The sequence below is a fragment of the Dromiciops gliroides genome, chromosome 3 (assembly GCF_019393635.1).
Source record: "Dromiciops gliroides isolate mDroGli1 chromosome 3, mDroGli1.pri, whole genome shotgun sequence".
In the NCBI taxonomy this organism is placed as follows: domain Eukaryota; kingdom Metazoa; phylum Chordata; class Mammalia; order Microbiotheria; family Microbiotheriidae; genus Dromiciops; species Dromiciops gliroides.
Window position 1 is genome coordinate 461,375,539 of NC_057863.1, and position 72,089 is coordinate 461,447,627.

Sequence of the window (72,089 nt, forward strand, 5' to 3'; positions counted from 1 at the left end):
AGCCCTTTTTTCACTGCCAAGCAGAAAGTCTCTTTCTGAATATAGAGTGGGAATGATAAATATAATTAATAAGAAACATGCATTTTTAAAGTTCCTACCATGTGCCATGTGCTCTGCTAAGTGCTTTACAAATAGTATTCTCATTTGAGCCTTAAAAGAATCTTGGAAGGTAGGTGCTATTATTATAATCATTTTCATTTATTTATTTATTTGTTTGTTCATTCATTCATTCATTTGATTTTTTTGTGGGGCAATGAGGGTTAAGTGACTTGCCTAGGGTCACACAACTAGTAAGTGTTAACTGTCTGAGACTGGATTTGAACTCAGGTCCTCCTGAATCTAGGGCCAGTGCTTTATCCACTGAGCCACCTAGCTGCCCACATAACCATTTTACAGTTGAGAAAACCAAAAGAGATAGAGGATAAATGACTTGCCCACAGTTACACAGCTAAGAGTTTGAAGCCAGATTTGAAGACAGATCTTCCTGACTATAGGCCCAGTGCTCTATCCATGTTGCCACCTAGTTGCCAAAGATTTAATGACAATTTACTAGAATGTGGGGAGGGGAGTTAATTTCTCCATTTATCGAGCATTTACTGATGCAGCCACTTTGTACCTTGGCCTACATTCTGTAGGGGTGATGAAGATATATCTAAGAGGGGATCTCTGTCTTCAGGAAAACTGTAGGAATCTAGCATATAATGAAAGACACCTTCTGAGTACTTTCTGACTAAATAAGGGGACCAAATTAAAGAGAATTTTAAGTGACTTATTGTAGAAGGAAGTATCGCTTTCTATTCTAAATTATTTAACAAATTTTTGTGGTAGCAAAAACTGAAAAGAAAAGGTTTGCCTTATCAGTTGGTGAATGGCTATACAAATGATAGCACTAAATTTCATGGAATATCATGAGGTTTCAAAATTAAATAAATAGATGAACGGATAGATGGATGAATGAATGACTAAGAGAAGCACAAAAAGACTAGTATGAACTGATACAGATTAAACCAAGCAAAACCAGGACAATAATATAAGTGAGGACTAACATGGTAAGTCAGTGGCCTTTGTAAATACATTTTATTTATTTATTTTTAATTAATTAATTTTTTTGGTGAGGCAGTTGGGGTTAAGTGATTTTCCCAGGATCACATAGCTACTAAGTGTTAAGTGTCTGAGGCTGGATTTGAACTCAGGTCCTCCTGAATCCAGGGCCGGTGCTCTATCCACTGTAAATACATTTTAAAAAATAAATGTGTACAAGAAAATTTGTTTAAAAGAAAAAAAATGAAAGAAAGTGAAAAATAGCATTCTTTAGTCTGTTCCATCAATATCAGTTCTTTCTTTGGAGGTGGATAGTATATTTCATCAATAGTCTTTTGGGATTGTCTTGGATCATGGTATTGTTGAGAAGAGTCAAGTCATTCACAGATCTTCATCAAACAATATTGTTGTATCTGTGTACAAAAAAATGTTTATATTAAAAAAATGTGTAGCATAAGGGAAATATATTCAAATTGTTTAAAAGCCATAGGATTAGAAATAAATCTTTTCAAAATAATTTTAAAATTTGGAAGTCAAGAATCGAATACAAGAGTCTTCAATTCATTCCTAAATGGTCTAGAGCTTAGTTACTTTGAGTTATTTCTATCTCTAAGAACATTTAAAACAACAGAGAGGAAGTATAGTAAAGTGGAAGGAACATTGGCTCAGGAATCTGATGTGCTGCGTTTAAATCTCAGTCCTGCTACTTACTACATGAGTGATCTATGGCAGCTCACTTAACTTTACTGAACCCCGGTTTCTTTCTCTATAAAATGTGGTATTGGATTTAAAAGATCTCTGAATTCCTTTTGAACTTTAAATCTATAATCTTAGCTCCATTTATAACCACCACCACCTTCCTTCTAGATGTGGAAAAAAACTTATAATCAAGGTTGTTGTTGAGTCATTTTTACTTGTATCTGACTATGATCCCATTTGGGGTTTTCTTGGCAAAGACACTGGGGTGGTTTGCCATCCTTCCTCCCACCCCAGCCCCCATAATTTTACAGATGAGGAAACTGAGGCAAATAAAAGTAAGTTATTTGCCCAGGATTACACAGCTAATATGTGTCTGACAGTAGATTTGAACTCATGAAGATGAGTTTTCCTGACTTCATCCACTGTCACAATCAAGGTACTCAATACCCAAAGAAGCAAAAAAATTTTAGGGGAGGTATGGGGGAAAAGAAGAATACTGGTCTTGGTCTTTTGCTCTCCCTGGGTATACTTTGATTCTAAATAATTGTTGAGAACTAGTAGATTCTTCATATTTATTTTGTCTTTACTGAGCTTCTTTAAACTGATACTCTGTTAACTGGGTTCCTTTCATTGATAGAATCTCATTTTTGAAATTCATACATGGATTCAATTAAATCAAATATAGCTTAATCAAATTTGAATTGTAAAAATTAATTACATAAGCCTCAAATCTAACAACATCTCTAAAATAAAGCAATTCATTAACAGCTTATAAGAGTTGTATCTCCAGAGAAGTTTGGAAGGAGCAATGTCCTTAAGTTAGATATAACTAGCAATTTTTGCTTCATAGACAAGCATTACAAAATGGACCAAGGAAGCAGCAAGAAATTCATTCTCAGTTCAGATGGGATGGGATTGCCTTTCCAGACCATTTCTGGGCAGATCATGGCTTATGGAGGGAAGAGGGAAGGAGGGTGGTGATGGGCTAGTCCATGGAAATGCTCTGTTAGGGTGCAGAGAGAAAAAAGTTTCTTATTTTACTGGGGGTTTTTTCTATACTGCTAAAGGACTGCAAGTGTCATTGCCCTATTAATTTTAGCATTCAGAGTAAAAACCTCAGTCATCCTGCCCCAGTTATGGCTTTAGTACTTATACCTTTGTTTCTTTTCCCCAAGATTATACTCAGAGGTAAATGTGCCAGGAAAATACACATTTACTAGCACTATTTACTCTAATGTGGTTTTATCATTTTTTGATCAAGACATTCATCAAAACTTGAATAAGAGTTCAATACTCTCATTCTAGAGCACAAAGTTAAAGAGAGGTCCTTGAATTGTTTCTACACCCCAGTATTTGCTTTTCTACAGAATTACAACTTAAAAATATCTCTCTGTTCATATGCTACCCCACACCCACATCCCCAACATTACTCTATCAATCCTTCTATGCATCCATCTATTAATATTTAACTAGTGCTTCCTAGAAATGGGGGAAAAACCCACATTTACCAATACTTCCATAGTGAGTAATTCTCAGGCAATAAAGTTGGAAATGCCAACTAAGTACTGGTTGCCCATATGAGGAAATGGAGATGACACTTGAGAAAAATGAACTTCGAAAAAGTGCCTGGGCCTGACCAAATATATACCCTGCTGGAGGGGACACAAAAGAAAGAAATAATTTATGACAGCTCAAACAAGAGAAGATTCCAAAAGAAGAAAGCTCATGGGTAAAATTGTTATCAAATAGGTGGTGTAATAGGTAGAAATCTGGATCTAGAGCCATGAAGTCTTGACTTAAATCTGGTCTCCCTACTTGCTTTTTGACCCTGGGAAAGTAATTTAACCTTTTTTTGCCTCAGTTTCTTCATCTGTAAAACTGGGATAATGATATGTTCTAGGATTGTTTCAATGATACAATTGAATAATATTTCTAAAGCTTTGCAAACCTTAATGTGCTATGTAAATGCTAATTATTATCCATCATCATCATCATCATGATCTTTATCATGATATTTTCACCAAAGAAAGGCAATAAGCAACTATTAGCCCACATGCTTACATTTTCATTGTGGTGTAGTGGAAGAGCAATGAATTTAGAAAGACACTAGGGTTAAAATTCCTGCTCTGTTATGTACTATTTGTGTACCTTTCAGCAAATCATTTTGACTTTCTGGGACCCAGCTTCATCTTTGCAAAATAAGGTGCCTGAACTGGGTGATCTCTAAGGTTCTTTTCATCTCTAATGCTACAAAACTTACAAATCTCTATCAAATCTTTATGAGAATGAGCTCTACATATATCAAGTATATTCTATATCTTTAAAAAACACAAATAATCCTATACATAAGACCAGATCTTCACAGTCACATGATTGACAGGTATAAAGCATACAATTCCTCTGTATTTATTATGTGTTAATTAAAAATAAACATTTCACTTGTTATAGCAAAACAGCCTTAAAGGTTCTCCTCAAACAAGGTATCTCCTATAGACATGTATGATCATACATGATTCCTTGATACTTGTAAGCACAGAGCTACCATTGTACAATTATCCTTTGATTATCTGTCCCAAGTTGGGGCCTAAAATAGGGAGGTGTGTAATTGTCAAAAATGTTTGCCCATTTCCTGCAGTATGTCTTTTTTTTTGGTTAGCTGGGTTTAAGTATCTTCTTTTTTTTGGTTTGTTTTTGTTTGGTTTTATGGGGCAATGGGGGTTAAGTGACTTGCCCAGGGTCACACAGCTAGAAAGTGTCAAGTGTCTGAGGCCAGATTTGAACCCTGGTCCTCCTGAATCCAGGGCTGGTGCTTTATCCACTGTGCCACCTAGCTGCCCCTGCAGTGTATCTTACTCAAAATCCCTATGTAGGATTTGCTAGAGTCCGTATGGATTCACTATAGATGCTAACGTTATAGATGGTAACATTCTTCAGGTGTTACACTTTTTAGATGCCATTGTACTGATATTATTCAATAAGCATTTCTTTGATACTCACACGCCAGGCTCTGTGCTATACAAATGTGCTATGGATACAAATATAGCAGGGGCAGAACACACTCCACTGCAGCATATGCTCTGACCTTGGGGGATGGAGGGATTAGACAAGGATTCTGATACCCATGCTGAAGGCCATGGGCGCTTCTATGTTCTTGCCCCATCATGGGGGGATATGTTGAAGAGTATTGGGTTACGTCATGCAGGTGGATCAGCAGTCCAATTCATTAATCCATCAGTATATATCACGGACAGACCATGCAAATGGACAATGAACTGAACTCAGAATTGAAAAGGAGAGGGGGATGGATTGAATATAGAGAAAGTCCCATCTGTTTCAGTCTTCATGAGCTGCTCCCTGACACAAAAGCCCATCTTGTCCACATCAGTATCAGCCAGATGAAATTGTATGGCTACAAATCACAGATCACCATAATTTATGATGAATCCAAATCACAACCTGTCATGGATAGCCATAACAGTGAGTAGACATATACAACAGCATTCCACTAATGATGACTTGTACAAAACAGGTAGAACAAAAGACATCACCAAAGACAGGTATGGCCAAGAAATGTAGGTGAGTCAGTTATGTGGTTAAAGAATAACAAATGGATAGGCCAAACACTGAATTAATAATGTCAATTATAATCAATGAAATGTTCAAAGTCCTAGAAAAAAGCCTAGAGTATATTGAGCATATACTCTTCACCCTCAGTGAAGATATTATAGGACTATCACATGAATTTCCACAGGATGACAAGACATCTGCACAAGAGGAGGAAGTACCCAGAAGATAAAATCATAGATTAATTAAAGTATCAAAGAAAGTACTAACAATTATGGAAGATAAAGATAGCCCCTGTCCTCAAAGAACTTACAGACTAATAGTGAAAGCAAAACTAAAATGTGTCACAACACAATTACTGAGGAATAGAAGAAGTATATATTTATGTTCTAAACTGGATGAGGGTTGGATTTAAATAGGCAACAGGAAGTAGGTAATGTACTTCTGTTTTTCAGAACATTGAAAAGGAAATGGGCAGCTAGGTGGATAGGGCACTGGCCCTGGAGCCAGGAGGACATACGTTCAAATGCAGCCTCAGACACTTGCTAGCTGTGTGACCCTGGGCAAGTCACTTAACCCCAATTGCCTCCAAAACAACAAAAAAAAAAATGTCCCATATTTATGGGACAATAAGGAACTCAGAATAACCAAAGGATAGTATGCATATTGATAGAGTACAAGTGACCTTGAACCAAACCAAGGAGTTGAAATGCATTTCAGTAGAAAACAGGAAGCCATCAAAGTGTTTCTGAGGAGAGGAACAACATGTATAAAATATCGTTTAAGGAAAATTAATCTGGCAGCAAGTACCTAGGATGGATTGGAGTAAAGTGACATTGGTGACAGGGAGGCTAACTAGGAAGTTGTAATAATCCACCTGTGAGAGAATGAGAGTTGAGAAGCTTGGAGATGGCAATGAGCCTGGAGAGAGTGGGAATACAGGAAACCTTTGAGAGGAATAAGTAACAGAATGATTCTCTTGCTGTTTCACATACGTGCCTCCTCTCTTACATCTTTATGTTTTTGTGCTGGAATGTATTCTCTCTCCCCATCTTTGCCTCTTCAGATTTCTAGTTCCCTTCAAAATTCAGGTCAAGGTGATTCAGGGATAAAACCCACTAACAGCTATGGGGGTACTTTTTACCTCCAAGTTACCTTTATTGATTTTTATATATTGCCTTTTTGAGGTATCCCTAGCACTAAGCACAGTGCCTAGAACAGAGCTGATGTTTGACTGACTGATGTGTTGACTCTATTAGAAAGTGAGCTTCTTCTTCTTCTTTTTTTTTTTTTTTGGCCAGGCAATGGGGGTTAAGTGACTTGCCCAGGGTCACACAGCTAGTAAGTGTCAAGTGTCTGAGGTCGGATTTGAACTCAGGTACTCCTGAATCCAGGGCCGGTGCTCTATCCACTATGCCACCTAGCCGCCCCTGTGAGCTTCTTGAGGGCTGCATTGTCTAGCTTTTCACCAGAGCTTTGCCCATAGTAAGTGATTAATAAATACTTTGTTGATTTACTCATTCATTGAACATCTTTGTACATCTCCAAACCACATCCAGGTTCTTCATTTTCATGTTTTAATTTTACCCTCAGGAAACTAGGCCTTGAAGTACTACTTGTGATTTTGATGTGGAATAAATAATACTTTATATCAGAATCAGTAAAGGGCAATCTGACATGGTTGGTGACACTATTTCCCCAGGGCTTGTTTTTATAACCTAGGATAGAAATAAGCTCCTTGTATGAAGTCAGTATGATCACTCACTTTGAAAAAAGCATTGTTTTGTTGGCCATTTATTTCACGCATTGTTTCTATAGCATAACATTGTTTTATTGTGTGTGTTTTTTTTTCCTATGCTATGAACCTGGCACCAGACAGCCTCTTTTCAAGATGACATGGAAGGTGATAGAGGTCAGGAGGATGACCTGGCATTAATATGCCATGATGATGATCCCCCAGTGATATTCCTCGGTGCCTACCTGCATGTACCACATCCAGTGTGCTACAAGGACGTGCCAGAATGTAACTCAATAGCATTGACATAATGTATAATCAGCTCACAGTTCTGACTGCATAAGTAGTAAAGTGATGAAAAATTTCTTCACATTATGATAAGTGTTTATCACTGCAAATGCCAATAGGCACTGTACTTCATAGCTATAGCTGCAAATCAAAGGCCAGGGCTTATGTGTGTGCACTGTGGAAAGAACTATTGATCATTACTTGATTTTTTTCCCTGTCCATAACTACACAAAGCTAGGAATCATTGTCTATTTAGTCTGTAATACGAAACACCGTGGAACTTATTTTTTATTTATCAAATACTCGGCTTGTGAAAAACATCGTACAAAGTGTTCCAGGCAATTAACAAAATAGCAGGTACCTTCCCTACCTAAAAAAGTTAATGCTTAAACAAGGAGATTCATAGAACCTAGATGAAGTACAATTTCATTCTATCACCCAAAGACTTCACGTTTTCTTGGAATAAGAGAAAGAACTTTGGAAAGGGAGTCAGAGAAGATGTGTTTGAATCCGGATTAATTTCATGCCTGTTAGACTTAGGGGTTTTTTTTTGTGTTTTTTTAAGTGAGGCAATTGGGGTTAAGTGACTTGCCCAGGGTCACACAGCTAGTTAAGTATTAAGTGTCTGAGACCAGATTTGAACTCAGGTACTCCTGACTCCAGGGCCGGTAATCTATCCACTGCGCCATCTAGCTGCCCCTTAGACTTAGTTTTCTCATCTGTAAAATGGGGATATGAGATCTGTAATGCCTTCCTCATATGTTTTACATAGTATACTTCGCAAGCTTTAGAGTCCTTTAGAGATGTCATCTATTTCTGTTGTTAAGAACAAAGGACTGGGAGTCAGAAGAGCTGGATTCCAGAACCAGTTCTGTTATTTACTAAAGGAGTCACCTTGGCCAAGGTGCTGGAATTCTCTGAGACTCTTTTTCCTAAGATGCAAAAGGAAAGGAATAAGAAAGGTCTCTTCTTTTTGAAAAGGGATGTAGTGTGTTCAGGGAAGACTAGTACCTCTGGGGTGAGGGCTTCTGAGCCCTTTTCAGGGCTGCTTTCTACGTTTGGTATCTATCTACCTGATCCCTAACTCTCACCTGTGGTTCCAAGAAGCTATAGCATGTGCAGCTGCCATACCCAGGTAAAGAGTTTCATCAGATGGGCTAAACCAGGTTGAGAGTAACCGAGGAGTCTCAAACCCATCAGTGAGTTGGGGGAGGGAAGGTCTACACCAAGCATGTGAAGACTTAGCTTGGTAGAATGGGTGGAAGAGAACAATTTATTCCAATAGCCAAGAAGGCGGCTGAAGCAGGCGCTGTGAAGCACTTAGAGCTTGGTTAGACATTGAAGATGCCAAGGTCTTCCACTGCATCTAGGGCCATCACCAGTCATCTTGACTCTACCCTGCCACTGGACTATGATGACTCTGGAAGCAAGAGTGAGGCTGATGACTTTGTGCAACTCTGCCTCACTTAAACACAATTTATGCATGCGTTAAAAGATTTCACCCATACCATTTTACCATTTTTACCTATCTCAAAGTCCTGTGGCGAGACAAGTGACTAAGCAGCAGGTGCAGATACACTGGGCTGTAGTCACAACCCTGCACATGGCCAGCCCAGGCCATAGGGTTGTCTACTCACTGGAAGCAACAGTGGGATTCGGCAGCCCCCTGGGTGTCTGAGTACCCTTTTGATGACCTCACTGCTCACCTCCTGGTGTGAGAAAGGGGCTAGAAAAGGCACTCTAAAATTTGTTTGTTTACCCAACCCTGGCCTGATTACTGCTGTAGGCAGAAATGCCCCCCTATGGTCAAAACACACAAAAAATGTACAAAAATTTCTGCAAAGATGATTCCACTCACCATTGGGACATGGAATGTGTGCACACTTATAGACAACACAAAGTCTGGTAGACCTGAAAGACAAATAGCCCTTGTTGTGAGAGAACTCAGCAGGTGTCATATCCAAATAGCAGCCCTGAATGAAACAAGGCTGGTAAATGAAGGTCAGCTTACTGAAGTCAGAGCTGGATACACGTTTTTTCTGGAGTGGCCACAGTGAAGGGGAACACAATGAATCTGGTTTGAGTTTTGCAATCAAAATTAATCAAGTCAACATACTTGTATACTTACCAAAAGGAGTAAATGTCAGGCTCACAACAATGTTATTGCCACTTGCAGGAAAACATCATCAGTGTGTGTGCTTCCACCATGACAAAACCTGATGAGGTTAAAGAAAAATTTCATGAAGATCTGGACACTCTTATCAGTGTCCCAAAAGAGGACAAGCTGATAATTCTGGGTGACTTCAATGCTAGAGTAGGCTCAGACTACCAGACATGACAGGATATCTTTGGAAGGCATCGAGTTGGAAACAGCAACTGCACTACTCACTTACTATTGAAGAGTTGTGAATCTTATGACCTTCTCATCATAAACACTGTTTCATTTACCTAAATGCAATAAACCTTCATAGATGCACCCTCACAGCAAAACATTGGCACTTAATAGACTATGTCATCATAAGGAGAAGACCTTGTCTCATAAGGAGACCACGTCTCATAAGACTGTCTCATTAGGAGAAGAGACAGAAAGGATGTGAGACTGACAAAGGCAATGTGTGGTGCAGAGTGCTGTTCTGATCATAACATCCTCTCTAAGCTAAATATTCACATAAAACAAAAGCAGTGGTCCCAAGGCAAAATGACTATCAGAAAACTTAATGTCAACAGATTAGAGCACTTCTCTGAGAGGGAACAGTTTGTTGCTAACTTGGAGGGAAAGTTGAGACAACACAGGGTTGACAACAGTGGAACAGAAAAGGAGTGGGCAGCTTTCAAAGATTTGTTGTACAGCATTGCATTTGCTCATCTGGGTCAGAACACTTGTAAACATCGACTGGTTTGATGAAAATGATGGGGAAATTTAGAAGCTGCTAAATGAAAAACAAGAACTCCACAGGGTTTACTAGTAGGATAGTTCATCTGTGTCTAACTTAGAAGGCAGCATTTAACTCCATCGAAAGTAAAGTACAGGGTAGCTAAGTGTCAAAGTGGATAGAGCACTGGCTCTGGAGTCAGGAGGACCTGAGTTCAAATCCAGCCTCAGACACTTGACACTTACTAGCTGTGTGACCCTGGGCAAGTTACTTAACCCCAATTGCCTCACCATCACCACCGTGCCCCCCCCCCAAAAAAAAATACAAGCAAAGCTTAAAGAGATGCAGGATGCTTGGCTCAGTAAGAAGGCAGATGAAATTTAGTTTTATGATGATAGTAACAATCCAAAGTGCTTTTATGATGCCCTGAAGGCTATTTATGAGCCAAAAACATATGGTGTATCTCAACCACTCAGTGCTGAGAGAGCCACCTTAATTAGTGACAAGGACATGATCCTGGAGAGATAGGCTGAACACTTCTATAGTGTTCCCAACCGGCCATCATCCATCAACGTGGACTCCCTTGACAAACTACCTCAGGTTGAAGTCGATCCTTCTCTATACAAATTTCCAACTGAAGAGGAGGTTTTGAATGCCATTAGGCTCCTCTCCTGTGGCAAAGCACCTGGTGCTGATTCTATTACAGCTGAGATTTACAAGGTTGGGAATCCACTGTTTATACAAAAGTTGACTGAAATCTTTCAGCTTATATGGCAAGAGGAGGTTATCCCCCAGGCATCAAAGATGCCTCCACTGTCCATATCTATAACGGTCCTGTGACAATCACAGGGGGTTCTCTCTCTTAATCATTGCTGACAAGATTCTTGCCAGAGTGCTCCTTAATAGGCTGATCCTTCACCTAGAAGATGGTCATCTACCTCAGAGCCAGTGTGTCTTCAGAAAGGGCTATGGAATGGTCAATATGGTGTTTGCTGCCAGACAACTCCAGGAGAAATGCCAGGAGCAGAACGGAGGTCTGTGCACAACATTCATAGTTCTGACCAAGGCTTTTGATCCTGTCGATCATGGGGGCTTATGGAAAATTGTGTTAGAATTTGGTTGCCTGGAGAAATTCATCAGTATTGTATGTCAATTTCATGACAGTATGCTTGCCCAGGTTCTGGATGATGTACAATGATCTCAAGCTTTCTCAGTCACCAGTGTAGTGAAACAGGGCTATGTGCTTGCTCCCATGATTTTTATTTTGTTTTGTTTTAGTTTTGAAGGGCAATGAGGGTTAAGTGACTTGCCCAAAGTCACACAGCTAGTAAGTGTCAAGTATCTGAGGCCGGATTTGAACTCAGGTCCTCCTGAATCCAGGACTAGTGCTTTATCCACTGCACCACTTAGCTGCCCCTTCCCATGCTTTTTAGCATTATGTTTTCAGCCATATTGTCAAATGCCTTCAATGAGGACAAACACAGCATCGAGGTCAGCTACCCCACTGATGGTAAATTCTTCAACTTGAAAAGACTACAAGCCAAGACTAAAGTGAATGGAGTGTTTGTGCATGATCTTTTGTTTGCAGATGACTTTGCACTCAATGCAGCCTCTGAAGTTGAGACACAACAAAGTATTTGACCAAGTCTCTGCTGCTTGTGATAATTTTGACCCAACAACTAACATCCAAGAAAACACAGGTGCTCCATCAGCCAGTATCACCCTATCCATACATGGAACCATCAGTTACAACAAATGGAGAAGTTTTGAATACTGTGGATAAGTTCACTTACCCTGGCAGTATACTTTCCAGGGATGTACACATTGATAATGAGGTTGATGAATGCATTGCCATAGCTAACTCAGCATTTGGGAGGCTCTGAAGGAAAGTGTGGGAGAAAAGAAGTATTAGACTGACTCCCAAACTGAAGGTCTACAGAGCCATTGTGTTGACCTTATTGTTGTATGGCTGTGAAACCTGGACAAATACCAGCACCATGCCAGGAAACTGAATCTCTTCCATTTGAATTTTTATATACTTAAATATGTATTACATCATAAGTATGGTCTTAGATACAAAGTTTAAATAAAACACAGTCCTTGATTTCAAGCATGGGGATTTAACACATGCATTGATAAATAGAATTAGATGAGGGTAAAGAGGAAAGGTTTGAGGACTTTGACACTTAATATTTTGCTTCCAGGATCACCTTATATTCATTTTTTAAAAAAAATAATCATTTATGTGAAGTATCAGCAACTAAACAGCATACATTTAATTTTTTTAATCATAAAATTATTTTATTATTTTCTAGTTACATGTAGAAATAGTTTTCAACATTTGTTTTTATAAGATTTCTAGTTTCAAATTTTTCTCCCTCCCCTCCCCCCTCCCTAAGACAGAAAGCAATCTGATATAGGTTATATATGTACAATCACATTAAATATATTTCTGCATTAGTCATGTTGTGAAAGAAAAATCAAAGCAAAAGGGAAAAACCTCAAAAAAGAAAAACAAAAAGGTATAAATAGTATGGTTCAATCTGCATCTAGATTCCACAGTTCTTTTTTTTTTTCTGGATTTGGAGAACATTTTCCATCATGAGTCCTATAACCTTATATTCTGTTTTTTAAAGTATTTTATTATTTTCCAGTTACGTATAAAGGATAGTTTTCAACATTTGTTTTCACATGATTTTTAGTTCCAAATTTTTTTCTTCCTCCCTCCTCCCAAGATGGAAAGCAATCTGATATAGGTTATATATGTACAATCACATTAAACATTTTTCTACATTAGTCATCTTGTGAAAGACGAATCAGAGCATAATGGAAGAACCTCAAAAAAGAAGGGAAAGGGCAGCTAGATGCCACAGTGGAAGAAACACTGGCCTGGATTCAGGAGGACCTGAGTTCAAATCCAGCCTCAGACACTTGACACTTACTAGCTGTGTGACCCTGGGCAAGTCACTTAACCCTCATTGCCCCACCAAAAAAAAAAGAAGAAGAAGGAAAAAACAGTCCAAAAGTATAAACAGTATGGTTCAATCTGCATTGATAATTCACAGTTCTTTTTTCTGGATGTTGAGAACATTTTCTATCATGAGTTCTTTGAAACTGTTTTGGATCATTGCACTGCTGAGAAGAGCCAAGTCTATCCCCATTGTTCATCACACAATGTTGCTGTTACTATGGACAATGTTCTCCTGGTTCTGCTCCTCCAGTCAGCATCAGTTCGTGTAAGTCCTTCCAGGTTTCTTTGACCTCCTCCTGCTCTTACAGCACAATAATATTCCATTACATTCATATACCATGACTTGTTTAGCCATTCTCCTATTGATGGGCATTCCCACAATTTCCAATTCTTTGCCACCACAAAGAGAGCTGCTATAAATATTTTTTTACATGTGGGTCCTTTTCCCTTTTCCGTGGTCTCTTTGGGATACAGACCTAGCAGTGGTACCACTGGGTATGAACAGTCTCATAGCCCTTTGGGCATAGTTCCAAATTGACCTTATATTCTTTTTTTTCCCCAACAAACATTTATTTTATTTTTCATTTACATGTAAGGGTAGTTTTCAACATTCATTTTCATAAGATTTAGAGTTCCAAATTTTTCTCCCTCCCTTCCTCCCTTTCCTCCCCCCTCCATAAGATCATAATCAGGTTATATATGTACAATCCACAGGTGTTCTTTTTATCAGTTCTTTCTATAGCAGTGCATAGTATGCTTCCTCATTAGTTCCTTGGGATTGTCCTGGATCATTGTACTGCTGAGAGTAGCTAAGTCATTCACAATTACTCATTGAACAATACTGCTGTCCCTACTCACAACGTCCTCTCAGCTCTGCTCACTTCACTATACATAGATGTTCATTAGTCTTTCAAGGTTTTTCAGGGATCATCCTGTTTGTCATTTCCTGTAGCACAAGTCCATTCTACTACAATCATATAACACAGCTTTTTCCATCATTCCTCAATTGATGGACATTCCCTTGATTCTCAATTCTTAGCCTCCACCAAGAGTTGCTATAAATATTTTTTGTACAATTTTTCCCCTTTTTCTCTTTTTCATGATTACTATTGTCAACTGTTTCCCTTCCCCATGATATTTATTCTATTATCCATCTTCTTTCATCCTATCACTCTTCAAAAGGGATTTGCTTCTGTCTGTCCCCTCCCCCATTCTGCCCTTCCTTCTTTTGCCCCTCTCTCTTTATCCCCTCCCCCTCCTCCTGCAGGGTTATAGAGATTACTCTACCCAATTGAGTATGTACATTAGTCCCTCCTTGAGCCAATTCTAATGAGATTGAGGTCTTTGAGCCAATTTTAATGAGTGTTAGGCTCATTTACTGCCCAGATTAAATAGATTACTCCACTCAGTTGGGTGTGTCTATTAGTCCCTCCTTGAGGCAGCTCTGATGAGTTTAAGATCTTTGAGCCTTTTCTGATGAGTGTAAAATTCATTTACTGTCCTGCTCCTGTAACGATAGGAATGACGCCCTCAAAGACCTTCGCTTCATGGGCAGAACTCTTCTACAGTAAGTCTCCAGCAGGTGGCGTCATTCCAATCGTTACACTCCTCTCCCATCTCTTCCCTCACTCCATAAGCCTTTTCCTGTTACTTTCATGTAGGATTTCACTTCTGCCCTTCCCCCTCCCCCAATGAATTCCCTTCTCTCCTCAATTTAACCCTAAAATGTTATCATCTAGCTAAGTGACACAGTGGACAAATCATCACCCCTGGACCTGGGGGATCCCAGTCAAAACCTGGCCTCAAACACAAGACAGTCGCCCACTGTATGACCCCAGGTATGTCCCCCAGCTCCAATTTTTTTTTTATGGTTCTCTAGGGTCTTGTATTTGAAAGTCAAATTTGCCATTCAGTTCAGGTCTTTTCATCACAAATATCTGAAAGTCTTCTTTTTCATTAAAGTCCCATTTTTTCTGCTGAAAGATAATGCTGAGTTTTGCTGGGTAGGTGATTCCCATTTCCTTTGCCCTTTGTAATATTATATTCCATGCCCTCCGGTCCTTTAATGTAGAAGCTGCTAGATCTTGTGCTATCCTGACTGGAGCTCTACAGTGCTTGAATTCTTTCTTTTTTGGCAGCTTGCAATATTTTCTCCTTGACCTGAGAGCTCTGGAATTTGGTTATAATATTCCTAGGAGTTTTTCTTTTTGGGATCTCTTTCTGGAGGTGATCGATGGATTCTTTCAATTTCTATTTTAGCTTCTTCTTCTAGAATTTCAGGGCAATTTTCCCTGAGAATATCTTGGAAGATGGTGTCTAAGCTTTTTCCTTGATCATGGTTTTCAGGTAGACCAATAATTTTCAAATTATCTCTCCTGGACCTATTTTCCAGGTCAGCAGTTTTTCACATTGTCCTCTATTTTTTTATTCATTTGGATTTGCTTTATTGTGTCTTGGTTTCTCATAAAGTCACTGGTTTCCATTTGTTCAATCCTAATTCTTAGGCAATTATTTTCATCAGAGAGCTTTTGTACCTCCTTTTCCATTTGACTTTTCAAGCTGTTGACTTTTTTCTCATGTCTTTCCTGCATCACCCTCATTTCTCTTTCCATTTTTTCCTCTACCTCTCTAATTTTATCTTCAAAGTCTTTTTTGAGCACCTCTATGGCCTGAAACCAATTTGTATTTTTCTTGGAACCTTTAGATATAGGGGCCCTGATGTTGACATCTTCCTCTGAGGGTGCCCCTTGGTCTTCCTTGTTACTGAAGAAACTTTCTGTGGTCCTCACCTTTCTCTGTCGGCTCATCTTGCCTTTATTTTACTAGACTTTTAGCTCCTTAAAGTGGGGCACTGTTTCCAGGCTGCAGTATCCCAAGCTTAAGAAGTCCCAGGTGGTATGGTTTAAGGAGAATCAGGTTCTTCACTCACCCGGGCCTGTTTCCTGGTCCTAGATGACCGAAGACCAACTTGCCAATCAACCAGCTTTGTGTGTTGTGGTTGTTAGCTCTGATGAGCCTGTGCCCCTCTCCCACCTGGGCCACTGCTACTCGAACCTACCACCTGGTTCTCAGTAGGGGTGTAAAATCCTTAGCACCAGCATAGACCCCTGTAGTCTCTCCCCTGCCCCGGGCTCAGCCCACTCACCAGACTGTGAGCTTAGTTCCAGACGACACTGGAGCTTCAGCTGATTCAGAGGCTCTGGGGGTCTCCTTCTCTGGTGAGGACTTTCTGAGACTGGATCTGTGTCAGGGTGACTGTGGGGTTGGGCCCGACTCCTGTACCAGCACAGCAGCTCTCTCCTTCTGACCTTCCAAGCTGTTCTTGGTTAGAAGATGATTTCAGCACATTCTTCTGTGAGTTTTGCTGCTCCGGGCATTTTCCTATGACCTTATTTGGATGTTTTTTGGAGCGATCATGTCACAAGTTCAGGAGCTCACTGCCTTCCCTCCACCATCTTCAACCTTCTATTCTTAAAAGTTATTGTGAACCTCCCTTCCCTAAAGACCTTTTGTTTACATGGTCTATATTTATCAATATAGGGAGGGTTATTTTGGTGGCTAAGTAACTGAATGGTAGAATTAATATCAATCTATTAACCATACCTACTATGTGACTGGTACTGTGCTAAGTACTAGGGATATGAAAAGAGGCAAAAGACCTTAAGGAGCTTACAATGTAATGGGGGATACAAATGCAAATAAATAAAAACAAAGCAAGCTATATACAGGATAAATAGGAAATAATTAACTGGGAAAAGCACTAGAATTAAGGGAGCTCAGGGAAAGCTTCCTCTAGAAAGTGGGAATTTAGATGAGAATTAAAGGAAGTCAGGGAGGACAGCAGTCAGAATAGAGGAAGGAGAGAGTTCCAGACATAGGGGGACAGCCAGAGAAAATGCTGGGAGCTGAGAGAGGGAGTGTCTTGTTTGTGTAACAGCCAGTCACAGGGTGTGTATTGGGGAGTAAGATTTAACAACAGGTAGTAATAATTTATAATATAAATAATATATTGTATATAACAATAATAAACAATAAATTGTCAACTATGTGCCAGGTACAGTGTTAAATACTTTACAAATATTATCTTATTTGATCTTCATAACAACCTTGAGAGGCAGGTGCTATTATTATCCCCATTTTACAGATGAGGAAACTGAGTCAAACATATGATAAATGATGTGCTCAATGTTGCACAGCTAGTTTCTGAGACCAGATTTTAATTCAGGTCTTTCTGATTTCAGGTCCAGCACTGGAAGGAATGTAAGTATAGAGTTTATAACAAAAGTCCCGGTGAAAGATGATAGAGACTTGAACTGGGGTAATGGTAATGTAAGTGACCGCAGCTTCAAAATAGAAGCAGAAAAATGAGATGTTGGGGATGACAAAAGACTGAGCATTATCAGGGCATGACCAATAGAAAAAAATTAGATCTAAGGTGTTAAGGGCTAAAATTCTAGCTAAACTGTCTAAAATATCTAATGAGTGGTCGCCAATAAATTATAAGCTTTAGCAAGAGTTAGACTTTTAAGCATTTATTAAGGAGAATAAGAATTTGGTAAAGAGAGAGAGAAAGGCCTAGATTCCTATCTATTAAAGGGAGAGCACATTTCTAGCTCCGCTCTCCACCAGAGTCCAAAGGAAAAACGAGTGAAACCGAGCGCCAGTCTCTTCCTTCCTCCTCCCACTCGCCCGCGTCATTTCCTGACGCCAAAGAAAAGACTCCTGTTCTTGCCCTCAAAGACCTTCGCTTCATGGGTGGAACTCTTCTACAGTAAGTCTCCAGCAGGTGGTATCATTCCAATTGTTACAAAGGGATCCAAGGTTGTAAGACAATGCCTCATTGAACTGGTTTACTATATTGGACAAAACTGTGGATAGAAGGACCAGAATGAGGGTGATGGATTGGGAGAAAAGGGAAGGGTGCTACTGTAGGTGACTATGAGGAGACAGAATGGAAGGTTTAAGAGGAACAGAATGGTAGGCAAGATAGAAGAGGAGGAGGGGGATTTAAGAATCCGAAATTTTCCAGGTAGAAGAATTTGGGATGGAGGTGAAATCTTAATGTATGACCACCCTTGTGGATGGCTCAGGTAAAGTAAAGCCACAGATTACAGAAGTTTAGGACGCGGACGATTTGGGAAGTTAGAATGTTAAAAACAACAAAAACACCCTGTAATCCTGAATACTGAATTTAGCAAGGATAAGGGCAGAAGATGAGGTAGAGAGGAAGACTTCAAAGCAGGCATTGACTCAGAGAGAGAAGGAGGAGGAGTTAGGGGTTGGAAAATGGCAGTCCCAAGGAGCTGGACAGAATGATGTAACTAGATTTTATAGGTACCAATCTAGTGTCTGCTGCAGTCAGACTGGGAAAGGCTTTAAATACCAAACAGAGGAGTTTGTATTTTAATCTAGAGGCAAGAGGAAACTACTAAAGACTCTCAAGCAGGGAAAGTTCAGACATATCAATTTGGAGAAGAGATTTCAGAGAAGAATGAGAGGAAGGCTGGGAAGATCACCCAGGAAGCTATTGCAATGCTGTTGTTGTTCTATCATATTTAACTCTTCCTGACTCCATTTGGGATTTTTCCTTGGCAAAGATATTAGAGTAGTTGGGCATTTCCTTCTCTAGCTCCTTTTACAAATGAGGAAATAGTTTCCTAGGATCACACAACTAGAAAGGTGAGGCAGGATTTGAACTCATGAAGGTGAATTTTCCTGATTCCAAACCCAGTGCTCTATCCACTATACCACCTAGCTGTTGCTTTTGCAACTATTGTACTACTGTAATAGTGCAGGCAAAATTATACTATTGTAATAGTCCCAGTTAAAAACAATAGTCCAGGGACAAAGCTAGGGGAGTGATTTTATGAATGGAAAGAAGGGAACAAAAATGTTGTGGCTAGGACCTATAATCCCTGATTCTGAGGAGCCCTGAGGCTGGTGAGTTACTTGAATTCAAGAGTTCTGAATCGTAGGAGTCTAAAGCCTAGCAGATATTCATACTAAGTCTGCCACTAATTTGGTGGCGTCCGGGAGGCGGGGGCACCATGCTGCCTAATGAAGCCTGAACAAGAAACAGGAAGTCAAAGTTCCCTTGCTGATCAGCAAGGGGATTGGACCTATAAGTGTTTGCTTCACTTCCAGCCTGGACCAGATAAGAAGACCCTGCCTGAAAAAAAAGAAAGGAGAGGGGGAGAGGGAGGGAAAGAGAGAGAGGGAGAGACAGATAAAAAGAGATACCAAGAGAGGAATGAAGGAAAGGAGGATAGAAGGAAGGGAAAGAGGGAGGCAGGAGAAAGGAAGGGAGAAAGAAATGGACAAATGTGATTGGTGTTGTGGAAGTAAAACTGATCAGATATGGGAGTTTAGGGAGAAGGAAAAGTTGAAGATAACTCCAAGGTTTCAAACCCGGGTGACAGGAAGAATACTGGTTCCCTCAATGAAAATAGGAAGTTAGTGTAGAAGCCTGGGGACAAAAAAAAAGAACCCAAAAAAAGTATTCTATTACAGACATATGAAGTCTGAAGTGCCCCCAGGGCATCCAGTTAAAGATGTCCAGTTGTTAGTTGGTGATATGATGATGGAAAAAGAAAGCTGGGGCTGGATATATAGAATTGTAATTAGTGACCCTATATAGAGTTACATGGTAGCTGAATGGATCACTGAGAGAGAGAATGTTGTTTAGAAAAAGAAGAAAAGAGAGGCCAGGACAGAGTCTTAGGGTACACCCACTCACAGAGGGGAAAGTGATAGTTCAATAAGAGAAAGTAAGGGGTGGCCACACTAGTAGGAGGGGAGCCAGGAAAGGGCAGTGGAATAAAGACTCAGGCTTTTGTTGTTGCTGGTTTAGCCTATCACTTTTTTTTTTTTTGGTGGGGCAATGAGGGTTAAGTGACTTGCCCAGTGTCATACAGTTATTAAGTGTCAAGTGTCTGAGGTACTATTTGAACTTAGGTCCTCCTGAATCCAGGGCTGGTGCCACTGTGCCAGCTAGCTGCCCCCTCCCATTCTCTTTATCTCAAAATCCCATGATAATCTTCCACTCTCCTCTTTCCCTTAGTTTTTTGGTTTTTGTTTTTTTAGTGAGGCAATTGGGGTTAAGTGACTTGCCCAGGGTCACACAGCTAGTAATTGTTAAGTGTCTGAGGTCAGATTTGAACTCGGGTACTTCTGACTCCAGGGCTGGTGCTCTATCCACTGCGCCACCTAGCTGCCCCTTTCCCTTAGTTTTTGACTAAGTTTTTGATGGCCCTTTTCCTTGCCATGAGCAATCCTTTCCATGTACACTTGATTTGAAATGTGTCTGTCTTCTCCAGAAGATTGCACCCTCAATCATAATCCCCTTCTCAACTGGTTTCTTCTCTACTGCCTTCAAACATGCCCAAATTTCCCTCATTCTTAAAAAAAAAATCTTCACTAGACCCTACTATCTCAACAATCTATTATCCTATATCTCTCCTCCATTCCATATCCCTTGAAAAAAAATTTTACGCTCACTGCCTTCACTTCCTTTCTTCACTTCCTCTTCAACCCTTTGCAAACCACCCTTCAGTTTAATCTCTCAGCTGAAACTGTGCTCTCCAAAATTACCTGTGATCTCTTAATTGGATGGTCTTTTCTCAATCCTAATCCTTCTTAACATCTCTGCTGTATTTGATGCTGTTGATCACTCTCTCCTACTGCATACTCTCTGCTCTCTGGGTTTTCACACCTGCTTCATCTACTACCTGTCAGATAGCTGCTTCTTCTTAGGCTTTTGGGTGTTTTGGGGTTTTTGGGGGGTTTTTTTGCTGGTCCACCTCATAGCCTCTTAAATGTGTGTTCCCTATGATGCTACTTGGCACTCCTTTTTCCTTCATGCTTTCTCTTTTTATAACATTATCAGCTCCCATGGCATTAATGATCTTTTCAGTGCAGATGCTTCCAAGATATATACATTCAGCTCCAATCTCTTTTCCATGCTTCAACACAGTATCACCAATTGAGTTTTAGACATTTCAAATTGGACATCCCAGAGACATCTTAAATTAAACACGTCTAAAACTGATTCATCATTCCCCTTAAATCTTTCCCTCTTCCAAACTTTCCTAGTTCTATTAAAGGCACCAGCATCCTTCCAGTGCCTTAGGTTGATGATATCAACATTATCTTAGACCCCTTACTCACTCTCACCCAATCAGTTGCCAGAAACATATTCTGTTTCTACCTGTGCACCATCTCTCCCATCTAACCCTTCTCTTACTTCCTTTTTTTTTTTTTAATTTTGTTGAGGCAATTGGGATTAAGTGACTCGCCCAGGGTCACACAGCTAGTAAGTGTCAAATGTCTGAGACTGGATTTGAACTCAGGTCCTCCTGAATCCAGGGCCGGTGCTCTATCTACTGTACCACCTAGCTGCCCCTCATCTAACCCTTCTCAACTCAGAAAACTATCACCTCAGTTATAGCCCTTTTTACCTTTCACCTAGATGATTGCAACAGCTTCCTAATGTTCTCCCTGTCAACTCTCTAGCTCATTCTATTCACCATGGTCAAAATAATTTTCCTTAAGCACAGATCTAACAATGTGACTCCCCTACTCAATGAATTCCAGTGGCTTTCTATAGCTTCTAGAATAAAATATACATTCCTCTGGTAAGCTTTTAAAACCCTACCATTCTGTCCCTACCTACCCTTTCATACCCATTTTACATAACTTCTCCTTCAGCACTCTGAGATCCAGACAAACTGGCCTTCTTTATGTTCCTCACCCATGACCCTCCAGCCTTTCTTTACTTTAGCCACCTCCCCCCCATTCCTGGAATGTACTCCCTCCCAACCTCTGTCTCAAGAGATGCAGCTCAGGCACCCTATTTGGCATGAAATCTTTTCTGATCCCTGTCCCAAATGCTAAAGCCCTTCCTTCCAAAAGTCTTTGTATTTAACTACTTTGCACGCATGTATGTATGTCCTTATGTACTCTTGCTTTACTCCTTCAGAATAATTATAGCCACAACTTCACTTCAGGGTTTTAGGAGTACTCTGAGGGTATAGGAATATCTTTTTCTATTGCTATTGGCTTAAATCTCCATTCTGGTATGGACCCCTGAATATTACCTACTAGTGACTAACCCCAGTTGCATTTAACCAATTAATATTGATGAGCTTTTACAAAAGGATATTTACTTCAAATATTTAGCAAGAAGCTCATAATCATATTACTAATACCAGAGAATTTTATTCCCCTATATCACTTCAGTCCCTAGTGAGAGTGGACTCAGATTTAATACAGTTTCTACATAAGCATTCATCCTACCAATTTCACATCCAAATGGCGAGCAGCCTCTGCAGGAGTTTCCATCTCTGCTATTGTTGAACATGAACCTGAAGATCTCACTTCCATCCTCAAGGCCTCAATCCTGGATTGGCCAGCTGTAAAACCTGGCATGGACTCTGCTTCTAGACTTCCTGGTAGCTTGATCTCCAAACTGATTTGTAAAAATTCATAAAAACATAGCAATCTCTAGATTCATTCACATAGAAGCTGGAAAAATAAATACTGGAAGTGCAGGGGTTCCTTCTCCTCACCCAACCCTCCCAAGAGGCACCCATGGGATTGTTGAAAGAGGACTGGTCTTGGAGTCAGAAGACCTGAGGTAGAGAATCAAGCTCTGCCACTTACTAGCTATGTGACATTGGGCAAGCCACCCCCAACCCCCCAGAGCCTCATCTTCCTCATTTGTAAAATGGGGATAATAGTACTCACACTTCTGACTTCCTGGATTGTTATATGGGGGCAGAAGGGGAAGCACTTGGTAAATTGTAATATTCTATAAAAATATGAGTTGTTATTTACTGGATTTTTTGGGCCACCATCTAATATTGGGTCATTAAAAAAAATTACCCATGTGTTCATCTCCTGAATTATAAGCGATACTTTAAAGCCCCCATTTTTCAAATATAGTTTGTATTATTTCTTTCTAAACACATTCCTTTACTCCCTCATTGAAGTACATCTGCTGCTTTCCTACCCACTCATACAGCCTTGTAAGACCTTCCTTCACTTTATCCCCATCTGCCTGTATTTCACTATGAAGAAGGGCTTTAGTGTTATCTACAGATTTAGTGATTTCAATATTATCTTCCCTTTCTTCTATCTTTTTATAAAACTAGGAATTAGGGGGTTGGCGTGGATCACATTCAAATATATTTGTTAACTGAAACAAATATCTTTTATATGTCTACCAAACATTCATTCTTATTGTTAATCAGTCAATTAACAGTGATCAAAACCCTACTATGTTTCAGGAACTGTGCTAAATGCTAGAGATACAAAAAAAGGCCAAAAGAACCAGTCCACGCCTTCAAGGAGTTCATAAGCTAATGGGGGAGACAACAGGCAAACAACTATGTACAATATATAGATACAGATATGAAATAAACTATGTTGTGTATTTATACACACATATTGTCCCTTTCTCTTTCAGTCTCTCTCTACATATATATTGTGGACATGAGCTCTGTAATACTTGTACTGACCAATTAAACATGTGAGAGCTTCCCTTTTTCACAGGGGAACCAGACAATAGCATAGCACACAACTAGCCAATCAAAACAACTTCTGCTGCCCATTGCTGCTTGACATACCAGTGATCCTTGTTGAAGTAAACTTTTAGCTGAACTGGGAGACAGAAGGCTGCAATTGCTGAAACCAGTCTTGAAGAGGAGAGAAAAGCAGTCACCTTGCTTTCTGACTTATCTAAAGAGCAGCAATCTTCCTGTTTTCTGATTCATTGCAGATATCTTCTCTCTAGACCCCCCACTTCCCATCTGACTTCCTAGTTTCTTGTGTTTCTCCCTTAACCCTGACTTAGCCATAAATACCTCAAAAAGTTCTAAATACCTTAGATATATAGAAATACCTCACCCTTTCCCACTCCCCTTTGAGCAGATGAACACTGTCTTACTGCTACAGCTTGCAAACTTCTTAGGCAATAAATGCGGTTATAATTTTTGTAAACTGTGATCAGACTCTGGATCATCCCAGATCCCTCTTTTCGACCTAAGGTTTCTTCCATTTTAGCAGTGTCAAAAGGGTTTTTATTTTAAAAATACATATCTATCTATTAATATGTACAGGATAAATTGGGAGTAATCTCTGAGGGAAGTCAGGAAAATTAAGGAAAACTAGGAAAGGCTTTTTTCAAGAGGTAGGACTTTACCTGGGATTTGAAGGAAGCCAAAGGAACCTGGAAGCAGAGATGAGAAGGGAGAAAATTCCAGGCATGAAGGACAGAGATGGAGTGTCCTATTCAAGAACAGCAAGGAGGCCAATGTCACTGGATTACAGAGGAGAGGAAGGTGTAAGGAGACTGTAAGGGGTTGTTTTATGAGGATTTTATATTTGATCCTGCATATGCTAGGGAGCCACTAGAGTTTATTGAATTAGGGATGTGACATGGTCAGCCTCGATTTTTGGAAAGATCAATTTGACCACTGAGTCGAAGATGGACTGGAGTGGGGAAGAGATTTTTGCCAAGGACATCAATTAGCAGGCTATTTCAGTAGCCAAGGAGTAAAGAGATGAGGGCTTTCCACGGGGGTGGGAGGGTGGCGATGTCAGACATGGGAAGAGGATCTTTTGGAGACATTACAAATGACGGCTACTCTTATATTCCAACCCTCCCCTTTCCCCCAAAGTATTATATGGGGCAAATGAAGGAGAGCAGAAGATCTTGTGATTGTTTTAATCAAATCTATGGGAAATCAACCATTATATTTTTTATTTAAAAAAACCCAAAACTCTAACTTCCCTAATACAAATCCACTTTACTGCAATCAATTGAGGGAAGGGAAGGGAAGGGAAGGGAAGGGAAGGGAAGGGAAGGGAAGGGAAGGGAAGGGAAGGGAAGGGAAGGGAAGGGAAGGGAAGGGAAGGGAAGGGAAGGGAAGGGAAGGGAAAGGAAGGGAAGGGAAGGGAAGGGAAGGGAAGGGAAGGGAAGGGAAGGGAAGGGAAGGGAAGGGAAGGGAAGGGAAGGGAAGGGAAGGGAAGGGAAGGGAAGGGAAGGGAAGGGAAGGGAAGGGAAGGGAAGGGGAGGGAAGGGAAGGGAAGGGGAGGGAAGGGGAGGGGAGGGGAGGGGAGGGGAGGGGAGGGGAGGGAGAAAACCCTACAAAAAAAACCCTTCCAACCTAATCTTTGTCTGTATCCATTCCTAATACTTGGAAGGTCTTACCATCAGATCATTGTCTATCTGCCTGACCTCTCAAATTCTAGCTCAAATGCTACCAACTTGAAGAAGCCTTCTCTGATTCCAGAAGAAGGAATTAACTTTCCTTCATTCTTCCCATAAAAGGCAACCCTTTATTTATGCCAATCACACAATTCTCTATGCATCACATTTCATTTTGTATTAATAATAAGTTTATTATTTTAGTCCACATGAATGAATATGGTATACGAGCAAATAATTGATTGGTAATTACAAATTTTTTTTAATCACTTATCTGACAAAGATGGGTGACCTCTCTTAGGATCATAGAATTAGAGTTGGAAGGGAATTTAGAGACCATATAAATTAGAGCTTCTTAAACCTTTTCCATTCTTGATCCCTTTTTACCAGACAAATTTTTACTTGACCCCAGTCATATAGGTATATAAAATAGGTATACAAATCAAACATTTACTGCCAAATTTTTCATGACCCCCACATTCAGTTACAAAACCCTATAGGGGGTTGTGACCCACAGTTTAAGAGGCCTTGATCTAGACCAGCTTCCCTTATTTTACAGATGAGGAAAGAAGAGCCCCAACAAGTTACAAGTTCACCCAGGCAGTTAAGTGACATACGGAGGTCCTCTGGTTCTCAAGACATAGAACTTTCCATTATATACTTTTCTTGGACTACTTGCTAATCCTTCAAAATAGCACTCAACCTCCCACCTCAATATTTTTGCACTGGCAGTCCCCCACACCTGAAAACCCTTCTTCTCCATTCTCTCAGTTTCCTTGACAAAGAAAACTTCCTTCAAGACTCAGCTGAAATCCCAGTTTTTGCAAGAGGCTCTTCTCCATCTCTCTAATCTGAGATGACTACCTTCCATTTCCTTTGATCTATCTTTTATGTAGCTTATTGTTTTCATGTTCTGCCCTACCCCCATCAGAATGTGAGCCCTTTTTAAGCAAACTTTGCCTTTCTTTAATGACTGATCAAATGAGATAATGTTTATAAAGGGCTTAGCATAGCCTGGCACACAGTAGGCACTTTATAAACACATTCCCTTTCCCCCTCCTCTGTATCTCCAGCACTTAGCACAGTGCCTGGTATATTGTAAACATTTAATCTTTACTTATTGCATTTTCTCAATCCTGCATTTCCTTTCAGTGCAGGAAAGGTGGATTCAGCTCTAATTTAATGAAAAAGCATAGGATCATAGATCTGGGGGTGGAAGGGACCTCAAAGTTTAACTAGTCTAACCTCATCATTTTGCAGATGAGAAAACAGGCAAGTGACTTACCCAAAGTTACACAGATAGTATCTCACTAAGGAAAGAAGATCCCATCCCACTTCCTCTTGCTCTAAAGCTCGTTATGAAAAGCTGAATCAGTTCAAAATTCAATAATAGACTATACTACAAAAGAAACAAACACGTGCTGTTTTCAGAGGCTGTGTTAGACCCTGAAAAGGGGGGAGAGGGAGCAAATGGGGAGAGAAGGGCAGGAGAGGAGAGGAGGGAAGAAAAGGGAGGAGGAGGGGAGAGGGGGAGAGGAAGAGAGGAAGGGAGAGAAAGATAAAATGTAATTGAGACATGTGTACCTTTGGCTGTGGAGATTACAATCTAGTAGGGAATAGCTTAATTTGAGGGAGGGAGAGCTGGAAAGAAAGAAAATAGGCTTGTGTTATTTTATTTATTTATTTTTTTTTGCGGGGCAATGAGGCTTAAGTGACTTGCCCAGGGTCACACAGCTAGTAAGTGTTAAGTGTCTGAGGTCGAATTTGAACTCAGGTCCTCCTGAATCCAGGGCCGGTGCTCTATCCACAGCACATTCTAGCTGCCCCATTGTGTTAATTTAAAACAAAAATAAAATAGAGTTTGCTACAGCTGTGGAGTGAGTTTTCAGATGAGGTCACTGTATTGTTAGTATTGCTTAGTTGTTTACTATGTTACAAGAGATCTCTCATAGAGTTGGGACAATCTGTAAATATTTGTAATAGAAAAACAAAACACATCAATAATTTAAAAAGATTTAGTATATCTATATATAAATATATATTCATATATATATGTGTATGTATATATGTGTGTATACAAATACATGCGTGCGCACACACACATATATTCCCCCTTAATAATTATTATGAACTTCCAAATGCCACAGTTTTCTCATTCTCTTAAGCTCCTACGGTCATTTAAAATAAATTTTCAAAACAGAATTATTATCTAGAGCACGACCAAAAACATTATTCTAGTTGTATTGCTACTTGTGTGTGGCTCTGGTCCTTCGCTAGATTGTAAGAGTTTTGAGGGCAGGAACTTCGTTTTATATTTATCACCCTGCCCCCGCCAAGGCCTATTTTAGGATGTGCACATAGGAAGCATTTACATATTGGTGTTATTGAACTGACAAAGGGAAAAGCTAGTTTTAAAATTAAATTGTCTTAACTACTTGAGGATTCTGTAGTTTTTATCTGGAAGTGACCTAGTCTCAGTTTGCTTCTTAAAAAAATATTTAGGGCTTAACTATTCACAAAGGTCAAAAGAAATGAATGCACTGTGAACTTTGGTGTGACTTCTCAATATATTTCTAATCTTTTATTACAGGAAAAAAAATCGTATATTTCAATTGAATGCAGATTTTTCAATCCAGAGAAAATGAACAATATCAACAATAACCAATCGAGGTCAATTATGGCATTGTATTGCATTTCTTACCTACTAGGAGATCTTTGAGAACTCCTTCCTACGTCGGCATTGGTGGTTCAGTGGTAGAATTCTCGCCTGCCACGCGGGAGGCCCGGGTTCGATTCCCGGCCAATGCAACAGCTGCTTTTTGAACTATTTTTTTTTTTAAACAAGCCAACCCTAGGAGTTATGAGAGAATACATGACGTACGCAGCTCTCGAGTCCTATACTTAAGAGTTGACACAAAGTTAATTGTTTCCTGTTTTCCTTTTTTAGTTCTCTTTTACAGCGTCCGAACATCTTATTTTATCCCTATTTGACTCTTTCTGAATTTACAAGTCATGAAATCTTTAATGAAGAGCGGAAAGAGGTCAATTTCAGTATTTCCGATTTTGCCGGAAAGAGCTGCTAAAAATAGTAACAAAAAAAATAGTAACAAAAAACTCAGCTTCTGGAGATGCCGGGGATTGAACCCGGGACCTCACACATGCGAAGCGCGCGCTCTACCACTGAGCTACATCCCCCAGCTACCAAACGCTTCTCCGCTCTTGGTATTCATTCGTTCTCTAACAGGGAGGAGTTTCGCGTGGTCGAATAAAATTACTGGTGTCTTAGCGTTTCCTCGCACCCCGAAGGACCATGACTCTCCTCCGCCACACGTACTCGAGCTGTGGGATCCGGGAGCTCCTCGGTCTGCGGGCCTAAGGAAAGGGCTCTCGAGCACGCGCAGAGACGGGAAGCGCGCGCTCGGGGCCGCCGCGGTCGCCCCACAAGTTGTGTCCCGAGCGGCCGCGGGAGCCCTGGTGTGAACATGCAAAAGCCGTGTTCTGGCTTAATGGGGAATGGAGGTGGTGTGGAAAGGTGTGCTCTCTGCTACTGGATTTTCTCTACTTTAATTTCATCTGTATTATTCCAGCCCATTTTCAAGGGAGGGTGGAAGGGTGGGGGGTGTGTGTGTGAAAATACCCCGGGAGGAGGTATTTCTGTTCCGGGGGTCTCAGTGGCCCCTAAGAATCTGAGGTCTGGAGTCCTGGATTCCAGGTACCAGCCCAGGGCTCTGCCAAAGCTTGGGGCCCAAAAGAATGCCACTGCCTCCTGGCCCAGCACAGGGGTTTCCAGGGATCAGGGCCTCTTCTAGCCGTTGAGGTCCGCAAGACAATAAAAATTAAGGTTCGTGAAAACACAATAAGTCAGCAAAAGGGAAAAAGGTAAGACATACCTTGATATTTTTTTAATGTATTAAAATGTTTTTCAGGATTACACCCTCTCCTCCCTCTCCCTCACCCTCCATGCAAATGCGTTGCAGTATTAATGCACTTATAGCAAGCCCTGGAAAACCATTCAAATTCCCTTTGTCCCATTGTTGCACTGATACATTTGAAGGCTCCTTGGAGATGGAGGCCTAGCTAGGTGACCCTCTTGACATTCTTTCTGAACAACTTTGGCCTGGGCCTGGGCCTGGTCGCTGTAAAGCAGAGGATCCAGATGCACCTGACACAGTGCCTGCACATAAGAAATGCTTAATAAATAATAGCCATCATCCGTGCTGTTGGTACCATCAAAAACACTACTCTTATGCCCATCTTCTTTGGCCTCTCCGTCTAGTCAACAACACCTAGTCCTCCAGAGTTTTCCCCAAAACCAAGCACAAAGAATATCCCTCCTCACAGCTACTCTAAATCCCTTTACATTAAAGCTAGATTTGGATTCAGAGGACTAGATTAAAAAATCTTGCTCCACCTATCACCTGACACTGTCTTAAGCCTCACTAGACCCAACTGTAAAATGAGAGAGAGGGTTGGGCTAAATGACCCTAACTTTTTTTTTTTCAGCCCGAAATCTACGTATCCTGTGATATAACAGTTCCACAAATAACAAGGGGAAAAAAAAAAAACCCAAACACCTTTTGGTAAAGAAATCTGCACCATCCTTTAAATCAGAAAAGTTGGCACTCTCCCTACTCTTCTTTCCCCCAATATATTTGCCTTTCTACTTTACTAATAAAGTCCTTGAACTGGCTCAAGGTCTTAGGTTTAATTAACACAGGAAGACTTTAGAACATACTTCTCTAGAGGTTGAGACCCAAAAGTTTGTTTTTACTGCGAATGATTAAAAATCCCGTAAACTATTTGACCAAAATATTAGGTTATTCTACTAAACACAAATGTTGGTTTTCAAGATTATATGTTGACTAAAACACACATACATATATGCCCACTAATAACATAGTATTCGACTTTTTGTGATAAGGATAGCCCAGGGAAACATGGAAAAATAAATGCACAGAAAATCCACAAATTTCATTTTACCCAAACTTTCCCTCCCTATCCGTACTTCAAGGGCTGTCCTGAGGGAAAATAGAGTAGAAGAAATGTCTTTTGCCCAGGGGCCTTTTACAATCATTCCCTTTTCCTCAAGGCTGTCAATATCATCCTGCTGCCCAAAGAACCCTATTCCCATGCTCATCTTCTCTGGGCTCACCTTTTCTAGTCTACAGTAAGCAACCAGCTTCAGAGCACTCCTAAACACCAATAACCAAACCATCTCTCTCCTCAAAATAAAGCCACCCCATATTCCTGTTTCATTAAAGCCCCATTCCCAGAAACCTGATGGCTAATTAGCACAATAAATTAATTCCTGTTGAGATGTTAATGCGTTACCCCTCCTAGGCATTAGAAAATTGACTTAAAGGCTTGGAACTAAAGTTATTGAGGTAGGCCCTTGGGGCAGTTAGTGGCGTTCCAAGTGAGTTCCGGTTTCCCAGCAGTCTAATCACCCTTGGGATTTTGGGAGCACTGCCTCCTGAAGGAAGTCTACCTACTCCAAATGGTAAACTGCTTTTTCCTCCTTCCCCAGCCTCCCTGCCCCAAACTCCACAAATCACTTACAAAATCATTTTTATATGCCCATATCCTAATTCCAAGATCCCATCACTACAGAGATTTTGTATACTGTCTCTAAGAACAACTAGTGAGCAGTAAAATACTTGTTGACTTTCCTCTTATCTTTCTACCACTTGGTAGGGGTGACTCTCTGGGCTTCAGTTTCCTCTTCTCTAAAATGAGGAGGTTGGGACTGAATGACCTCTAAGATCCTTCCCCCATCTAAGTCAAAATGATCCTATGAAGTGAAATAGCCAAAAGGCAGGAAGCCAAAGAATAAAGTAGGAAAAGTTAAAAACCTGGGTAATCCATAAATGGGGAATTTTCTAAAGTTGACTGCTTTTAATAATTTATATGCTAATTAGGGTTTATAATAAGATTTTGCTCTTAAAGAGAACAAACTATGTGTGGATTTGAAGTGTTCTTCCCATGTTTGAGGGACCAGGTTTATACCTTATTTGGGGTTGCACTGCAGGGCAAAATGATCAAAAGGAATCACAGGAAGGCATCTTCCATAGAGGAATGTCTCTTCAATGACATCGTTCTTTTCTTTTCTTTTTTTTGGTAATGACATAGTTTTAATAATGGATTCTGGTGCCCTGTGTGGAGTCAGACACTTAGTGTTGGTATGACCCTGGGCAAATCACTTAACCCTGTTTGCCTTGGTTCCCTCATCTGGAAAAGGAAACCACTCCAATATCTTTGCCAAATTGGGTCAAGAAGAGTAAGACATGACTGAACAACAACAGATTGAGCTGTGTAGCATTTGATACTATTAACCTTCTTTTCCTGTTGTCGCCTCACTTTTCCCTAGGTTGTCCATGACACTGCTCTCTCTTAGTTCTCCTTCCTGTCTGGTCACTCCCTTCTCAGCCTTTATGCAGGTGACTCTCAAATCTATATTCAATTCTTGTCTCTCTTCTGAACACCAGTCTTGCATCATCAAATGCCTATGAGACACTAGAATTCACCTAAATGTTCTATAGGCATATAGATGGATTTTGCCTTTTTTTTCCCCACCTTCCACAGGGCCTAACACATAGCAGACACTAAATGAAATGCTAGTTGACTATCTCAAACTCGACAAGTTCAAAACAGTTTTGATTTCTTTTCCCCAAAACCTTTCTTTCTTTCAAGATTTCACTTGAGGTCATCAGCATTCTTCTAGCCACTGAGGTTTGGGGTCTTCTCAACACTTTCCTCTTCCTTACCCCTCACACCCAATCAGTTGCCAAGTTTGGATTCCGCTTCCACAATATATTCCACATGCTCCCTTTCCCCTTTCCTCTCCATTCACACAGTCATCCCTCTGGTTCAGGCCTTTATCACCCTTCATCTGGACTATTGAAATAGCCTCCTAATTTTTTTCTTTTTAAATTTATTTTATTATTACTTTCAGGGCAATCAGGGTTAAGTGACTTGCCCAGGGTCACACAGCTAGTGTCAAGTGTCTGAGGCTGGATTTGAACCCAGGTCCTCCTGAATCCAGGGCCAGTACTTTATCCACTGCGCCACCTAGCTGCCCCTGCCTCCTAATTTTTTCAAGTAGAAATTAATTTTTATGGATTTTGTCTTTAGAGATAGCTAAGTGGTGTGATAGAACACTGGATTTATAGTCAGGAATAACTCCATCTGAATTCTTCCTTGGACATGTAAACAGCTGTGACTTTAGGTAAGTCACAGTCTCTCAGCTTCAATTCTCTCATCTGAAAAAGGGGGTAATAGTATCTATCCACAGGGATGTTGTGAAGATCAAATGAGATTATGTATATAATGTATAAATACATAAATGTGTATATATAAATTATATATAATGTTTTGCAAACCTTGAAACACTATATGGATGTTAACTATTATTTAATCCTCTATATACATTTGGTTCCCCTCCTTCTCCTCCCACTAGAATACAATCTACTATACATAATATACTATACACTTAATTTTTTAAAAAAATTCTATTCCATGTGCTGAGCACAGTGATTAGCACATAGTAGGTATTTAATCAATTCCTGTCAAATGGATGAATACAGAGGAGGAAACTAAATCCCAGTTTAAGAATTTACAAAGGTCACACCTTATAATTAGTGGAGAAGAGGTTCAAAGGACTTCATATATTTCATAGGAAGTAATTTCTCATGGGCTGGCACTAGGAGCTCTTGGTATCAGAATAGGCTTCCTGTAGGAGGTAGTATATCAATTGAGCTTTCAAGGAAGTTGGGTAGAGGTGAACACATTCCTGAACTAGGGGTTGGGCAGGGTTTGCAGTTTATGCAGAGTCATGGAAGGTCACGTACTGGAAACAGCCACTTCACCTACTCTGGAAAGATAGGTTTGACCCAAATTGTGAAGGGCTTTAATTACCAAATGGAAGAGTTTTTATTTTGTGCTAGAGACAAGAGGGAGCCATTGGAGTTTCTTGACCAGGGGAATGACATGATCAGACTGGAGTTTTAAGGATCGTCAATTTGGCAACAATGTGTTGGATGGATGATTTGGGGTGATGAAAGGGAGGAGGCAGGGAGAAAGAAGAGGGATTCAGACTCAGGTTCTTAAGATTCTGATTTATTTCATGACATCATCCTGCTTTGAAAGCCAGTAGGTTTAGCAATACCACTACTAGGTTGGTAGCAATACCACTACTAGGTTGGTACCCTAAAAGAGATTTTTTTAAAAGTTGAATTCGAAATTGGAGTGATGCCTATCAGTTGAGGAATGGCTGAACAAATTGTGGGATGAGATTAGGATGGAACACTATTGTGCTGTAAGAAATGATGAGCAGGATGCTATCAGAAGGATTTATGAAACATGCAATCCACCTACAGAGAAAGAGCTGATGGTATCTGAATACAGATTGAAGTATAATTTTTTTGGTTAGTTCTAATGTGGAAATGTTTTGCACGACTGCATATATAACATATTGAATTGCTTGAGTTCTTAAAGAGAGTTGGGGAGGTAGGGAGGACGAGAATTTGGAACACAAAGTTTTTAAAAAATTGATGTGAAAATTTGTTTTTACATGTAACTTGGGCTCCAACATCACTAGAAGTCTTTAAGTGAAGAAGGGAGGATAGCCTATTCCTTGGGCAAGAGTTGATAATTACATGACATCCGAGGTAACTTCCAACTGTGGCATTCAATAGTTCTATGGATTAATTTATTATAATACAAACCACCCCAAATCCAGATTTCAATTTTAAAAATCATAAATGGTTTCACTCCAGGCAGCAATATTTTAAATCAATCACTTTGGGAGCCATCCTGAATGGCTATACCTCATGCAATTCAGTTTCATTCCTCTTAATTCTAACTGTTGGGAACCTACATGTACAAAAATATTTATAGTAGCTGTCTTCATGGTGGCAAAGAATTGAAAATTGAGGCGATGCCATCAATTGGGGAATGGCTGAACAAGTTATGGTATATGAATGTGATGGAATACTATTGTGCTGTAAGGAATGATGAAGGGGATGGGTTTGAAAGGCCTGGGAAGACTTGTATGAACTGATGCAAAATAAAGTAAAAAGCTCCAGGAGAACAATCTACATAGTAACAGAAATGTTGTAAAGATAATCAACTATCAACTTCCAGAAAGAGAACTAATCAATTCAAAATTCAGATTAAAGCATTTTTCCCTTTCTTTTTCTTCTGTTCTTCCCCTCCCCCCCCTCCCTGCCCACAACATGGATAATGCAGAAATTTGTTGTGCATGACTTCTTATTTGTAGTGGGTTTCAGATTTGCCTTCTCGGTGGGTGGAGGAAGGGCCAGGGCAGAATCTGGAACTAAAAATAAAATTGAATATATTTTTTAAAAATGTTAATTGTTGGACCTAGAGCCAGTATTCTTCGTGCACAGAAATCCTTTACTCCCAAAGGTTTTCCTGGTGTAGAACTCTCCTCTACTCCCAGAGGTGTTCCTTATATAATAGGGATTTGAGAATTGACTGGCGTCCTGGGATTTGTAATTCAGAGCAATAAGCATCCCTTTTCAGCTCTGAGAATTATTTGGGACCATTTTGACCTTAGAACAAGAAAGCAAACTTAAATCGCACCTGAGACTTCTTAAAGGAATGAACCAGCCTATGAAAAATGAAAGGAATGGGAACTTCAGGAACTGAATAGGGACACAGTAACTTGAGGATTTGAGCACTTGGTGGTATAGCAGCAACAGTCAAAGGAGAAACTTTGCTAGTGCAGAAAAGGGAGAGATAGAAAAAGGCTATCCAGTTGCTATAGGCCTCTCAGAGCAGTAAACAGTTAATAAGAATGAAGCACTTACTATGTGCTAGGTGATAAAATAAGCACTGGGTATACAAAGCTCAACAAACAGACATTTATTTGGGCTAAAGCTAGAGGTTGCAGTCACATCTCCAAGCCTAAACCAAGTCCCTCCCCATGGTTCCCCACTCCAAAATTTGTTCTTTATCCAATCATTCCAACCAAGCCATTTCTGTCCAGTAATAGACATTGTAACATACATTCTCCTTACCTAAATTTTTCCTGCTTCCTGATTTCTTTCTCAAACATAGAGAGGCCAGGGGTTAACTAGAAATAAACATAAATTTATATTAGGGCAAAGAGTCAAAGAGCTCAGTGTTAACAATTTTACTAAGTGGAGGCTCTGAGCTATTGTGATTAGACTATTAATTTTTTCATCGAATGTAAACTCCACAAAACACAAGAGGGTGAGGTGAGAGAATGGGAGGAGGGTGGGGGAGAAACCCAAGGACCAGCATATTGTCCCTAAGCTAAAAAAAAGGAGCTAATTCTCATGACTGGGTAGGGCCAATTAAATGTCAAGATTGAAAATGAAGTAAGGGGAAAAGGAGAATGGCTCAAGAAAAGATTTCTTCATAAATGACCCTTCTAGGGAGGAGATGGACTCTGTGTGGGGAAGATTCAGCTCTGCCGTATTCAATGGGGAAGAATGAATGGAAGGTATTGGGTACTGGCTAGCACCCTATACCCTAATGGTATTCCATCTGGTTAAAGAAAGAAAGAACTGCCTGGCCTCTTCCAGATGCTGTGGTCTCAGTTGTATGCAGTAGCCAAGGATAGCCCATGTATATATTTTGTGTATTTGTATAATATTTTATTCGGGGCTAGCCTTAGGCAAAACTGTGAATCAAGCAAATTTAGTTTCTGACCCATTGGCCTCCCCTTTCTAGAACTTTCTCCTTGTGGGACCTCTTCCCACCCCAGGCATCCAAGTATTGCATGTTTGGTATCTTCCAGGAAGCTTTTCAAGGTCCAGGTATATCATCAGTCCTGCTCCCTTTCCCAGGTTCTCCTCATGCTTTTCCCCAACATCAAAAAATATTTGTCCTGAGTCCCTCCCATTCCCCCAGATATTGAGTAGGCTAATCTGATAAAATATTTCTTGTTAATACTTTAAAAGGGGCAGCTAGTTTGCACTAAAGAGAGAGTGCTAGACCTGTAGTCCGGAAGACTTATCTTCCTGAGTTCAAATCTGGCCTCAAACAATTAACTGTATGACCTTGGGCAAGTCACTTTTAACCCTATTTATCTCATCAGTAAGCTGGTAAAGAGCTGGACATGACCAAACAACAAACAATACTTTAAAAGGTGAAAACAGCTTAATGTGATACCACTTCTAGGAGTGTCAATATTTACTTGTCTCAAAGGAATTATTCTTTAGTGGTAGAATTTCAGGCACAAGGACAAATAGAAAAAGAGGTATTTTTTGGCAGGAAATCCCACCTGAATCTCAACATCTTTATCAGATCCCAACACCTACTGCTGTTGCCCCATATCATGGCACCTGAATAAGTGAAGCAAGTCCCTGGGGTGGTTGTACAAGCACAAACTGAAAATAATTTTTCCTTAAATTGTTTTAGATCTCTTTGTCAAATATGTCCTTGTCCTCATCACCTCCCCTACTAGATTGTAAACTCCTTAAGGGCATGGACATAGAATCATTGGATTCAGAAGTAGCCTTAGGAATTATCTAGGCAAGGAGTTCTTGGCCACACACACACACACACACACACACACACACGTGCGCACATGCACGCGCGCGCACGTATATATGTATGTATATGTACGTGTATAGATGTAGGCATATATGTATACATATGTGTATTGATAACTCTATTTCAATATAAATATCCTTTGTAGATCCACTATATTTATTTAATGCATTTCAAAACAGTATTCTAAGAAGGGGTTGATAAATTTCAAGACTGCCAAACAGCAGCAACAACAAAAAAAAAGTCACCAAAAAACAAAACAAAAAATGGTTAAGAAACTCTAATTCATATCCTTCATTTTGGAGATATAGAAATTAAGGCCTAGAGAAGTAAGGTAACTTGCCCACGGTCCTAAATATAGGAGACAGACTAGATCTAAACCCGTGTCTTATGTCATTTTTCATATGTTTTTATTCCAGTGCTTTCTACCATAGTAGTAAGTGTTTTTGTTTTTAAGCTGTTAAATTGAATTTCTACTTCTCATCCTCTGAAAGCCATAGATAAGATCAGTAACTATTAGGTCATGCTACTTACTGAGTTACCAGCAGTTACAAAGACTAATGGGACATGGAGAGAGTACATGAGGGGAGTAGAAAGAGAATCTTTTCTACTTGGCATTCAGAAAAGTTTATTTGCACCCTCCTGGATGAGAAAGGGAGGAAAAGACTGAATTGGTTTACATGATATGCCATAAAACTTATAGCTCCTTCAATTACATCACTTTGCTCCTCAGGGTCATAATTATTAGAAATAACTCATCACTGTAGTTAATTATTATTAATAACCACCCTGAGGGTCAAGGTGGTGTATTTGCAAAATTGCTAGGTTTATTCAAGATCCAACCATCAAGTGCATGTCTGTTGTCCAGAAACCAACCTAGCTAAATTCTGAGAAGCCGATTGGCCTCTGAGTGATGAATTTTTCATCCCCAATAATCTTCCAAGGCCATCCCTTAATTCATAGAGATCACACCTTGTTTCTGGTTTAGTAAATGGAGGACTGGTGTAGCCAGGCCAATTACATCTCTACTTTGGGGCTCTGAGTACCTTGAGGAAGTTATCTCATCTCTCCTGCTTTTGATAGCTCTTTTTTTTTTTTTTTGGCAGTGGGATTTAAGTGACTTGTTCAGGGTCACACAGCTAGTAAGTGTCAAGTGTCTGAAGTCGGATTTGAACTCAGGTCCTCCTGAATCCAGGGTCAGTGCTTTATCTGCTTCGCCACCTAGCTGCCCCTCTCTCCTGCTTTTGGCTCAAGCCTCCATTCTGGGTGTGTGCACCTTCCCCATTATTAGCCTCAATGACTAGTGCCTCAATTCCATTTAACCAATTAAGATAACCAATTAATATAAATTAGCCTTTACAAAGGAATGTTTACTTTGAAGATAAAACTGGAACAGAAGTACAAATGTTTTCCCCAAACACTCTGGGGGCACACTCTACCCTGATAACATAGAATTCTTTGGGGAGAGGGGACCAAGACTTAACATACTTCCTACTTAGTATTAATTCCATTAAGTTCACATTCAGATGTGGCATGACTGTAAGATGAGTGTTTTTCTCAGCTACCACCGGAATGGATCTTGAAGGTTTTTCCTTGCTCCTCAGTGTTTCACTACTATGTTAGTCAATTGAGACTAGTTATAGAATATGTATTCATGCTCCAAAGTCTCTCCAAGAAACTTCAATTACACATCATTTTGATTCTCTTAGAAGCAGGCTTCGAAGTCTCTTCCATATGGGAAATTGCATCAGTAGCACTCTGCCCATGCTCATAAGGACTAGGCTCAGTGTCTAGTTCCTCATCACAAAAGTAATTAACCTTTACCTTTTATTGGACAACAGTGGTAGGCTAAATGCTACCCAGATGGACGTGAGTTTCAAACAAGTAAAACTTTAGTCTACGGTCATAAATAGATGGAAAAATATGATGATGTACTCAGAAGAGAACATATCATAAAGAGTAAGTTGTGGGGGCAGCTAGGTGGCACAGTGGATAGAGCACCGGCCCTGCATTTAGGAGGACCTGAGTTCAAATCTGGCTTCAGACACTTGACACTAGCTGTGTGACCCTAGGCAAGTCACTTAACCCCAATTGCCTCACCCAAAAAAAAAAAAAAAAGAAAGAAAAGAAAGAGTAAGTTGTTATATACATTTTACCCCAGAGTACATTGCTAGTTGGAGCAGCTAGGTGGCGCCGTGGATAGTGTGCCGGGAGAAGTAGAGAGGATGAGATACAGAGGGAAAATTTAGGCAATATAAAAACAAAAATATTTTAGTGAGAATCTATTTTTTTAAAGAGTAAAGGGTATGTTGTTCTACAGAAGTAAGAAAAAAAACATGGGCTCTTGATGTAGTGTGAGTCAACACACACTCTTCATACTTCATATAAGGGAGCTATGTCCACAAGAAACAATGCTGTATTCTTGCTGAATATACTTTCCATGCTATTGTATTTTACTTTTTAGTTAAATGTTAAATATACAACATTATATATTTATATATACGCTTGAATAGAAACTCAGCATATATATGCTATATATGCTCAGCTATATATATGCTGTTTCTATTCAAGTATATATAAAATGTTTATATATGAAGTGTGTATATATACATTATATAAATAAACATTATATATAAACACCATATATATAGTAAACATTCAGATTGAACCTAATTATTGGGCATGTGTACTTGTCCAATATTGTTTATACTATATATAAAAAACATATAAACTATATATAGTAATATATTGTGTATACTATATAATATATATAGTATAATATAAAATGTAGTTTCTCTCTCTTTCTCTCTGTAGTTTCTATTCAAGTACGCATGCCCAATAATTAGGTTCAATCTGAAGAATTACTTACTCAATCTGATTCTCTCTCTAGACCATGGAAGACAGCCAAGGCCATATAGAAAAGTCATTTACATGCCTTTAGGAAATATTACCCAAAGAAGCACAATCATGCCATGAGAAGCACCATTTTGATAACACAATAATCTGAATATTCAGACACTTGGGCCAACAATCCCACTAATTGACCCCAGTTCTGGCAATTTTGAGTCATTCATTAAAGCCTAGGAGAGAAAGAATGTTAGTTCACTTAAGAACACTCCTTTGTTACCCTCTTCCTAACTGTAGCACAATAAAATACCCCTTTTCTTTCCCTTTTATATGCTAATTAATTAGTTGTCAGAAGGAGACCGAATAGGAAGAGGATGCTAACTGTTGCTATCTCCTTTAAGCATTGAGGTTTAGGGGCAGCTAGGTGGCACAGTGGATAAGGCACTGGCCCTGGAGTCAGGAGTACCTCAGTTCAAATCCAGCCTCAGACAGTTAACACTTACTAGTTGTGTGACCCTTGGCAAGTCACTTAACCCCAATTGCCTCACTAAAAAAAAAAAAAAAAAAAAAAAAAAGAATTGAGGCTTAGTGTACTCTTACGAAGAGAATACTTATGGAATTAACTTACAAAGAAGACCCCCCCCAGCACCACTTTCCCTTTAGGTTCACTCTGGAGAGTGAGAAGGCCACACTAGTACTAGTTTAAGGGAAGCCAGAAGGGGGAAGGGGGAAGGGGGAAGGGGGAAGGGGGAAGGGGGGGTGGGGATGAAGTCCCTCTTAATTACAGAGGCTGTCGGCCTTTGGATGAGAGGCTGACCCTCCATGGAGTCCTCAGTTTTTTCTTGAGGGCCTGGGAAGAGCGGCAGGAAGCAACACGAGTGGTTACTAAACTTGCCCAAGGAAACTAATATGCCCATAGCTTCTGTAGACAGAAGGTGAAATACATATACGTTTAAAGGGACCAAGCAGGACTGTTATAACAATGATTCTTTAACTCTAAATGAACTTAAACTCTTTTTAACCGATGCTACAAAAATCATAACCATTCTTCCAATTATCTCAAATCTTTCTTTTTTCTTTTTTTTTTCCTTTTCTTTGGTGAGGCAATGAGGGTTGTGACTTGCCCAGGGTCACACAAGCTAGTAAGTATCAACTGTCCGAGGCTGGATTTGAACTCAAGTCCTCCTGAATCCAGGGCCGGTGTTTATCCACTGCACTACCTAGCTGCCCCCTCTTCCTTCTTTCAAAACAACTACATCAGGGTCTCTGTCTTTTAAGCAACTAAGCATGGCAATTCATCATCATGTAGAAAGCATGTATTTAGAATGAGATGACTTGGGTTTGAAATTCAACCCTGCTCCCTACTGTGTGCAAGTAGTAAGTAGCTTAGACAAATTTCTGTCTCATTCTGGGTCTCGGTTTTCTCAGTATAAAATGAAAGTTTGATAAGATTGACTTTTAAGTATCTTTTGCTCTAAAGTGTGTGATTTTGTTGCAAAAAGTCCTCCTAGCCCTGGCTCTATGACAAAACAAAACAAAACAAAACAAAAAGCTAGGGCCCCAGAAATTAAGAAAGGAAGAAAACATGGTCTGAATGCACAGAAATCCTCTTTCCTTTGGCCTTTTCCATTGGTTTAGCTTAGAAATGATGAGAATCAATCTTATTGGATCATTTCTGATTGCCCTGGTGCATATACATAAACTTTTTAGATAACATCACCACTGAAGAAATATCAATTTAAAAACATTCATTTTCTTGCTTGTGGTGTTGATGAAAAATGTGTGATTTGGTCAAATCAGTATCAACAATAGGAAACTCACATTGACTGTTTTATAGTGGGCATATCAATACATTTATCAGCCTGCCTGAAAAGGAGCGCTTTTAAGGGAAAGAGGGGACAGTTAATTATATCACTAATTAAAGAAGCAATTTTTGTTTGTTTGTTTTTGAGAGGCAATTAGGGGTTAAGTGACTTACCCAGGGTCACACAGCCAGTAAGTGTTAAGTGTCTGAGGTCGACTTTGAACTCAGGTCCTCCTGAATCCAGGGCCGGTGCTTTATCCACTGCACCACCTAGCTGCCCCTAAAGAAGCATTTTTGACATGATGTGGTATAATGTAGCAGACTGAGCATTGCATGAGAACTTAGGTGAATCATTTAATCCTTCTAAATATTAGGTTTTTCATCTGTAAAAGTGTAATAATCTTGCTTATCTCACAAGACTGTGGCTCAAATGCAAGTTTTTACAATTTAAAATGCTATTTTGTTTAGTGATTTTTATTACCTCCCATGCAGCCCCGACTTCATCTCACATCCCCAGCTATCTATTGAACATCTCAAACTGATATCCAACAGACACCTTAAACTCAACATATCCAAAACTGGATTCATTTTCCCTCCATATCCTTCCCTCTTCCTATCTATCTTATTGTTGTCAAGGGCACCATCATTCTTCCCATCAGCCACTGAGTCTTACAACCTATGTGTCATCCTCAACTTAATCTCTCTCAACCTCCATATCCAATCTGTTGCTAAACTCTGTCAATTCTACTATGTTTATTACATCTCTCCTATATACCTCCTTCTCTTCTCTGACACTGTTACCATCCTGGTACATCACTTCTAGAGTAGTTCAACATCCTGGCTGTTGTCCCTGCCTGAAACCTCTCTCCAATCCAATGTATCCTCTACTCAGCTGTCAAAATGATTTTAGTAAAGTATCATGTCATCCCACTATTTAATAGTCACCCTAAGTGCCACCAAGCACTTCAGTGACTCATTATTATCTCCATGTATATATTCTTTAAAAAATTTTTTTTTTTGCAGGGCAATGGGGGTTAAGTGACTTGCTCAAGGTCACACAGCTAGTAAGTGTCAAGTGTCTGAGGCTCCATGTATATATTCTACATTTTACATACACCCATTTGTGTGCGTATGTAAAATATAAAATCCTCTATTTGACTTTAAAAACCTTTCATAACCTGTTCAATGGATAGAGAGCTGGGCCTGGAGTCAGGAAGGCCTGAGTTCAATTCTGACCTCATACCCTAGCTGCATGCCTCATGGTAAGTCGTTTAACTTCTGACTCAGTTCCTTCAACTGTAAAATGGGGGTAATAATAGCTCCTATCTCACAGGGTTGTTGAAGGATCAAATGAAATAGTTGTAAAGCACTTAATACTGTGTCTGGCACATAGTTTGAATTTAATAAATATTTGCTTCCTTCTTTTCCAGTCTTCTTACAACCTATTTCTCTCCATTATTCTGCAGTGCAGTGACAGTGGCCCCCATGTTGTTGCTCTCACAAGATTCTCATTCTCTCTCTCTCTTTCTCTGTCTCTGTCTCTCTCTGTCTCTCTGTGTCTGTCTCTGTCTCTGTCTCTCTCTCCTCTGTACATTTTCACTGGCTGCCCCCCTCTTGGCCTCCCTGAGCTCCCAGGCAAATCCCTTTTTCTTCAAGAATCCTTTCCAGATTCCCCTTAATGCTAGTGCTTTCCTTCTAAGATGATGTCCAGTTTATTCTGTCTATATCTTGTTTGTCAACTGTTTTTTGTTTTTTGGTTTTTTTTTTGCAATTTGTCTTCTCTATTAGCCTGTGAGCTTCTTGAGAGAAGGAACTGGGTTTTTGCTATTTTCTGTATTCCCAGATGATACCTGGTGCATCACAGGCACTTAATAAATGCTTGTTGATTTGACTAATGTGCTTTTCATGTGTAGCATTGTTATTTGGGTTGACAGTACTCAAGGGAAGACATTTTGGTCTTGGCTATCAGAGTGCAAATCATTTTCTCATTGAATGGAAAATTAGGAATTCCAGCCAAATTACCATAAACGAATAGATAATTACTGAGTTTATGTATTAGCCTAACTTTAAAAAAATAACAAACTTCTGATCTTCAAGGTTGAATGTAAAACTCATATCAATTTCGCTAATAATAATGATAACTAGTATTAAAATAGCACCTTAAGGTTTTCTAAGCACTTTACATATATTGTTACCCTATTCAATCCTCAAAAAATCTCTGTGGAGTAAGTACTACTGCTATCCCTTTCTTGGGCAGATGAAGAAATTGTCTAAGAGGTTTAATGTTTTGCCCAGGGTCACTCAGCTAGTTAGTGAAGTGCAACATTTGAATGCAGATGACCAAAAAAAGATGGTGGAGGAAAAATTTGAATGCAGAGCTTCCTAACTCCAAGTCTAAGACTACAGACCTAAACTACGGGTTAGGGGAAATGGTAAAAGAGATTTGTGGTCATCATCGTCTTCCTCTACATCATTGTCATACAGATGTTAGCAGAGTTTTAAACTTTAATAGCTTAAGGCACTTTAAAGTTTACCTAATTATTTGATTTTTACACCAACTCATTGAAGAAAGAGATAGTATCCCCATTTTACAGATGAGGAGATTGTGTTTGAGATTAGGTGACTTTGCCCAGGGCACAAAGTAAGAGACCAAGGAAGAATTCAAATTCAGCTCTTTTTATTCACTAATCCAAATCTACTTTACAAAGGATTAAAGATAATGGTGTTGGGGCAGTTAGGTGGTGCAGTGGATAGAGCACTGGCCCTGCATTCAGAAGGACCTGAGTTCAAATTCGACCTCAGACACTTAACACTTACTAGCTGTGTGACTCTGAGCAAGTCACTTAAACCCAATTGCCTCACCCCCCCCCAAAAAAAAAGAAAATGGTGCTGATCCATAGCCACTATAAAAAGAACTTTCTTTGAACACCCTCAGGGAAAAAGCAGAATCTGGGCATTCGGAGCCCAAGGGAGTCAGAGGGAAGAAAATCCTTTTCAAGAATTTTTTCCCCTTCCAGCCAGTGGCTCAGGTAACGCAGATTTCCTGCATGTTTGTAAAAGAGCTGTAGTGAGAACTCAGCACTGAGTGTCGCATTACATGTAGACCTGTGATCTTACCGGTGTGCACAACCCTTCTCACCTTGTACCTTTGTCTCCTGTTCCACTTCCTGGGAGAATTTAAATGACAGAGATAGGTAAGAAGCAGAGCTCTTGAGATTCAAAATCTAGTGCTTTTTCCTAAAGTACTACAAGCACACAGACTGAATTAACTGGCCTTTCTCCTGGCTTGAATTGGTAGGATTCTCTGCTTTCTTCAACCTTTGGAGGGGGGGAGGAAGGAGGAGCAAGACAACAGGGTAAAGGGAGAAGTAAAAATTGTCCTTGTATTCCCCAAGTGCCGTCAACTCTGCTTGTTGGTCATATGATATTTTGCATTCCTGAGGAATTAATGCAACAGAATGGATAAAATAAATTAGTGAACTTCTGGCAGTTACTTTAAAAAATCTTTTTAATGATATTTTTTGTTCCCATAGGGCCATCCCCATAACAATTTTTTTTTCCTAAGAAAAGGAGGAAAAAGAAAAAAAAGTCAGTAAAATAAACCAACACAACAAAACTTGACAATACATATAATATTCCACTCCCATGAATCCCCCACCTCTGGAAAGGAGTGTAGGAAGGTCAATTCATTACTTTATTGCTATCTTATTTTAATACATTTTGTTTTAAATTGTCTAAATTTCATCTACATTCTTCCCTTTCCCTTTCTCAAAGCTATCCCATAACAAATATCTTAAAAACAACAACAGCAAAATCAATACAGTAAAAAAAAAAAAAAAACCTGACAGTATATTTAATGCTCCACACCTGAGAATCACCCATTTCTGCAGGGGCGTTTTAAGAATCACTTTCAGCTGCTTATTGATATTATCACCTCAGTTCCAAGTATTCCTCTAATCCCTAGATCCCTTTAAGGAGAAGGGAAGGATTTTAAAATCTCAAACACTTAATTACTCTTACCCTAAAGGAAGTTGTTAACCCCAAAGAAAGTTTATTGATAGTTCATCCTGGCTTGATGGTTCGGATTTGTCTCTTCTCCCTTGCATTCCCCAAGTCAAGACCACTTACCCTATCGCTGAGATTTTAAACCACAGCAGGGATCAATGATGGGTGACATGAGAAGGGAGTTTTTGATATGGAAGGAACAGGACAGGGAAGTGGGGACACTGAACAACTTTCCAGAAACTCCTGTGTTCAGTTTTCTTCATCTTAGTGTCTCCCTGCCCCCAAAATTAGAACTGTGTGTTAACATAATAGGAAATTGATATGTGTTTGTTGAATGAAATTAATTCATGAAATTATTATTTATTAATGTATTTTATTATTGCAACATTATGAAATCCTAGGACATAAGATAAACACATTCACATATAATTATAAACACATGCCAAAAGCAAATTGTAATTTATTTGACTAACAGTTGTATTTCTATTACCATGAATAATCAATAGTTGACTTCTATCACCTACAGAAAAGTAATAACATCACCTGAGTTTGCATATCTTCAAGTATTAAATTTAAAAAAATTTTTAAATGTTTTCAGGGTGAGGCTATGAAGTGTATGTTAAAGTAAAATCTTCTATTGGTAGCCAAATGTTACACCTTCTGGAACACTGCTTAACAACAAAAGCAGAATATATTTTATTTTCCAAATTAAGCAATGTATTATTTTGCTTTATACGAAGTTGATAATAAATCAGTTCTGTGCAAACCCCAGCCTACGCCATCTATGAATGGTTTCCAAATTCCAGATAGTGATTTCTGGGAACAGCATGCAAAAACCTCTTCATGTTGCCACATATAGAGCCGGTTATTGTTTCAAGCATACCTCCACCACGTTACCCTTGTCTAGATGTCTGGAAGTGGTGCCCTAGTTCAAGGAAACACTTTGTCATCATGCAAATCATTGACAATTTTTAGTTGCCATATACCAGTGCAAACTTAACATTCAGCTTTCCCAGTCAGGCTCTCCAGGGACCCAACTCACCTCTTTGTGTTTGGGTTTCCATGCTGACATTAAGGAAAACAATAATGTCACTCCACTGTAAATCCATCTTTCTGTATTCCAGACTAATTTTAATATTAACTCTCTCCTCAACTCCTCTCTCCACACCAAGTGTTAGACTCTTTTTTCCCCTTCCCTTTTGCAGGGCTGAGTTTTCCAAGCTTGTATTTTTAAGCACTTCCAAAATTTCTCTTAACATATGTTGCAGAAAGTCTGTCCTATTAACAGAATTCACTCTTCCAGAATTTCACAATCCAAATAGTCTTTCAGATATTTTTCTGGAATGTACAATAAAGTTGTGTTTTGTGTTTAGCATTGTTCTAACATCCATTTTGTTAGATCTGGATCTCTTATGCCAGCTTCCCAGAACCCCGAATTTAACTTCATTTTCATGAAAGGGCTAGTTTGGTTTTTGACTTAGGAGAATATATGTGCTTCTGACAGTAGGAATTTTAAACAAAGAAGTAAGACAATTTGAGCAATTGAGATTCTGATTCTACTTTGTTTGAGTTTTGACAAGGAAAATTTACTTCAGATTACAAGACAGACATAGAGTTAGAACAGAGGTTCTTAACCATTTTTGTGTAACATAGGCCTTTGGCAATCTGTTGATACCCATGGACCCGTTTTCAGAATAATGTCTTTAAATGCAGAAAATAAAACAAATAGGGTTACAAAGGAAATCAAAAGATAGTGAAAATAGGTACTTTGGGGGCAGCTAGGTGGCACAGTGGATAAAGCACTGGCCCTAGATTCAGGAGGATCTGAGTTCAAATCCAGCCTCAGACACTTGACACTTACTAGCTTTGTGACCCTGGGCAAGTCACTTAATCCTCATTGCCCCACACCCCCAAAAAAAGAAAAGAAAAAAAAAGAAAATACGTACTTTGCAATTCAAGTTCAAAGATCCCCTAAAATCTATCCAAAGAACCACTGTGAATATCTGTGAATATCTGGTTAAGAACCTCTCTGGGTTAGAGGATTAGGTCTAGCCAACTCTAAAGCAACTGATACAAAGCTGTAGGCCATTAGAAATGAGCATTCCTCTCATCCACAACATTCCTGCCCCAATTTCTTCTTTTCCTAGGTTTCATGATAAAGATTTGTCTGAGTGAGAATCTCTGGAAAGAAGCCCCCTTTAAAAACTATTGCTTGTAGGGGCAGCTAGGTGGCACAGTGGATAGAGCACCGGCCCTGGAGTCAGGAGTACCTGAGTTCAAATCCGGCCTCAGACACTTAACACTTACTAGCTGTGTGACCCTGGGCAAGTCACTTAACCCCAATTGCCTCACTAACAAATAAATAAATATAAAAAAAAAAAAAAAAAAAAAAACTATTGCTTGTCAGCATGAAATTTAAATTTCTGCCACTGTATGAAATGAGCTTCATAGAGGAAAAGGTTTTTTTATTGTTTTGTTTTTTAATAAGGCACTCTACAACACAGTCTGCTCTCACTAATCAAGGAATCTTCTGTAGTCCTAGTTGTGATTGGGTGGTAACATTATCTGTTTCCTGCACTGGAACCAAGGTTTGAATTTTGATATATTTCTTCCAAGAGGACTAAAAAGTAATCTTAACCAATCTGGTCCTCAAATATTGTCATGATAGTCTGTTAGTGTATCCTTTAAGTCTGAATCAAGGCTGTCAATAGTCAATAGTCATTTCACTGAATAAATGAATGAATGAATGGAGCATTTTATTAAGCATTTACTATGCTAAAGGGTGGGGATGCAAATGGAAAACTATGACAATCCCTGCTCTCAAGAAACTTATATTCTAATGGTAGAGAAAACACACATGGAAGGTTTCAGCTACAAGTCAGATGGCAAGGTCTCATGGTCCTTAGTGTACAGTAGCAAAACAGATGGTAAGACCTTCTTCTTGTCTTGTCCACTTATAAAATCATATTAGTTTCTGATGTTGAATCGTTCGACAATGTTAAAGACTTTGGAGACAAAAGCTTTCTTTTCTGGGTCTTCAATAGATGTGGAAGTAGTACCTATAAGAGCAGTTGCAAGGCTGCATTTCCATAGAGGTTGCCTCCCAGGATGATGGCTAAGGTCAGTGGGCTAGAAGCATTGATATTTCCAAGACACTGGGTTTAAGGACCTGAGCTTGCTGTCCTCTCAGCTACAGGAGGGGGCAGGGCTTCCTCCCAAATCCAGCTGAAAGTGATCTGAGAATGGCATGTATTGGCCTTCACTGTGGAACTTGGTCCAAGTGCAAAAGTCCTAGTTAAAGCTCTGTATTTTGTCATCAACTATTAAATTAGTTTGAGAAACTCTGAGGGTCTTCCCCTCCTAGATTGATTCTTTTGAGAAGGCAGACTTGGCCATCTTTCACTTTAATTCCTACCTAGCCTTAATCACTGAATGGGCGTTGCCTCAGACAAAATGGGACATTGCTTAAAAAGGCCAAGATCTCCCACGGCATCCGAGGCCATCACCAGTTGTCCTGACCTATGTCTTGTCACTGGAGCCTGACGATTCTGGAGGAGAGGCTGAGGACTTTTCACAGCCCTGCCTTGATTAAATCCAGTTCACTTGCTTTTTTGTTTTGTTTTGAGGGGCAATGAGGGTTAAATGACTTGACCAGGTTCACACAGCTAGTAAGTATCAAGTGTTTGAGGTGAGATTTGAATTCAGGTCCTCCTGAATCCAGGACCCATGCTTTATCCACTGTGCCACGTAGCTGCCCCCAAATGCAGTTCACTTGTAAGTCAAAACATCACCCACCTGATGTCATTGATCCTCTTTGAGAATGAAGGATGAACAACAACAATTAAATTGGTTTAAGGCGAAACAAAAATCTGGAATGTAACTTAGGATGATTAATTTTGGCTTTTATCTTCACCTTAGTTCCATGAAGGGCATCATTTCTCCTGGCCCTCAGTAGATGTTTCTTCTGTTGAAGAAATTTACCTCAGCATAGATTCATTGACCTAGAACTGGAAGGGATCTTAGAGGCCATCGAGACCTACACCATCATTTAACAGAAGAGGAAACTGAGGCCCAAGGAGGTTTTTCATATGTCTTTATTTCTCCATTGAAGTGAGGCAAAACTTTAAGCTTTCCCCTAGAGATTTCTTCTTCATTATCTACTACTCCTACAGAGGGTCATAAGCCCTTTGGTACTTGAAGTGGCTTGGTCTCCTATCGTGATTTTATGGTTTGAGGATAGGTTGGCTACACCAGCCATATGCCTGAAGCAGAGTGGAGACAGAAACATATAGGCTTATTTAATACCTGTTTCAAAGAGTCTTCCATTGCACTTATTATTCTCTGTGCCATATGGTTGGAACTAGTGATTTCATCAATGTGGGGGGACTCACAGTGTGGAAACTTTTGTGTATGAGAGGCTTGCCACCAGAATTTGTGTGTGGGGGTATATATGTGGTATGTATGTGTATATGTGGTGTATGTATGTGTTATGTGTGGTGTATATGTATGTGTTGTGTGTGGGCGTGTGTGTGTGTGTGTGTGTGTGTGTGTGTGTGTATGTGTGTATGACATAGCCAGAATTTGAGCACAGGTCTTCCTCACTCCAATCTGACAATCCCATCCATCATGCCACATTGGCCTGTCAGTATTTTCTTATTTTAAGTTTCTCTCCAGTTATTTAATTTGTCTAAGCCCCATCTGCCCAGTTAGATTTTGATCTTGAGGACAGGATCTTTTTCTTATGCTTCTTTCATAACTGCTTTCTCCCAACCTTTAGCAGAGTACTGTTATAAATGGATCTCTGCAACAGGAATCAGATCCCAATGCAATGCTGTCCATCTATGAGGAAAATGGGAAAAAAGAACCCAGTTTTGATTCTGAACCCTAAATTTGTCTTCCCTCTTTGGGATACTAATCCACAACTAACTTCCCAAAATCATATGGACTGGGAAGTTTTCTAAAGCTAGACTGTTCTCTGAAGTTGTGATTTCATCTGTTAAGGGAACTTCTTCCACTATGGAAACTCCTTCCAGTGAAGCCAATCAGGAATTGCCTGAGTGGAAATTCTCTTCAGTGATACAAACCAGCAATTCTTTGGTAATTTAGAGTTATAGACAGGTGTCTGGTACACTTTAAGTGACATACCCACTGTCATACATAGCTAATAATATAGTTAATGGCTCTTTGTCCTAGGAAACACTTGGGATACATTTCAGTCTACTACTAAAATAGCAAATAGTAATAATAGTGGACATCATTTGTGTCTTGAAATTCAGAAAAAAGGAATTTGATGGTTATACAGATTTATGAAAACAAATTATGAAAAAGGAAATTTCCAGACAATTAAATGATATAGCTTTTTATAGGCCTTTAATTTATAGTCCCACTTATGAATTTCAGAGAGAGCTGACTTGGAAATCAAGATAGCATTCTAATTAGGACAGACCATTAAACAAGACACTTTGTATTTGATCAAAGAACACCTGATTACAATCTTCTTACATATTTTATTCTGATCTCAGGAAATTATCTATCAAAATACCAACTGAAGTATAATACATGTATTATTATGTTTAGGCTATTAAAAGCTTGCCATCCAAATTGCTGTTGGGTTTTATAATTCCTCCTCCCCAACACCCGCCTCCCTCCTCCTCCAGGAAGTGCCAATTTTCTTTCAACGACTCAATCAACTGATTTTGGTATATTTCAGAATAGATGCTGAAAACATTTTTTACAATCTGCTATTCATAAGATCATTGATTTAGAGCAGGAAGGTGCCTTTGAGGTCATCAAAATCAACTTCTTATTTTACAAATGAGGAAACTGAGGCCTAGTAACTTGAATGATTAGCTCAACATCATTCAGGGAGTAATTAATTGGCAAAGACAGGATTTAAACTTACATTCCCTGACTCCAAATCTAGTGTTATTTTTCTGTGTTCAGTAATTTATGATAAAAAATCCCCGAACCATTCACTTTAATTCTTTGGCATATAGAATGACTTACTGTCTAGGACGGAATTCAGGGGGAAATTTACATGGTGTAAAAATGAAAGATAGCAATAACATTTATTTTTTTAAAAACTTTCACTTAATCTGATTTTAAATGAAATGTATGTATGTATATATATGTGTGTGTGTATATAAACACACACACACATATATATATAAAAGGGGTTACCTACTTGAAGAAGCTAACCAAATATTTTCTTTGCTCCAATCTCATTTTCTTACCTAGGAGATAAAATGACGAAGAATTTTTGGGGGGAGCCTCCCTCTTTCTCCCTCTTTTCTGAGTCTATGTTACCACCATTTTTGCCATTGTTTAGTTGCTCAGGGGCTTCATACCTCATGCTGCAACATCACTTTTTGGCTTTCTATTCTTCTGGGTAAGGTACAAAATTACTCCTCCTCGTTTCTCTAGCCAATAAAAACTCCTGTTCTGTCAGTATTGTCTCAGTTATCCAAGTGGTCTGACAAAATAATTCACACAAAGTGTTGGTCATTCTTCCAGGTTTAATGCATCACCTGCTGGGTATTGTTTTGTTTGTTTGTTTTTTCATTTTAAAAGAATGCAAGGAGAAATTATTACTCAAAGGCATTGATACTAATAGTGAAATCTTCAAATGCTACTTACCTGTGGGTGGGAAGTTATATGGGAAAAGGAGACTTGTCAAAGTTCTTTATCTCAAATCAATGTGAACAGTCACTCCTGGCCATGCCACAAACTAGCTGTGTTAAATTGTCTCTCAAGACTGTTCTTGGAGCCAGTCATTGTATTTTTTTGGACCTCATTTTCCTCCTCAGTAAAATGAAGGGATTGGACTACATGGTCTCTAAAGTCCCTTCCAAGTATAATATTCTATAACTCTCTGAATCTACAAACGGCCCATTTAACCTACATGTCAAGTCTGGTCCTGTCTGTGCCTGAATTAGTAAAGTGTGTGTGGGTATGGGGTTAGGGAGAGGTATTCTTTAAATATAACAAATCTCTAATTCCAGGTTTACTCCTGTTCACACTCTTTTATGGAGAACAAATCTGTAGAGAAAATACAAATACCCATAGAGTATAGGGATTTGAGTAGATCAGAGGGAAAAAGAGGGTATATCTGGGAGAATAGGCATTTCTTCCTTTAAGATTGTGGGAGCAAGGTAGGCTTCCTGTTTCCCCTGACACTACCATGAAGCTGGTGTTTTTTTTTTTTTTTTCTGGTGGCCACTACCTCTCTCCCCTTCCTCTCCTCACTTCCCAAATATCTTATATCTGTCCTCATAGTCCCCCCAACAGGCAACAGAGTCAGCCCAGTGTTTTCAAATGCAGAGTCAGCCCAGTGTTTTCAAAAGCTATTACAGCCAGTGAGAATAGATAAGATAGCATACTGGATGTAGGTAGACATTTACAAATATTACACTTATGGTAGACAGAGTCTAGCTTCCTAACTCTAAAATTTCCTGTCCATACCACTTTTAGTTCCTGTCCCTTTTGCCCATCCACTTGAATCCCAATTGGTTTTTGTTCCAGCTTCATAATTCCTCAGCTTGCCTGCTAAGAATGTTTTTCCTGGTTTCCAGTATCTTTTCCTCCAACTGCCCTTGACCTCCCAGATTTCCTCGATTCCTCTTTGATCTGTTGATTTCTCACTTACAGCTATTTGATCTCTGCTGCCAGAGATAGACTTCTCTTATTTACCCATTAACAATTAACCATATGCACATAGAGAGAAGACCTTAGCATGATTATACCAAAGATATCTTACATTCAGACATGTGCCCTGCTGGCTGGTTTTCAGTAGGAATAAAAAAAATATATGGTAATATCGTACACATCAATAACAGTTCCTCCAGATTACATAATACTTTTTTAGATATGATTGGATCTTCATGGGCAAAGTAAATTTAGAGTAAGGCAATAGTCCAGATTGTCTGCCTACAATGTACCAATTCACTCATCATTTGATAATATGGTACAGAAGTTAGTAAAAAAAAATATTTTGCCAAAATCTATCCAGAGACAGAAAGAAGCATGATGTCATCAGTGCTGTCACTGTCCATCTTAGTTGGTGTCATTTTGAAATGCTGTCGTATTTTCTTTGCTTTATATATTAGGAGAAAATAGATGGTGGGAACATGGTTCTTAACCTTCCCACTTGAGCTTTGGTAGTTTGGTGCTTCTTCAGGCTTTTGACTCTGCCCTTGACTATTCTGGTTGGGTTAAAGTCCATATTTATAAACTTTGTCCAGAACCTTTCACATAAGCTTATCAATCAATCAATCAACATTTATTAAGTGCCTACTATGTGTGAGGCACTGTGCTCAACACAAGGAGCACAGAGTCAAAAGATAGTCCCTGCCCTCAAGGAGCTTACAATCTAATAGGGGAGACAACAAGCAAACACATATATTAAAAGTGGACTACATACAGGATAAATAGGAAAAAATTAAAACAGGGAAGGCACCAGCATTAAGAGTGGTTGGGGAAAGTTTCTTCTTAAATGTCTTGGTGCTTGATGTTATAGAAAAAGCACCAGAGAGGAAGTTAGGTAGACCCCTTAATTCATTGTGTGGCACTGGCAAAGCCACTCTTTAAACCTTTCTATAGCTGTAAAATGGACATAACAATACTTGTACTACATTCTTTTTTTTTGTTTGTTTTGTTTTTGGTGAGGCAATTGGGGTTAAGTGACTTGCCCAGGGTCACACAGCTAGTAAGTGTTAAGTGTCTGAGGCCTGATTTGAACTCAGGTCTTCCTGACTCCAGGGCTGGTACCAGCTCTATCCACTGCACCACCTGGCTGCCCCCTGTACTACATTCTTTTTTTTTTTTTTTAGTGAGGCAATTGGGGGTTAAGTGACTTGCTCAGGGCCACACAGCTAGTAAGTGTTAAGTGTCTGAGGCCAGATTTGAACTCAGGTACTCCTGACTCCAGGGCCGGTGCTCTATCCACTGTGACACCTAGCTGCCCCCTGTACTACATTCTTCATGAGGTTGTTATAGGGAAAGGGCTTTATAAATCTTAAAGCCTATAGAAATGTAAATTGGCATTATCAATTTTAATAGCTATATTGAGACAGTCACTGAAGTTTCTTTTATGCTGTCAAGAAATTCCTGTCTCAATGCTGTCAACTCAATTCCTTCAGAAGCACCTTTGATGGTGTTTGTGGGTATAACTAGCTAAACTCCTATCCAGCACTAATTTGTCCAAAATTGAACAGAGCTCATCTCTACTAGATCATTTGCTACTATGATAGCTCCATGCAGAGAGCTAGCATATCAACTAAAATGGCCCAGGTCAATCATCATTACAGAATGCCTACAGAAAGAAATCAAAGAAGGGAAACAAAGTGATACTTGGGATGTCAGCTGAGTAAGACCAAAAAAAAAAAAAGAATCTTTAAGGTCTACTATGTTCAAAAGAGAATCTCCCAACAAGAAGACTAAACCTCAAGTCAGAGAAGAAGTATTCATCCTCAGTTTTACATGATTTTTGTTGTGCATTATTTCTGTCCTAGATGCTAGAAGCCTGGACTTCTCCCAGATAAAAGAACTGTCACATGGTCATGTGATTGCTATTGGCAAGTTTCAACAAGAAAGTTTGGCAGATTCTAAGAACAGGATTAACATATGCTTTATGTATGTGTGGGTAGGTGTATATATAGCTATCCATCTACATACATATATGTACGTTTATTTATTTATAACCTCTAGTTAAAGTCTTTAAAATTAATTTAGATGCTTTTAGGTGAGTTATTTAAATTAGCACTAGTTTAGAGGAAAGGTAAATTGTACTGACAGGTGCAATGGAGGGAAAGAGCTAACCAGGAAAGTAGGAAGACCTGGGTTCACGTTCACATCATGCCTCTGATACACGCCAGCTTTGTGATTCTAGACAGGTCACCTAATCTCTTGGTGAACCCTGGCAACTCTCTGAAACTGAAGAAGGTACTCTACTGTTTAGGTAGAGGGAGTTTCCTCCTCTATACCAAAGAAGCCATGGACATTTTTCTCTAAAAGAAAAAGAAAACTGACTATTTTAATTTCATTTGATGTTTCTGTCACTAAAGCAATCATTGACACAGATCAGGCTTTTGCTTCTTTATGTGAATTGGAATTGCTTGTAAGATCAGATGATCACTAGGATTTAGAGTTTAGTAATTTAGTCTAACCCTCCCTCACTTAGCAGATGAAGATTTAGGTCTACAGCCTTCACAAAAGTTTTAAGGCAACTGTTGATTAGAGACTGGATCAGGCCATAGTTAATATTGGTTATGTTATCAGAATTTTTAAAATGTCATGGGATTTTAGAACTGGAAGGGACCTTGGAGACCATCGAGACTGATCCTCTGATTTTACAGGTAAGGAAACAGGCCCAGAGAAGTTAAGATTTAGATATTAACTAATCTAACCACATATATGTATATATATATGTGTGTGTGTGTATGTATATATATATACATTATATATATACACATATATACATACATATATGTGTGTGTATATAAATTGAGGCTGAGAAGATATGTGACTTACTCAAGGTCACACTTAGGGTCACTGGGAGAAGTGGGATGGGAACCTGATTTTTCTGATTCCTAATCCAGTCCTTTTATTATTAATATACCAGATTTTCCTAATGCTTCTATTACTCTTTTTTTTTTTTAGTGAGGCAATTGGGGTTAAGTGACTTGCCCAGGGTCACACAGCTAGTAAGTGTTAGGTGTCTGAGGCTGGATTTGAACTCAGGTCCTCCTGACTCCAGGGCCAGTGCTCTATCCACTGCGCCATCCAGCTGCCCCTCTATTACTCTCTTGAACTAAACCCGGTGACTTTTTTTTTTTAAAGTAACTTTTTTAGACTATTGGAATATCATTTTGTGCACTTCATTAGTAAACTGAAAAGTACCTAATTTGCTTCTTGGTAGTAAGTTAAGTACTGGGAAGCTGGTTTGCTATTTATTACTTGTTAGAGTCCAATTACATGGGATATTAATGAGCCATGGACCCTCTCTCATAAAGATTGTGTTCTTGGCCTTCAATCTATGACCACTCCAAAAGGTAAAGGGTTTAATTCAATTACATACTATATTATGTATCATTAGCGACCAAATTAACCTATTTCCATTCAATTCCAAAACACTTTCTGAATGTCTCCCCCTGCCCCCCTCCACTACTTTTGCCTTATAGGAACTTTTCTTTTTCTTCCCTCCCTCCCTCCCTTCCTTCCTTCTTTCCTTCCTTTTTCTTCCTTCCTTCCCTGCTTCCTTTTTCTTCCTTCCTTCCTTTTCTTTCCTTCCTTCCTTTTTTGTAACTAAAAGTGACATTTTACTGTTGATAAAACAAGAATGAACCCTGCAGTTGTGGCCAGAAAAAACAACAATAACAATAACAACCTGACAGCCATAGACAATGACAAAATACATTTTCAACAGGATGCCATTTGACCCCATTGTTTAATAAATGGTTATTAAACAACACACACAAGGTAAGAAAGAAGATGGGAAGAAGTTTAAGACAGAACCCTTAGCCCCCTCATTGCTTTAGCCTTTGAACATTCATGTCAGCCACATCTTAAGCCTGAAATGGACTCCCTCTTCATTTGTCATTTTTGAAATCCTTCTCTTCCTTCAAAATCTGATCAGTCCAGCTAAAAGTGCTTAATTGTTTTTCACATTTCCCTACAGAAGTTTGGATCTCTTCTTTGTCCTTATCAGATTCTATCTAGTACCATTGTTACTTGTGCACATCACAGAATCACAGAATCTTAGACATGGGAAGCACCTCAAAAGCCTCCACTCCACATGTTACTTCTTTTTTGTTGGTTTGGTTTTTTAAAAAGTATTTTATTATTTTCCAGTTATATATACAGATAGTTTTCAACATTTGTTTTCACAGGATTTGTAGTTCCAAATTTTTTTCTTCCACCCTCCCTTCCCTCCCTCCTCCCCAAGATGGAAAGCAGTCTGATACAGGTTTTATGTGTGCAATCACATTAAACATATTAGTCATCTTATGAAAGAAGAATCAGAGCACAAGGGAAAAACCTCAAAAAAGAAGGAAAAAAAGTCCAAAAGTATAAACAGTATGGTTCAATCTGCACTGATAATTCACAGTTCTTTTTTCTGGATGTTGAGAACATTTTCTATCATGAGTTCTTCGAAATTGTTTTGGATCATTGCACTGCTGAGAAGAGGCAAGTTGTTCATCACACAATGTTGCTGTTACTGTGTACAATGTGCTTTTGGTTCTGCTCCTCTCAGTCAGCATCAGTTCATCCACATGTTACTTCAACAAGAATTTCCCCCTACAAATATACCTGGCAAGAGGTTAGTCATCCAGCATTTTCTCATCCCTCTTTTCGATTGGTAGCTCTTAGAAGGCCGAGTTGATTTTCATTTAATGTTCCAGGGCCTCGCATGATGACTTAAACATAGTAGGCACATGATATATATATATATATACTTGTTAAGTATAATTCTTAACTTATTTAATAACAACATGTTAAAGAAAGACAACTTTGCAAGATATTAGAACTCTGATGAATGCAATGACAAACTATGATTTTGTAGGCCTGGAAATGAGATACTAACTGTTTCCTGGTAGGGAGTTGATGGACTCAAAATACAGAATAAGATATGCATCTTTGGACAAGGGCAACAAAATTTTTTGTTTTGCTATACATACTTGATATGAGGGTTTTCCTTTTATTTTTAGTTCAATGGTAGTGGTGGGGAATGAAGAAATGAGGAGAGAAAAAAGTACTTAATTTAAAAACTTTAAAAAAAATTGTTAAATCTTGGACTAGTTTCACTTGAGCTTTCCCTGAAAGCAATTTTCTTTCCTCACCCCAATGCCCAATCATTCCAGCCTTCCCTTATTTCCCAGGCTCTGGTCTTACTTTTCTCCCGTTAAAATATCCACTCCTTAGTTAACCAGATCATCTTTACATTGTTCTTGGCCCTTGAGTCTCTTGCCTCATTATCCTATTTTAGTTCATCCCTTTTTCAGACCCCAAAAACTTGCTCTTCATGACTCTGTGGACTGTAGTCCACAGTATGGATAGTATGGTAATACTATCCATGGGGTTTTCTTGGCAAAGATACAGGAGTGGTTTGCCCTTTCTTTCTCTAGTAGATTCAGGCAAACAGAGGTTAAGTGGCATGCCCAGGATCACACAGCTAGTAGGTGTCTGAGGCCAAATTTGAACTCGGGTCTTCTTGACTCAGGAAGTAGTTGACATAGTGGATAGAGCACTGAGCCTGGAGTCAGATCTTCCTGACTTCAAATCTGGCCTCAGACATTTACTAGCTGTGTGACCCTGGGCGAGCTATTTAACTCTGTTGCTTCAGTTTCCTCATCTGTAAGATGAGCTGGAGAAGGAAATGGCAAACAACCCCAGTATCTTTGCCAAGAAAACCCCAAATAGGTTTAGAGTTGGACATAATACAACTTCCTGAGTAGGCCCAGTGCTATATCTATTGAGCTACCTAGCTGCCTCCAAAAAAACAAAAAACCAAAAACCTGGTTTGCTCCCACTAATTAACTCTCTATCACTCCCCATAGCAACTGTTTCAAAATTCTTGTTAAGCCACCTGCACCATCATCTGCCTTTTAGCAGAGGACCTCACCTAATACTTCACTGAAAAAAAAATGTGGCCATCTGTCCATAACTCCTCCTCTGCAATTCTACATTGCAAATCACCTCAGCACCATCCCCATCCTTCTCTTTTTTGCTCCAGATTCTAAAGATGAAATGAACCTTTTCCTTGCCATGACAACTTCTCCATTTGTGATTGTTTCCATTCCCTCTTGTTTCCTCCAGGAGTTTGAACATTTTATGATGGTCTCTCTTGCTCTAATTTTCTTTCCCTCCTAAAACCAGATGTATTATTTACTATGCCCTTAAACAGAAAGAACTTATACCCCGCCCAGAGAGTTGAGACACCAACTTTCCTCCTCCTACCTTCCTAAGAGACCTATTCTGTCTTTGACTTATGGTACTTTCCGTAACTCTGCCTCATTCAAATTCAATTACCTCACAAGTCAAGACTTCATGCTTGTGATGTCACTGGTCCTCTTCCAGAATGAAGAATCAACAACAACAACAATTACAACTCATAGGGGCAGCTAGGTGGTGGAATGGATAGAGTGTTGAGCCTGGAGTCAGAAAGGCTCATCTTGTTGAGTTCAAATCTGACCTCACACTTACTAGCTGTGTGACCCTGGGCAAGTCATCTAACCCTGTTTGCCTCAGTTTCCTCATCTGTAAAATGAGCTGGAAGAAGGAAATGGCAAAGCAATCCAGTTTCTGTTCCAAGAAAATCCACCAAATTGGATAAAACTGAACAACTTATCGTGCTACCTTGGGTGGGACCACATCGAGGAGGAATGCTAGAGTTCACTATTCAACATAGATCCTCAGTGCTTCATGCTCTTTCTTCCCAGTGTTTTGCTTTCCAATTTTCAACCTCTCCATATCCATTGGCTCCTTTCTTGCTGCCTACAAACATGCCTGTATCTTTCTGTACTGACCCTACCATTCCCTCAAGCTAGCTTACCTTTCAAGCCAAACTCTTATCAAAAGCTGTCTACACTCATTGCCTCTGTATTCTCAACCTCCACTCTTTTCTTGCCATCTGGTTTTTCTCCCTGTTCATCTGAAACTGATTTGTTCAAAGTAACCAGTAACCTCTTTATTGCTGAACCCAGTGGCTTTTCTGTTAGGACCTGTACTTCAGACCTCTGCAGAATCTGGCACTTTAACCACCTCCTCCTTTGGCATAATTCTGTTTGGGTTTTTGTGACACTCTTCTGTTCTAGTTTGTGTGGAGGATATCTATTCTTCTAATTACCCAAGGTCACAACCTAAGAATCATCATTGGGGCAGCTAGGTGGCACAGTGAATAGAGCACCAGCCCTGGATTCAGGAGTACCTGAGTTAAAATCTGGCCTCAGACACTTAACACTTACTAGCTGTGTGACCCTGGGCAAGTCACTTAACCCCAATTGTGCCGCAAAACAAAACAAAACAAAACAAAACAAAACAAAACAAAACCCATCATCTATTGTTTCTTCTCCCTTCCTCCCTTCCTTATAGCAAATCAAATGCCTTGACCCAGTGAAGTGATTGTTTCTCAATGTCACTTGTCCAGCTCCAATCTTCTCTGGAGAGCTAATTACTAAATTTTCATTGTTGATGTTTATGCCATGGAAATTGACAAATGCTTGCAACTCTGGGCTTAATATATTGTTTTTTTAATTGTCTAGATTTAAGAAAGTAATGGAGAAAATGTTAATGCAGGTTAAATTTATAAATGATGTGTAATTTTCCCTCAAAGAGTCAGTTGTTAAACACTTAACAGCATGCCACTGCTGGGTCTCAACTTACATCTCAATCACTGGCACCTATCACTTCTTTTCTGGATTATTGCAATATCCTCTGAATTGGTCTCACTGAAACCAGTCTCACCTCTCTAATCTATCTTCCACACTGTCAAACTGATATTCTTAAAGTATAAGTCTGACACATCATTCTTCTGCCCAAGAAGCTCCAGTGGCTTTCTATTTCCTTTATGTTAAAATACAAGCTTCTCTCTTTGGCATTTAAAACTCTTTATTATCTGGGTCCAATCTATGCTTCCAGGATTATACTTTATTCTCTTTCGCTCACTTTACTGTCCAGACAAACAAAATACATTCCCATGTTTCCTGGACATGTATTTCATTTCTCAGATATAACAGATATAACCAGGAAATTCCATCTGGCTAAGTATACCCCACAAATCATCTATCTAGTTCCAGTGCCTCTTCTGGTGACATGTTTGCCCTGACCCTTATCTCTAGGCCTCTTGATAAAGATATACAAAACCATAGATTTCTCTTTGGATTCCATGTGTTCCTCTACAATTTCCTATCCTCTTTGGGAAGGCCAAGTCAAAGGAGCATCAAAGAGAATTGGCCATTGGTCAAGAAGAGCTGGCCACATAAATTTTAAAAGCAGTGATTACTTTGTTGCTCTCATGAATGTATGGCTTGGAGCCCTGCTGGAATGGTGACTGCTCAAACCTTACAGCTAGAACTCATGTGTTCATCCACATGAGCCTGAATTAGAATCTCAAGGCCCTCAATGACTTTTCTGTTTTGTGTTTCTTTGCCTGAGTCCAGGTGACCAAACATCAATCCTGAGATGAACTCTCCAAAACTTAGCAGAAACCTCATGAGTTCTAGAGGTCATGAGCTCTTGGATCCTCACAGTAGAGGTGACTGATCCCAGGAGGAGTTTCCTGAAACTACACCCTCCTTGGAAAAGATCACTGACAAGAGGAATTTGACCCCTGGCCTGGTTTACTAGAAGACATTGACCTTGAGTGCTTTGCTGAGGTGAAGGTGAAAAACCAATTCAATAGGCCCTTAAAACATTCCTTATCTTAATTAATCAACATTACAGGAGGAAATAATAGGAACTACAGGCTGCAGTATAATTTTAAAGTCTTTGACAATGTGAGATTTTGAGTCTTTTTGTGTTATAGAGGAAATGTTTGTGTGAAGAAAAGAAATGGCTGTCCTATACCTTCTTTTAATTTAAAGTTATTTTTAAAAATTCAATTTTATTTTTAGTACAAATTATTTCCTTACCCCCCTCTATATCTATATCTATATCTATATCTATATCTATATCTATATCTATATCTATATCTATATCTATATCTATATCTATATCTGTATCTATATCTATATCTGTATCTGTATCTATTAAGAGAGAGAGAAGGAAAAGAACATATATTTCAACCTGCACTCTAGTTCATCACTTCTTTATCTGGGGATAGGTAGCATGTTGCATCATGAGTCCTTTAGAATTATGGTTGGTCATTGTGTTGATCAGGGTTCCTAAGTCTTTTAGAGTTGATTGTCCTTACAATATTTGTCATTGTATAAATTGTTCTCCTGGTTTGCTCACTTCACTCTGCATCATTTCAGACAAGTCTTCTCAGATTTTTTTCTGAAACCATCCCCGTCATCATTTCTTACTGTATAAATAGTATTTTACCACATTCATATATCATTATTTGATGTCATTCCCCAGTTGAGGAGCATCCCCTTAGTTTCTAATCCTTTGCTACCAGTAGAAGAGTTGCTATAAATATTTTTGTTCACATGGATCCTTTTCCTTTCTTTTATCCCTTTGGGGGATAGACTTAGTAGCAGGTATTGCTCACTCAAAAAGCTTTTTGGGCACAGTTCCAAACTGCTATTCAGAATGGTGTGTCCATATATATATATATGTGTGTGTGTGTGTGTGTGTGTGATATATATATGTACACACTACATACTAAGTACATTTCTGCTCGCTATTGGGGATACCCTAGTTTTGAGCACTACCTAATGATTAAGTGATTTCCTCAGGGGTCTGAGGTGGGGAATAAAAAGTCAGAGAATTAGAGGAAAAGAGTCTGAGCCTTTTCTTTAAGGGCCAGGCTCCTCCAGGACTGAACTTGGTCTAAGTTCATTATTGTGATGAAATAATGAGATTTAGCAGATACTCAAAGACCCACCTGGAGATTAATCTAGACTGATTGAATCAAGTGAGAGTGATTAACTGCTGATTGGCCTACTTCAAGTTAACTGGATTGTAATCACACCTTGAGAACACCTTCAGAACCAATGGATTTGGATGACGCCAACCAATCAGTTTGAAGCAGCGTGTAAGGACCGCCTCTGTTCCAACCTATAAAATGCTTCCACAATCAGCTTGCTGGACAGTTCCTGATTAAAGCAGGCTCCTGGAGGAGGACTTGAGGAAGAACCCAACCAGGCTGGAACTCTATGTGAGTTAGGCTTTTTCTTAACTTTCTGAACTCCTTATGAACACCTGTATGCTTTAATAAATGTTTAATGCCCAAGGACTGGTGCTAAAGCTTCTAATTTAAGGTGACCACAATTTAGATTTTAAACATCACATTATCCAGAGCTAAGGGCTCCTTTACAGGAACAAGGTGAATACCCTATCCATTTCTTCCCCCATGTGATGCCTAGATTGATTTTTCTCCTTACCTCTGTCTCTTGGAACCTATAACTCTCCTTCAGGAAGGCTTTCCTAATCCAAAAAGTACTGGTACCCTCCCTCCCTTCATATTTAACTGTTGGCATTAGTTCAATTTATGTTGAATGTACTTATGTATGTTTCTGTCCTCCCTCCTCCTCCCCCCTCCCACCATTAATATGCATCATTTTTGTACTGTAGGGATTATTTCGATCTTTATGTTTTTATCCTCAGCACAGAACTCAGTGCCTTGCACACAGAAGTAGGGGCTTAATAAAAGCTTGTTCATTGATTGAAGAAAGAGGCCTGTCCTGATCTTGCAGCTATTCGGGATGTCCTCCCAAGCACTGATTTATTTTACATCACTTATCTCTGTGTTGTATCTCTCTAAGTAGAATAAAAAGGTCCTTGAGAACAAAGATGGTTTCATTTTTGTATTTGTATCTCCAGTACTAACTGAATACAGTGCCTGATGTAGCAGGTATTTAATAAATTCTCACTAATTGTTTGATTAATTACAGTATACTGAACCAGCTCCTCATCAATGAAAAGCCAGCCCACCCATAGCAGGAAAGAATATGTCATTAAAGGCAGTGGCTGTTCTTCAATGTATCCATGAGAACTTCAGCACTTCTGGTGAGCTCAGTAAGCAGGGATCCAGCTAGCCATTATAGGCCCAAAGAAGTAAAAATGTTAGTTCTCTGTGACTCAGCACTGGCAGGATTGCCACTGAGTTTTCCAGGGTATTTTTTTTTTTGAAAATACAGAGAGTCTACCTTAGGGAAAGTTGATACTTAAAACATTAATCAATCAACAAACATCTTTCTTGGTTTTTTTCCCCATTTATTTAGAATTTTATTTTTTCCCAAATTACATGTAAAAACAATTAATGTAAATTTTTAAAACTTTGTGTTCCAAATTCTCTTCCTCCCTTCCTCCCCACCCTTCCTTAAGAATGCAAGCAATTCAACATGTTATACATGTGTAGTCATATACAACATTTTCACATTAGCCAGGTTGTGAAAGAAAACAGACAAAAAAAAACTTTAGAAAAAGGAACCAAAAAAATTATGCTTCAATCTGTATTCAGACACCATCAGTTCTTTTTTTTTTGCAGGATAATGAGGGCTAAGTGACTTGCCTAAGGTCACACAGCTAGTACGTGTCAAGTGTCTGAGGCTGGACCTGAACTTAGGTCCTCCTGAATCCAGGGCAGGTGCTTTATCCACTGTGCCACCTAGCTGCCCCCTACCATCAGTTCTTTCTTTGAAGACGAAGTTCATTTTTCATAAGTCCTTCAGAGTTGTCTTGGATCATTGTATTGCTGAAAATAGCTAAGTTGTTCACAGGAGATCATCCCACAACATTACTGTTACTTTGTATATAGTACATTTCACTTTGCATCAGCTCATGTAAGTTTTTCCAGGTTTTTCTGATAGCATCCTGATCATCATTTTTTATAGCACAATAGTCTTCCATCATTATCATTTCTTCAGCCATTCCTCAGTTGATGGGCATCTCCTCAATTTCTAATTCAACTTTGTCAACAAGCATTTATTATGAGCTTTACTATATGTTAGTCACTATGCTAAGCCATAGGGATATTAAAGAAAATCAGAAAAACAGTCCCTGACCTCAAGGAGCTTATATTTCAATGGGGGAGATAGCATGTAAATAAATAAAGAGATACATACAAACATAGGTAGAGAGTGGATGGAAATTAATTTTGAAGCAGAAAATAGTAGCAGCAGGGGTAGGTGGGGAGGGACCAAGAACAGCCTTCTGTTGAAACTGATATTTCAGATGGATTTTGAAGGAAAACAGAGATTCTAAGAGGTGAAACTGAGGAGGGAGGAAGAACATTCCCCCACATGGGGGGGGGAGATGAAATTTGGAGATAAAAATTCATGTGAAAGGACCAGCAAGGGGTCAGTATGGTTGGGCTATAGAATTGAAGCAAGTATTGTGTAAGAAAACTAGAAAGGTAGGAAGGGACCAGGTTGTGAAAGGGTAAAAGGGAACCACTGAACTTCATGGAATTGGGGGGAGGGGTGACATAATCCAACCAGCATTTTAGCAAAATCACTTTGGCAGCTGAATTGGAGGGTGAATCAGAGAAAGTGGAGACCTGAGGGGAAGCCCATTAAAAGGGTATTGTTAAAAAAAAAAGGCTATTGTATTAGTGCAGCTGAGAAGTATTGAAGGCCTGGCCTAGGGTGATGAGTAAGTGAGCTAAGAGAAGGGAATATACATGAGATATGGAATTAGAAACAACATTTGGCAGCTGTTAGGATATAAGGGGTAAGTGTGAGGAGTCAAAGATGACACTGAAATAGTGAACCTGGGTGACTTGGAAGATGGTAGCATCCTTTACAGTTAGAAGGTAAGTTTGGAAGAGAGATGGGTTTTGGGGAAAAGATAATGATTTGTTGGAGGCAGCTAGATGTCGAAGTGGATAGAGCACAGGCCCTGGAGTCAGGAGTACCTGAGTTCAAATCCGGCCTCAGACACTTAACACTTAACTAGCTGTGTGACCCTGGGCAAGTCACTTAACCCCAGTTGCCTCACTAAAAAAAAAAAAAATAATGATTTGTTTTGGACATGTTGAATTTGAGATGCCTATGGGACATCCAGTTCAGAATGCCCAATAGGGAGCTGGGGATGTGTGATTAGAACTCAGGAGACAGACTATGGCTGGATATAACCATCAGTAGAGAGAAGATAATTGAATTCATGGGAGTTGATGAGATAACCAACTGAGACAGTACAAAGAGAGGAGGCCTCAGGATTGAGCCTTAGGAGAAACCTATGGTTAGTAAAATGGCATAAATGAAGATCCAGAGAATAAGACTGAAAAGAACAGATATAAAGATAGGAGAATCAAAAGAGAAGTAGTGTTATGAAAACTCAGAAAGGTTACAATATATAAGAGGAAAAGGTGATCAACAGTGTCAAAAACTTCAAACAATGAGGTCAAGAAGGATGATGAATAAGACAAAGGCCATAAATTTGGCAATTAAGAGATCACTGGTAATTTGAAGAGAATAGATTTCAATGAATGAGCTCAGAAGCCAAATTTTAAAAGGTTTGGAAGAAAGTGAGAGGAAGAGATATATAGGATAATAGCTAGACCAGAGGGTAGCACCTAATGAGGTTCTCTTTCTTTTTCTTTAATGATGGGGAGATGAGTGTGTGTATATATATATATATATATATATATATATACATATATATATATATATATATATACACACATATATATATATATATATATACACACACACACATACACAAACACACACTTATCTCTATATGTGTGTGTGTACATACACACACACATATACAGAGAGAGATTTAAGATAATTGAGAGTAGGAATGATAGTGGGGGCAATCTGCTGGAGAAGATAACATAAAAAGGCATGAGATCAAGGGTAAATCTATTTATCAGAAATTAGCAATTTATTTAGAAAGAAAGTGATAGGTACAGATTTGATAGAGGGCAGGGTGAAGAGACAGATCCTGAGCATGGGGATGAATAGTTTTGAATGGGGAGATGAAAGGGGAAATCCTAAGAAGTCAAGGGCAGCTTTATGGTTATAGTGCTTGGATAGGGATGGGGGACTATGATTAACCTGGAAAAGATAGGAAAGGGTCAAAAACAAACTTCCTCTCCTTCCAGGTTTTGCCTAGTTAGGCACTGCTGCCCTGCAGAAAAGCAATAGCAGTCCTCCAGTTGTTATAAACAAGTTCCTTCCCCTTTTCACATTTCTGTATTCTATTATTCTTTCCCAACCTGCAGAGGACCTTCCTATTGCCATAGAAGTAGTCACGACCACAGTATATGGTTTTGAAGAGCATTACATCTAGGCCTCAGGCAGTGGAATAATTAACTGCTAATCACTTGTATTACCCACATTACACCTCATGTGTTGTATTGAAAATCCTGAGTATAAAATGAGAATAACACACTTCAATATACAGATCATTCACACAATACCCCTGCAGTTTTACTCCATTGACTAGTTCCAACCATCTTATATTGAGTAATGATGATGATGATGATAATTTGAAGTGGTTTAAGGGTCAGAAATGTAAGTCTAAAAATGATATCTCTATGCTCTGCATTTATTCTACATGAATAACTTTCACATCAAATTTGCTCAATTTACAAATCAAAAATAGATTTTTTTCTGTCAGCACAGCAAGATCAGGCTGGTATCGGAAAATCAAGCACAGCTTGTATATCATCATTCACCGTAAAGGCTCGGAAATCAGAACTGAGCTGCCAATTTTGTTGATGATGCATGAGACAAAATAGAGTACAGCTGGCTCTTCTGTCCCTATACTAGTTCTGCAGTACTGACATTAGTAAGAAATCTGTTTGTTTTTTGTTTCAGGAAATTAAATAGCTATGACTAAAAAGAAGCAGAGAGAACAGATATATATCTGTGTAATAAACAGGTGCCCCCTTCCCCTCCCCCCATTCATTTTGGTGACTATAATCTCATTTTAATTTCATCATTTACAAGGTCCCTGAAGAAAAGAGCATGAAACTTCTTTTAAAAGACCATCCAAAAAAGTCTCTTAATGACAAGAAATTATTATGATGATAATATCATCAAATACTCCTCATAGTTTAAGTTTTCAATGCATGGTATGACAATGCAGCTTTTGCATATGAGTCCCTTCAAAGAAGTGATATAAGAAAATTTCTCCTTAGACTTAATAAGGAGAGTTGCTTTGTCAACTTTTTTTTTTTTTAGGGCAATGAGGGTTAAGTGATTTGCTTAGGGTCACACAGCTAGTAAGTATCAAGTGTCTGAGGTCAAATTTGAACTCAGGTCCTCCTGAATCCAGGGCTAGTGCTCTATCCATTGTACTACCTAGCTGCCCCCTGTTAACTTCTTTTTTAAAGTATACATTCCAGGGGCAGCTAGGTGGCACAGTGGATAAAGCACCGGCCCTGGATTCAGGAGGACCTGAGTTCAAATCCGGCCTCAGGCACGCACTTGACACTTACTAGCTGTGTGACCCTGGGCAAGTCACTTAACCCCCATTGCCCAGCAAAAAAACCCAAAAAAAAAAAAAAGAAAAATAAAGTATACATTCCAAACTCTAGTACCTCGATTATTTGAGCTGGTAGGCTATGTTAACTAAATTATTATTTTTTTTTTTTAGTGAGGCAATTGGGGTTAAGTGACTTGCCCAGGGTCACACAGCTAGTATGTGTTAAGTGTCTGAGGTCACATTTGAATTCAGGTACTCCTGACTCCAGGGCCGGTGCTCTATCCACTGCGCCACCTAGCTGCCCCTATGCTAACTAAATAAAACAGATAACTGCCTAATCTCTCTTTCACTTTGTATTATGAAGAAATAGCAACAGGCATGGAAAAAAGCCTGAAATTTAATAAATTTAATTCTTTTAATCCTTTCTTATTTCAAGATAACTTGGCATCATAATTTGAACTGATGGGATGGAGAGTTTGCGAAAGGGCAGCTTTTTGAAAAGTGGCCATTGATAATAGTCAATGTCCTCCTGATTATATACCTTTCTTTCCCCATCTTTCTATTGTATTTGACACTGCTGACCACACTCTTCTGACTTCTTTCTCCTCTCTGGATTTTTCCAGTGCTACTTCTACTGGTTTTCCTCCTACTCGTGTTGCCACCTCTCAGTCTTTTTTTCTTGGTTCATCATCTGTATCATACTCCCTAAATGCGAGTGGTTGGCAAAGCTCTGTCCTGGGCTCTCTTTTCTACTCTCTGCATATTCTCTCTCCCATGAGTTTAATTATATTTAAACACATAAACCAACAGATCTTTATATCTACTTTAGCTTATGAGCTTTAGTCCTTAATCACCAATTGTCTATTATATATTTCAAACTCGATATTCTGGAAGCATCTCAGACTCAACATGTCCAGAACTCATTATCTTTTCCCTCAAACCCACTTCTCTTCTAAACTTCCCCATTTCTGTTGAAGGAAACACCATTCTTCTAGTCTCCCAGATCCCTAATTTCAGTATTATCCTCTATTCCTCACTCTCTCTCATCCCACATATCCAATCGGCTGCCTCTTGTCATTTATACCTTTACATCTCTTGTATCTGATCCCTTGTTTCCATTCACAGGTGTTCAGTCCTTTATCACATTTTGTTTATATTTTTGCAATAGCCTCCTTGTCAATCTCCCTACCTCAATTCTCTTCCCACTCTAGTCTATTCTTCTATATTGCTGTCAAAGTGATTTTCCTTAAGTGTAGATCTGACCGTGTTGCTCCTCTTCTCAATAAATTCGAGTAGCTTCCTATTGCCTCTAGGATAAAATATAAACTTTTATCTTAAGCTTTTAAAGTCTCTCACTTGGACCCAATCTCTTTCTAGTCTTATTGTATCCATTCATCCCAACATTGAAATACAGCTAAACTGGCCTGTTATTGGTTCCTTGACACATGACATTCCATTTCCCATTTTCCCTCCTTTTTATTGGCTATTCCCCAAGCCTGCAAACCACTCCTTCCTCACCTCTGCTTCACAGAATGAATTAGGCATCAAAGTGGCACAGTGGCTAGAGAGTTGGACCTGGAATCAGGAAATTTTGAGTTTAAATCTGGCCTTAGACAACAGTTACTAGCTGTGTAATCATGGACAAGTCACTCAGCCTTTGTCTGTCTCTGTTTCTTCATTTGTAAAAATGGGGATAATAATAGTATCTACCACACAGGACTATTTTGCTGATGAGATAAACTCTGTAAAGACCTTTGCAAACTACTATTATTATTATCAAATTTTAGCTACTATTAGCATTGCTTTTTTTTTCTTTCAAGACAAAGTTTATGCACTAGCTTCTATTTGAAGACTTTCCTGATTCCTTTAACCCCTAGTCTTTCCTCCCAACATATATTTAACTTCTTTCATTTATTTGTATGTCTTCTCTTTATGTCTTCTATATAATTATATGTATATTTGCTGTCTTTCACATTGAAACATAAACTACTTGAGGGCAGAGATTGTTTCATTCTTTGTATTTGTATTCCTTGTGCCTAGCATGTAACAGGTGTTTTATGTATCCTTGTTGATTGATTGATTTTTGAGCATCATCATATTTCCATGAGGAAAATTGATATGGAAAAGTGTCAAATTGAAATGACATGATGCCAAATTCTAAATCCATTGTAAATTTGGTGGTTCTGGAGCATGCTCATGATTTGGAACTCAAATAAGAATTAAAGACTTAGGGTAAAACACAAGGGTACTACCACCTGAACTCCTTTTATTAGCTTTTATTATTTTAATACTGAATTCTTGTTCTTCTCTCCTAAACTCAGCATGATTATCCTTCATCTAATAATAGAGCTCTGGTTGTAGTTCTGCGATTCACGAGAAATGAAATCTGTTACTCCTGCTGGGATCAAAACACAGTTGTCAGTAAGTGTGGGCAGCTTTGGGTGAAGAGCTTTTCAAATGAAAGGAATGGAAGCTAAATACTGAGCCTGAGCATATTGGAGTGTCAATATGGGTTTAAGAATGATCATTATAACATCAATGATATTTGTGGCGACTTCAGTGAGAAACTGCTCTGTAATGTGTTTAGGACTCTTAGATGTGAAGGTATAGTCTATGGTGTAACCAACTCATTGATCACGACAGACTAGTATGAAAGGAGAAAAGCCATCTGAGCTTAGGACTGCATCTCAAATCAGTATAAGGTCCCACTTTCATTGCCTTAGCAAGCTGGGCCCAGTCATATCCAGAGTACTACTGGAATGACTATTTCCTAATATATCTAGGTATCTTTTTTTCCTAAGAATTTATCGATTTAGTGCATTCAACCTATTTTAAATAAAGATAAATAGCCTTATTTCATTCAATCCTTGAACAAATATCACAACTAATCAATCGTTCAATTATCATTTATTAAACACCTACTATGTGCCAACAAACACTGTGCTAAGTGCTAAGGATATGAAGACAGAAATGAAACTGTACTTGTCCTCAAGGAACTAAAATTCTATTGGAAGAGGCAACATATACATATATATCCAATCTGTATCCTATATATCTTCAATCTATATCCTATCATCCATCCATCTATCTATCTATCTATCTATCTATCTATCTATCTATCTATCTATCTGTCTGTCTGTCTGTCTGTCTGTCTGTCTGTCTGTCTGTCTGTCTGTCTGTCTGTCTGTCTATCTATCTATCTATCTATCTATCTATCTATCTATCTATCTATCTATCTATCATCTGTCATCTCTCCCCCAAATAAATATAGAGTAATTTTTTGAGAGGGAGAATGAATTGTTTAAGTCTGGAGTTTCTAAGTCTAGTACAATAAAAAAGGAATTCATTAGAAATAAGATATTTAAAAGGAATAGGAGGAAATGTTGTGTTTTTTCTTTTAAAGAGAAAAGGAAGATAAACATTTAAATAATGAACATATGACTATATTCATAAAGCTGAAAATATTTGGAATGTTA

General features: G+C 39.1%; 2 non-coding genes across 2 annotated transcripts; one reads left to right on the top strand and one right to left on the bottom strand.

Moving 5' to 3' along the window:
* Nucleotides 1–28,116: 28,116 nt before the first annotated feature.
* On the top strand, nt 28,117–28,187 carry TRNAG-GCC. Its single transcript has one exon. It is a non-coding gene; the product is annotated as a tRNA-Gly (tRNA).
* A 315-nt stretch (nt 28,188–28,502) lies between these two features.
* Nucleotides 28,503–28,574, bottom strand: TRNAA-CGC. The gene has a single exon. It is a non-coding gene; the product is annotated as a tRNA-Ala (tRNA).
* Nucleotides 28,575–72,089: the final 43,515 nt, after the last annotated feature.